General features: G+C 48.9%; 12 protein-coding genes across 12 annotated transcripts; 6 read left to right on the forward strand and 6 right to left on the reverse strand.

Moving 5' to 3' along the window:
- Window positions 1-4,107: 4,107 nt before the first annotated feature.
- PG986_005280 (elongation factor 2) lies at window positions 4,108-8,355 on the reverse strand (the record flags this gene model as incomplete). Its single annotated transcript, XM_066841502.1, has 3 exons — window positions 4,108-4,974; window positions 5,812-8,281; window positions 8,345-8,355. The coding sequence occupies 3 exons, from the start codon at window positions 8,353-8,355 to the stop codon at window positions 4,108-4,110; spliced, it is 3,348 nt and encodes a 1,115-aa protein (XP_066701364.1).
- Window positions 8,356-10,790: 2,435 nt separating this feature from the next.
- PG986_005281 (uncharacterized protein) lies at window positions 10,791-11,783 on the forward strand (the record flags this gene model as incomplete). Its single annotated transcript, XM_066841503.1, has 1 exon — window positions 10,791-11,783. One exon carries the CDS (start codon window positions 10,791-10,793, stop codon window positions 11,781-11,783), a length of 993 nt encoding a protein of 330 aa, XP_066701365.1.
- Window positions 11,784-14,526: 2,743 nt separating this feature from the next.
- On the reverse strand, window positions 14,527-17,769 carry PG986_005282 (OPT-domain-containing protein; the record flags this gene model as incomplete). Its single annotated transcript, XM_066841504.1, has 2 exons — window positions 14,527-15,430; window positions 15,497-17,769. 2 exons carry the CDS (start codon window positions 17,767-17,769, stop codon window positions 14,527-14,529), a joined length of 3,177 nt encoding a protein of 1,058 aa, XP_066701366.1.
- A 1,141-nt stretch (window positions 17,770-18,910) lies between these two features.
- On the forward strand, window positions 18,911-19,731 carry PG986_005283 (5-formyltetrahydrofolate cyclo-ligase; the record flags this gene model as incomplete). The annotated part of the gene is made up of 2 exons (XM_066841505.1): window positions 18,911-19,025; window positions 19,085-19,731. 2 exons carry the CDS (start codon window positions 18,911-18,913, stop codon window positions 19,729-19,731), a joined length of 762 nt encoding a protein of 253 aa, XP_066701367.1.
- A 147-nt stretch (window positions 19,732-19,878) lies between these two features.
- On the reverse strand, window positions 19,879-20,300 carry PG986_005284 (sm snRNP core protein Sme1; the record flags this gene model as incomplete). Its single annotated transcript, XM_066841506.1, has 3 exons — window positions 19,879-19,931; window positions 19,998-20,091; window positions 20,160-20,300. 3 exons carry the CDS (start codon window positions 20,298-20,300, stop codon window positions 19,879-19,881), a joined length of 288 nt encoding a protein of 95 aa, XP_066701368.1.
- Window positions 20,301-21,318: 1,018 nt separating this feature from the next.
- Window positions 21,319-24,558, forward strand: PG986_005285 (uncharacterized protein; the record flags this gene model as incomplete). The annotated part of the gene is made up of 5 exons (XM_066841507.1): window positions 21,319-21,453; window positions 21,515-21,604; window positions 21,690-21,971; window positions 22,066-22,156; window positions 22,217-24,558. The coding sequence occupies 5 exons, from the start codon at window positions 21,319-21,321 to the stop codon at window positions 24,556-24,558; spliced, it is 2,940 nt and encodes a 979-aa protein (XP_066701369.1).
- Window positions 24,559-25,353: 795 nt separating this feature from the next.
- PG986_005286 (ATP-dependent RNA helicase dbp10) lies at window positions 25,354-28,172 on the reverse strand (the record flags this gene model as incomplete). The annotated part of the gene is made up of 2 exons (XM_066841508.1): window positions 25,354-27,827; window positions 27,896-28,172. 2 exons carry the CDS (start codon window positions 28,170-28,172, stop codon window positions 25,354-25,356), a joined length of 2,751 nt encoding a protein of 916 aa, XP_066701370.1.
- Window positions 28,173-34,432: 6,260 nt separating this feature from the next.
- On the forward strand, window positions 34,433-35,265 carry PG986_005287 (DnaJ domain-containing protein; the record flags this gene model as incomplete). Its single annotated transcript, XM_066841509.1, has 4 exons — window positions 34,433-34,528; window positions 34,605-34,648; window positions 34,721-34,757; window positions 34,813-35,265. 4 exons carry the CDS (start codon window positions 34,433-34,435, stop codon window positions 35,263-35,265), a joined length of 630 nt encoding a protein of 209 aa, XP_066701371.1.
- Window positions 35,266-35,879: 614 nt separating this feature from the next.
- PG986_005288 (uncharacterized protein) lies at window positions 35,880-38,185 on the reverse strand (the record flags this gene model as incomplete). Its single annotated transcript, XM_066841510.1, has 3 exons — window positions 35,880-37,784; window positions 37,842-38,021; window positions 38,090-38,185. The coding sequence occupies 3 exons, from the start codon at window positions 38,183-38,185 to the stop codon at window positions 35,880-35,882; spliced, it is 2,181 nt and encodes a 726-aa protein (XP_066701372.1).
- A 952-nt stretch (window positions 38,186-39,137) lies between these two features.
- Window positions 39,138-40,847, forward strand: PG986_005289 (uncharacterized protein; the record flags this gene model as incomplete). The annotated part of the gene is made up of 1 exon (XM_066841511.1): window positions 39,138-40,847. One exon carries the CDS (start codon window positions 39,138-39,140, stop codon window positions 40,845-40,847), a length of 1,710 nt encoding a protein of 569 aa, XP_066701373.1.
- Window positions 40,848-42,777: 1,930 nt separating this feature from the next.
- On the forward strand, window positions 42,778-43,482 carry PG986_005290 (uncharacterized protein; the record flags this gene model as incomplete). Its single annotated transcript, XM_066841512.1, has 1 exon — window positions 42,778-43,482. The coding sequence occupies one exon, from the start codon at window positions 42,778-42,780 to the stop codon at window positions 43,480-43,482; it is 705 nt and encodes a 234-aa protein (XP_066701374.1).
- A 2,667-nt stretch (window positions 43,483-46,149) lies between these two features.
- PG986_005291 (uncharacterized protein) lies at window positions 46,150-48,550 on the reverse strand (the record flags this gene model as incomplete). The annotated part of the gene is made up of 2 exons (XM_066841513.1): window positions 46,150-47,347; window positions 47,916-48,550. The coding sequence occupies 2 exons, from the start codon at window positions 48,548-48,550 to the stop codon at window positions 46,150-46,152; spliced, it is 1,833 nt and encodes a 610-aa protein (XP_066701375.1).
- Between the last annotated feature and the right edge of the window lie 14,211 nt (window positions 48,551-62,761).

Raw genomic sequence — 62,761 nt, forward strand, 5'->3', positions numbered from 1 at the left:
TATAAAATAAATTTAAGTACTTTATTAGGATTTCGTTAATAAATCGTTAAAACGTTACGGGGTTATTAATAAGTTTAAAAAGGAGAACTTAATATTTAAAGGATTTATACTTAGTTTAAAATGTCGTTAAATTTTAATCCTAGAGTTTTATACGAATCCTGTGAAATATTTAGCGGATATCGATTTTAGTGTATATTTTAACCTTAATTATTTTACTAAAGGTTTTATTAATTAGCGGCAGCGGATACCGGTCTTTTTTAATAAATATATTTAGTTTACGATAATTAACGTAAAAACGGAGTCCTTTATTAGTTTTTCGTATAAACAAAATAGGCGCTATTTATAGAGTAATACTATTAATAATAAAACCCTTTTTTAAAGCGGCGGTAACGTATTTTTTATAAGCTTTAAATTTTTCGAGGGATATTTTATAAAATAGGCTAAATTTTAAGTCCTCGGGGCTCTTTTCCTCTTTTAAGTTTATTCGATAATCGCTTACGCTTCCTCGGTACGGCGCGATAATGTCGAATTAGGTTTTATTAAAAACATTATGGTATTTATAATAATTAAGGGGTATAGCTTTTTTAACTTTTTATTTTAAAGTTTCCTCGTCGTTTAGTAAAAAGTCGTTTTTAAAGTCGATAACTCGGTTAATATTATTTAAGCATACGATTTTTATAACGTTAAAATCGATATTATTAAAAAATCCGCTTACGTTTAAAGTTTATACCTCGACGGGCCCTAATTTATATTATTTTACGCCGTTTCGTTTTAGCTTGTAAAGGGGGTTTTTCGAGGGACGACCCCTTTTAGGTAAAAATCCTTTAGTTAAGCGCGGGGGTAGTAATTTATCGAGTTAACGGTTTATTTTAAAGATTTCGGGATTTTTAAACCGGTTCCTCGGAGGCGGCTTTAATATAACATAGCGGGGTAGTATCGGTCCTTTTATTATTTAACCTTGGTTATTTATTTTTTATTTTTTAATAAACTATTTAATACGTTATTAGACTGTTTTTATAGTAGCCTAAGGAACTGCCTCCGGTTCCCTAGGCTAACTTAGGGACGAGCTATCGCTCGAGGTTTCCGGTTTATTTATTATAATAAGCTATTAATAATTAAATTAAAGCTTCGGAGAAAAAGTTCTATCCCGTTTTCGTTTATTTTCGATAGATATTTTTTTTTGCTTTTAAATAACGTTTTAATTATACTCGGGTTTTTTTAAAAACTATTTTACTTTCGTAATATCGATATTTCGGGTTTAGGCTTTTTGCTAGTTTTTTAAAAAAATTAGCCGCTTTCTTCGATAATTTATTATAACGTCGTATTCTTTAAACTATTTTCGTTCGATAATAAAATCGTGTTTTATATTAATTATAAAAAAGGGTATAAAAAGTATTTTATATTTTTATATTTTAAAGTTTAAAAAGAGGGCGATATTAATTAATTAAAAGGATTTGCCGTCGTATCCTCCGATAATTTTAGGTTAAAACTTAGTTAATTATCGAGGGTTTAATTACTTTATTACTTTACGGGCTAATTTTACGCTTATAAACAGTTTTTCGTTAGTTCCCGTGTCCGCGAGTATATTAATAATAGTAATAAATAATTTATTACTTATTATAATATAAGTAAAGGTAAGAGGGTCTTTTTTAAGGTAGGTCTATAAAAATTAAAAGGTATATTTTATATATTTAGCTCGGATAATATCCTTGGGAAGGAGTTAAAATTCTTTAAGGTATTTAATTTTCCGAGTTATCGGAGTTTTTTTTAAACGGGCAGAGCTAAACGAAACGGTCGATTTAAGATTAATAAAATTATATTTTATTAAAGTTATTAATTCGTTAACTCGCTTAATACGTTATTAATCGAGGGTTTTTTTATTAAAATAGTTTCGGGAAAAATATCCGGTTTTTTTATAATTAAAATATACTTCTTTAATTAAAAACTCTTTTATTTTAACGGTAAGAATACGACGGGAGATGTCGGTCTGCTTAGACGATCCGGCAACGGAGCTACCGGCGGAATTAGTTTTAAGGGTAATGCTCCGTTTAATACTTTTTCCGGTAATTTTAACGTTATCCTTTTTTTTACGCCGTTACGTTAAACGTAATTACGATTTTATTAATAATTATATAGAAAAATAATAAAATAGAATTTATTAAACAAAATATTATTATTATAATAATTAATAATTATTTTTTTATTTAATTAAGCGGGTAATTTATCGTTAAGCTTTCGTTTATAATCGTTTTTTTTAACGCGGGCGTGTCCGGTTAGCTTAATAAATTCGAGTCGAAAGGTTTAAAAGCTATTATTAAGTTTTATAGTTAAGTTTTAAAAAGCTTTACGGGCCTTTTCGTAAGCGTTAAAGTTATGGTATTATTCGTATAAGTGATTTAAGAGGTTTTTAAAAGTTTTAATTAAAGGGTTATCCTACTTATTAATAACGAAGGGGTATAAGTTCTCAGCGGCTTTACCGTTAACCCGGCTAATAATATAGGTATATTTATTTTTATTAATAGGGTAGTAGTTAATATTTATTTTTAGCTTATTTTTTAAGGTTATAAACTAGTAATCGAATTTAATTTTAGAGTTTTTTTTATTAATAAATAAAAGAGGGTCGAATATTTTAATACTTCGTTTAAAGCTACTAAGCAACGTAACGCCGGTACGGGTCGTTTTTTTATTTAAACCGAAACTCCTCGGTTTCGGATTAAAAAATTAACGATATATTAATTTAATTGCTAGATTTCTTCGTCTTTCTTTATAACGATTAATATAAGGTTTTTTTTTCTTAGTGAGTTTACCGTCTTTATTTAGTTCTCTATTTTAACTATTTTTTTAATTAACGTCGTTATTTAAATCCTTTTCGCCGAGGACGGTAATTTATATATAGCTCTCTTTTAAGCTAGTATTAAAGTTTTTAAAAATCTTTATTAAATTAAAGGCTTAATTTTTAAAGTTTATTATAAAAAAGGTTCGCAGTTTAAACTTCTTTTAAATAACGGTCGGGTTTTTTTTATATATTTTATCGAAATATCCTTTAATAATTAAGCCTTTGCGCCTAGGCTACTAAGTTTTCGCGGTTTCGGTAAAAACTACGAAAGGTATCGCGGGAGTATTATAATAAAAATTATATATAATAGTTAATCGTTTAATCTTTTTTCGATATTTTCGTTTATAACGTTAAAAAAATTATCGGGAAAGAAAAACGCTCGTAATTTAAGTTTAACCTCGACTTAATATAATTAATAGAATAATTCGGGGGCGGTGATTTTCTATTCTAAGTCGCTTTTAATATCGAATAGTAAGTCCTCGCCTTCGCGCCCGGTAATAACGTTTTAATTGCTTATATTTATCGGGTTTATACTAAGGTAAACAAAAAATACGCGTTTAATTAATAAGGAATTTCGCGCGGCACGTTTCTTTAAGCTCGCGAAAAAGCGGTTAATATCGTTAATATTAAAACGCACCGATTTACGAGCTTATTCTATACGCGCATCGCGCTTTTTTAAGCCGGCGGCTATTTTAATTAATTACTTTATTTAATTAAAATTAATCTAGGTTTTAGTTTTTAAAAAAGTAAGATATTTATAAGGCCTTTCTAAGCTTAATAAATTAAATCTTTTTCGGTAATATTATAATTATAGTAATTCGAGAGGTAAGGCTATAAATTATTACTTTATTATAGAAAACCGAAAAAAATAAGGAAAAAAAGAAAAGGTCTAGCCTTACCGGGACGATTTCCTTATTTAAATAAATAGGGAAAAGTTAAGTGGCGCTCGGGTTATCTCTTACATGCTTTTGCCCCACTTTAATTAATAAGGCCATTAAAAGCCTATTTTAAAGTGCGCCGTAGTAATATAATAATAATAAACTAATTCTACGTTAAAAAAGCCGATTAAGTTATTATAATACGGGATATATTATAGTAAAGGGTGCGCACGGTTAAATCTTTTATTAAAGAACATAGCCTGTTTTATATAAAATTAACTACTAATAACTTTAAAGGAAACGTATAGTCTCACGCTAACATTACTATAATAATTAATAACCTCTATGGACGAAACCCTTAAACCCGAACCTAAATAAAAAGTAGCCAACCCCTTAATCCAAAAAGATCCCCAACGGTATACCAAACCCAACCACATAATTCGGCATATCCACCACCTCCGTCAATTTCAAGCTGCCCGCCACACTAGCCAGCATATACGCCTCCTCCCACACCATGCCCTTCTCGGCCACGAGCCAAGCCAGCACGCCGCGGATCGCCTTCCTCGTCGCCTCGCGCATGTCCGCATCGACGCCCAGGGCCATGAACTCGCGCCCCTCATCCTTCTTCGCCACGCCGCCATCGAGCTCGGGCCGGGTCTCCCGGGGCGCCGTCACGATCGCGGGGCCGTGGGCGCACCAGCTCTTCGCGTTCGCGCCCTTCTCGACCGTGACACGCGTCTCGACCGCGGTCCCGCAGATCTCGCCGTCGCCCTGCGCCGCGTACCCGTCCCCGGCGCTGAGCAGGGCGCCGGGCACCTGGACCGGAAGATAGAGCGAGCTGCCGCGAGTAATGTGCCGCGTGTCGAGGTTGCCGCCCGTGTGCAGCATGGGCGGCACCATGGGGTGGTCGCCCCCCTCGGCCGGCGCAATGCCGATGGTGCCCCGGAACGGGGAGAAGGGGACGCGGATCTTACCCTTGAGGTGTTCGCTGGTCGTTGGGAACTCGATGTAGCGCCTCTCGGCGGCGCCGCCGAGGTCCCACATACGTAGCGCCGGCGGCTTATCGGCGAACTCGTCGGCGAGAATTCCGAACCCCGGAAAGATCGCGGTCCAGCCGTAGTCGGCCGTCTCCAGCTCGAGGAAGTCGATACGCAGCACGTCACCAGTGTCTGCGCCTTCTATGTAAACCGGACCATGGCCCGGATCTGCTTGGGTGAAGTCAAAGCTCGATAGGGCTTCTTCAACATTGTCCAGACGGATCTAGTTGTACTAGGTAAGCTGAGGCACTGAGGGGAAGAGCTAACTATGCTTCTACCTGATTGTTGCCTCCGTCATGCAGATCAAATGAAATCTCGGCTCCGGAAGGCACAGTGAGCACCGGTGGGAGATCTCGAGACCACCTGAAGTGTTTAGTACTAGGGTGGATATGGAACGAATTTGCCATTCTATTCTCGTAAAGCCAGCACCAGGTATTCTGAAAATGATACCCTGATTTCGGTCAAAATGACAGAATGTATGTATGTAGTGAATACCGAGGAGCTCATGAGCAACGAATCAGACCCGAGTATACCTCTCACCTGGAAACCCCGCTTCGACGCATTGCGGTATAGCAAACACCCGGGTTGCTACCTTGAGTGATTGCTCTGCGAAATGAATGACTCGAGACTCGGACTCAACGATTACCTAACAGCAAAACAGCCTACGGTTCAAGAGTCTACCAGTTTATAGGAGTTGGAGCTACAAACAAGTCACAGAAGCAGAAAACATGCAGGAGTTGTCTAAACGTAAAATCAATTCCTCATAACTACAGAGCGAACCAAATGGACGACAGCTAATATAGGATCCACGCTCTGTGCCTTTGTAGCTTTTCCGGTATCCACGGTCGCATCATTCCTTGTCCACCAAGGCGTCGCATTTCCTCCCGGGCGCCTAGGTCCAACCCGTAAATGCGAGATTTTGTCTCATAATCGTCGTGAAATGTGGTATGAGACCGATGTTTATCAGCTTGCTGATAAGTTTCTTACAGCTTGTCGTAGTACTGTACAAATTGATTAGTGAATGTTTCAACACATAAGAGGAGCTTGGATGTAAACTTACGTTGCTGACGTCGGGCACATCAACCTTAAGACCCTTGCGCTTACGGATGGTGTTGACGATACCACCGACCTTGGAGGTGTTGTCGAGGGGCGAACCACCGGGAAGGACTTGCCAATGGTCGAAGACCATCTGGGGGAAGGCCTGGCCACCAGTTCCCTGTCGGAGATCGGCGTTGAAACCGAAAGACTCCATGACGGGCAGGTAGGCCTTGATGGTGAAGAGAGGGGTACCGGGACGCTGCTCCTCAGCGAAGACGTGACCTCTGCGGCGGGTAAGGACACCGTAGACACCACCCATAGCCTGCTCGGGCACTTGAATCTCGACCAGGAAGACGGGCTCCTGGAGAGCGGGCTCGGAAAGCAGAGTAGAAGCGTACAGGACGCGACGGGTGGTGGGCATGATCTGACCAGCACCACGGTGAATGGCATCAGCGTGGAGGGTGACATCCATGATGTTCCAGCGGACACCACGCATGGGCTCCTCAGCAACGGGACCCTCACGGGTGGCCCACTGGAAACCGGAGACAACGGAGTCCTTGATTTCGTTCAGGTACTGAACAGCCTTGGTCTGGTCAACCAACAGGTTAGGGCCCTGGGTATCGGGACCGAAGCACCAAATCTTGCGGGCATCGGTGACATCCCAACCGAAGTCGTCGGCCAGAGTGCGGGCACGAGTCTTGAAATCCTCACGGGGAGAGATCTTGCCAGCCTCAATAGCCAGGGCAAGCTCCTCGTCAATGGGCTCAGCCGTCATGTAGATACGGTTGTGCTTGTTGGGCGACTTGGACAGAGCTGTCATGCTAGACTTGCCAGCAATCGACTCACGGTAACCGACGACAGGGTCGGAGATGATAAGAGGAACACCAGCGTGGTCGTTCTCGAGATCGTTCAAGCAAATCTCGAGATGGAGCTCACCAGCACCGGCGACGACGTGCTCACCGGACTCGTTGGAGGAAGTCAGAACACAAGGGTCAGACTTGGAGAGACGCTTGAGACCTTCGACAAGCTTGGGAAGATCCTGGGCGTTCTTGACCTGGACGGAACGCTGGACGACAGGGGACACGGAGAACTTCATGACCTTCATGTTGTGGGCGGTCTCGCTGGTGGTGAGGGTACCAGACTTGAGCAGGAACTGATCGATACCGACCAGACCGACAATGTTACCAGCAGGCATATCGTCAATGGGGTCGACCTTGCCGCCCATCATGAGAACGGTACGCTGGATGGCCTTGATGAAAAGATCCTCCTTCTTGCCAGGGATGTAGTTGGGGCCCTGGATGCGGACCTTCAGACCGGAACGGACGGTACCGGCGAAGACACGACCGAAGGCGTAGAATCGACCCTTATCGGAGGTCGGCACCATCTTGGAGACGTACAGCATGAGGGGACCCTTGGGGTCACAGTCACGGATGGCAATGGCGGCCTCGTCATCCTGAGGACCCTCGTACAGAGTCTCGACACGGTACTTCTGGGCCGTGACGGGGGAAGGCAGATGAAGAATCATCATCTCCATCAGGGAGTCGGCGGCGGGCAGGAAAGTCTTCATGACAGCCTTGAGCAGCTGCTTGCCCTCCTTGTCCTTGTCGGCGGTCTCGAGCTTCAGGTCGAGCTTGGAAAGAAGAGTGGTAACCTCATCCTTCTTGAAGTTCATGACAGCAGAGAAGATCTTGAAAATGGGGTCCAGGATGAACTGGTTGAAGGCACGCTCAAGCTCCTTGCCCTCGTGAGAGCTCTTGGTGGTCCACTTCTTGGTGTGGGGGTTGAAGTAGTTGTCGCCCCAGAGACGCTCCATCATCTTGTTACGGTCGACACCGAACTTCTTGGCGTAACGGGTGGCGAACTGGCGGACAGTGAAGGCCCAACCGTGGAGACCGGAACCGAAAGCAACGGTTCCCTTGTAGGGGTAGACCTGGAGGTCACCGAGAGACTTGTCGAGGTAAGTCGAGATGACGACGTTGACGGACTCGATGGTACGGGAGAAAGACTGGTACAAGTCCTCCTTGGAGACCTGAAGCTCGAGAAGAGCACGATCGACCTTGTTGATAATGACAACGGGCTTGATGCGCTCGGCAAGAGCCTGGCGAAGGACGGTCTCGGTCTGGACACAGACACCCTCAACAGTGTCGACGACAACCAGAGCACCATCGGTGACACGCAGGGCAGCAGTGACTTCGGAAGAGAAATCAACGTGACCAGGCGAATCGATCAGGTTGATCAAGAAGCCGTTGCCCTCGGTCTTTTGGTTCTGGATGTCCTTAATGTCCTCCTCGGAGGGGAGCTCGCCGTACAGGGAAATGGCGGTGGACTTGATGGTGATACCACGGTCCTGCTCATCTTGACGTGTGTCGGTGGCACGGGCATCTCCAGCCTTGGCGGAAGAGATAATACCGCACTTGGCCAGCAGAGAGTCGGTGAGGGTAGATTTGCCGTGATCGACGTGGGCAATAACGGACATGTTACGCACGTTGGACCTGTGTTGTATTAGTAACTGTTCCCAAGTCGTTGTAATCGGTTCTCTGGTGTTGAATACTTACGGCTTGTCCATCAATTTACGGACCTCGTCCACGGCCACGGGGGGGTTAGCATGCGTTTTATATCATTATGGTGATGAAACTTTGGTGTTGAGGATGTCGAGCCATCAGGGGTGGGGAAGTTGGACATCAGGCAATCATCCCCAAGCGAAGAAAAACCGGATGGGGAAATTCCCGATGTATCGAAAGGCAATGATAACTCTGTATTGAACTTACTGAAGCTGTAGAGAAACAATAATTAGCATAGTCTCGATGAAATGGTGGTGGTGAGGATCTGGTGTTGACGATGCCAAGCCCCGCGGGGCGGCAACCATGGACATTGCGCTATCGTAGCAACGCAAGAAACCGCCATGGCAGTGATGACCGACGTCTATGAAAATGAGGACGGATAGGCAGTGAACTTACTTGACCATCTTTGCGGTGTTTTACGGGCGAGACCCGACGAAAACCTGTGATGTGTGGTGTTGAACGACCCGGTGGTGCGGGGTTGTGCGAGGCGAGAAAGAGACCTCTTCTGTGCAAAAGTCGATCAAGAACGATCGACGAGACAGATTGAACACAGGAAAACCGAAGAAGAAGTTGATGTTTATAAGTCGCACGCAGCACCAACAGAAGGCTCTCCCTGCAGTGGTTATGTGAAGAGGAGGAGGGGGGAGTTAAGGGAAACTGTCGCAGTCGAATAAACTGGTCAAAGTGCGGGGCTGCAGTAAAAAAAAACTGAGGGGAGCTGGCCCCACCTGGTCGGGCGTGTGAAAGTTGGTGGTGCTGTTAATGGGACAACTTCATCCAAGCCCTAATTAGGTTGCGAATTGCCACTGGGTGCTCTGGACTGTCTACTGCTTATCTCACGTTTTTCCATTGGAATAATCGATGTCCCATTGAATACATTAGAAAAAGACACTGGAATCACCCGGTTATCCCGTTGATCCCAGTGTCTCGTCTGCCACAATAGCTGTCATACGCCACTGGAGTCATCGTCCTGAAAAACAAACTTATTCAATGGGATGACTGTCTTGCCTACGGAGTACGTGCTGTACCTATGGAATATCTGTGGGATAACTGAAACTGGGCGGGCGAGCGGGGAGGACTCATCATCTTATCGGGCGGTGGAATTTCTAAGCAAATGCTGATTTGGTGCGCCGAAAACACACGCAGGGGGGACTGTGTACTGCCACAGCCTGTCCGGGTCTGGGTCTGGACTGGTGTCTCGAGTCTGATATTGACGGCGCATTTACCCACTCTGGCCACTCGCCTGACGAGAACATGTGGGATGATGCCACTTGACTTGCTGGGCGAATTTCGACCGAATTGCCTTCTCTCTCTGTCTCCCCTCCCCCCAATGCAGTAGCAAGGCTTGCTCATCCGGCGTGACTCTTTCTTAAGTCCGAGAGACTAGGAGGAAGAGCTTCGCAGCTAGGCATGGATGACAGCTTGAATAAGACCTCGACTAACGCACTAGAGGTAATGCTGCAGACACAGGCCTAAACTCAAAAGAGTCCAGGAATTGGGCATGAAGTGGAAGACCATCACATACGAACTCTAACTGGAGCGCTGCTTTCTCCCTGTCCCTCATGCAGGCAACATCTGGGAACAAGCCCCGCCACCCATTCCAGTACCAATGATCTCCCACCACACTCACCACGAGGATGCCCATCCCTCACCATGCTTTTTCTCCTGCAAGAGACACTCCTATGTGTATTTCGTATGTCTGATCAAAGGGCAAATACAGCTCTTTTACCCAGGATCTCTAGGTTGTATCCCAGCCCAGTTGTTGCGGAGCGTGAAACTGTAAGGGCCAGCACTCTCTGGCAGCACCAAGCTGTTCTTTGGGTTCTGGCGTACCACACCCCACAAGCAGAATAAGCTTCCCGGTGGGAAAATGTTCGTTCTCAGTTCGTGAATCTTACCGCAGCTATGATGCCCACTGGTCACCTACTTGCAGGTGATACATGCAGCATCAAGCTGAAGCAAACCCCGGGACGTCAGTTCTGCTCAGTGTTGCCCAGCTACCATGGACTACCCCTCTCTTTACCCGAGCAGCACTTTCTTTTGCTCCTACTCCGAAGTGGGGGACAGCACCAACAGTGTGGGCTGGAGGGGTAATTCAGCTAAGCTTATCTTATCGATAGCTACTATACCAATGACATACTCCTAAGGATGTCATAGGCAAGGCTGCCAGGTGTGACTTACACCGAATAGAAGATATCAGGAATATTGATGTAAATGTTCAATGATTTGTATAATCACGTTGTGAAATTTGAACCGTGAATTTATTGGGCTGTTCCCTAAAACGCAATTCCGGAAATAGCGATCACGACTTCAACCATCACCATCCAAAGATCTGCCCTAGCAAAGACCTGAATTGGCCCTCGGAGAGCAGTGCGGTCTCGGGTTTGGAACTGAGAAGAAGAGAAAAATAGAAGGACGAGCATCTGCAGCGATCCTCAGGATGTCCCAGCCAAAGCAAAGAACGTACCTCGACCTAGTGAAGGCATGCGATAATTATCCCCACGTCGACATCTCGCAGCGGCCCTACTCGCAAGATGACCAAACCGCGCTCTACCAGCTCCTCCTCCCTGGAGACACTCGGCCCCATGGATTCATGCTTCCGTCCATTGTGCAGAAGATGCCGTGGACGTCGAACTTTGTCATTACCCACGACCCCTTCGGCCCGCGTAATGTCCGCGTCCTCGACCCGTCCAATGGAGCCGATACCGCCAACGTCATCAATGCTGCTTTCAAGGAGGTGATCCAGGCAGCTTCGGATTCAAAGGTCTTTGGAAATCTGGTTCGGCCACATCCGGAGGACTACAAGGTTCTGGGGGCTAATTACGACGGAAAGCGTGTTCAGCTGTTGAGAGCTGCTGCAGGGCTATTTGGAATTTGTTGTCGCGGCGCGCACATGACAGTCTATATCCGCACATCCGCCGGCGATATCAATATTTGGGTTCCTCGGCGCAGTCGACACCTCAAGACGTGGCCAGGCAAGCTGGATACTACCGTAGCTGGCGGCGTAAGGGCCGAGGAGTCGCCGTTTGAGTGCATCATCCACGAGGCTGATGAAGAAGCTTCGCTGCCCGAGGACTTTGTCCGCAAACATGCGCGGTCTGCAGGAGTGGTCACGTACGTCGCCGAGAGCGCGGCTGGCTCCGGAGGGGAGCTAGGTCTGGTGGTGCCCGACGTGCTGTATGTCTACGACCTCGAGGTGGGGTCGGACGTTACCCCCAAACCCCAGGATGAAGAGGTGGAAGAGTTCTATTTGATGTCGGTAGAAGAAGTCAAGGAGGCGCTTCTGCGAGAAGAGTTCAAGACGAACTGCGCTTCGGTTATGATCGACTTCTTTGTTCGGCATGGCATACTTACAGACGACAACGACCCCGACTTCCTGGAGATCGTTACACGACTGCATCGTAGCCTGCCCGTTCCAACCCGCTCGCTGTGAAGCCAGAGCCCGCCCATTTTTGAGTAATCCATGACCGTAATAGGATAAGTCTCCTGCCCGTCCCTTTTACATGGCTTAGGTTCTCGTTCCTTCGGTTGAATGGACTGGTCTTAGCTGCGCGGAGCTGAGCTTGTGCGGAACATTTCAGGCCTATCAAATCAACAAGAAGACCGAGGAAGAGGTCATCTGTAGTGTTTGTATCGAATCGCTTTTCAGCGAGTCCTCACATTCAGTATTCTATTCTAGCTATGTCCGCGCAGCAAGTAGCATAGTTGAGCAACATCACACGGATAGGAGAATGAATACCAGCACTTTCTCTCATCAACAACCCCCATACCCCATACCATAAGAACATGATACCCTGCTTGGGCTATGTTTTTGGGACAAGGAAACCAGCTCCAAATGCCATACTTTTGCTCTCCGTAGTTGCTCAGCACGTGGGATAACACCTTTATCCCTCCAATTTTTATACTCGTGGGCCTGCCCCAAAGATTTATATGCATCTTTTTCCCCTCCCACAAATCAAGTATTTGAGGCTTTAGTCGGCATCGCATATGAGAATCTGGCAAGTGAATGGTCGGTTTCGCCCGGGTAGACTTTTGCAACGGTTCCTAACGGTTGCAATGCAGAACCGGGGGATACTGTCCATTGTGCCCAAAGACGGTGACTGGATATCATGCAACGACAAGTAGATAGGCGCCCAGGGCCTGTGAGGAACGATCTTCGTTTCCGCAACTGGTATTTGAACGATGTACCTGTACAACTATGTGTGAGCAATACCGTTTCTCAACCCCTCCGACTGCAGGCTCAAAGAGAGGCGTTGAGATTTCAATAAAGGCTTCTCATTGCCGACTTACAAGGAAATAGTAGTGCACGGCGGTCTTTTTTTTTTTTCTCTCTTTTTTGACAAAGGAATATATCAATCAATATGGTACTTTTGGAAGAAGATGAAATTGAAATTTGGTTTGAATAGGTGCTTTAAAAGAGCTTGATCAAGAAGTAGTACAGTATCCCAATCGTCTTCTCAAACCACTGTGCCTTAGCTCTGCTTTGGCAACCAGCACAGGTCTTGATGTTGTGGGCGAGTGCAGCTGACATTGCGATGGCTGGATAAGGCGTAGTGTCGAAAAGGGGCTGGTAGTGGTTGGAGGTGTGCTACACTGTCCTGGATGGAGCTTTGCTGATTCTTGGGATGTCTGCAAAACGGGAGACGCTCATGATCCCGAGCTCAACTTATATATCTTCATGGCCCGACAACAATGAAACATTGACATGTCAAAGGCGCTCCCGTTAATCAAACAGTAAAAGCCTCTCGGGCACACAATGGAAAATAACATCTAGACCGCTCGAGGCCGCCCCCGAGCCCAAACAATGGCGCTAAAGCCACAGGGTGCCGGTATGACAATACTCTTATTTTAAGCTACCTTTTCCCTACTTACTTAGTTCGGACGGTATCCCGAGATCTTTTTCAGCTCCCGGGCACGATGTAGCTGCTAGAGATCTGTACTAGCAGTGGCCCGAACAGGAGCTAACCACATCACTCGGCCTAATGCGACGGAGCTCCAGCTGATGTTGTGAACCCTTTACCCCCAAACGTTAGAGCTACTGCAGCCTGGATGTTTACTTCCTTTGATAAGATCCAATAGATTAGCAAATCTTGTGGCCTGGGTATCGCGAAGTGTCTACCGGCGATCAAAACTAGTTAGTGTTCGGCGGGCTGGGCATCGAGGGCAACCAGTCAGAAGCCCCAAAGCGAACGCCGCCAAATTTATCAACGAAATTGTACCCTGATGTAAACGGCCATCCATTGAGGATTGCGTGAGCTGGAACTGTCGCATCACGGTGAACTTGGTCCGTAGGTTGCGGACTCCTGCGGCAGCTCGACCGGATAATGCCCTGAGGCCAGCCTCGAGCTACCACGCGTACCAGCCGGATTGCGAGTCTTGCAAAAGAACTTGGCTACAGCGATGAGCTAGCTCCCGCAGGCGGCGATGTCGACGATTCTAGTGAGAAGGGGAATAAACCGCCCAATAACGAAAACACTTTCGGATGCCACCGCGCTAGTCCAATACCTAAACCTTCTTACGAGGAACCTCATATCAGCAAGCACCATGATCCTCTGCCGCAACCCTTTAGAAGATACAAATCAGCCGAGTTTGACATTGGTGCTTGGGAACTATAATGTCCAAGACGACTTGGCAGGGAGCGACCGGATCTTCTTATCAAGGCGTGGCTTACATGTATATGCATTTGCCAAGACCGAAATAGCCCACGATAAAACGTCAAACATTTGGCAACCTTGGGTCTGAATAATACATTTTCAAACCCGAAATTTCTTCTAAAAATATCTCGTAGTAGTTAGCGCTGCAGCACTGAGCAGACTATTTGTAAGCGTAAGAAGACATACAAGACCGCATGTACGCTCGAACCCAATGTTTATATCAACCCAGGCCGGGAATTTGAGCATCCGAGCTCCTCTCTCACTGCTGCAATATTATCCTATCCTCGGTCGTATGGCCTTATCATCACGTTAAGTGATCGCAGTGGGTTAGGAAGGAACGAACCTATTCTAAAAATTCCATTGTTCGAGATGTACACCTCCTAAAGTTCGCTAAATAACTGCCTAAATCATCGCAGAATTGTCTGATACGTGCAAAATATCAAGTCAATGATAATCAATATGTCGTTATTATCGTGGATCATGCAATCTTCCCCTTAGCCCCTCTCTGTCGTGGGCAATTTATCACCAATCATCCGGCCCAAAATGCGTTCCGTTTGCAACGCCTTTCAGGGCGCAGGCTTGCCAGTCGCAGCCCTGTTTGTAGACCTCGGTTCCCCACCACGAGAAGCCATCCATCCAGCCGGGATAGATGAACCCGAAGAAGACGATGACGATGCCGAAAGCCAAACCCGAGTCGAGAGCCGCACTCAATGTCATGGTGTACTTGGACCACCAGGCGCTGGCGCGGTTCTTGATCTGGTAGTTGAAGACGTAACACATCAGGGCCCAGACGGAGAAGTTGAGGCCCGTGGCTGGAGGGATCCAGCTCAGCGACCCGAACAGGACCGGGAGGTTGATCTTGCGGACTATGCTGTTCTTCTTGTTGCGACCATAGAGCCAAAGAGGGATGGGAGCGATGGCCCCAATCAGGAAACCCCAGACTAACGGACGGTATGTCGCACTGGGGCCGAAGAACTTGGCTGGGCCTACAACGCCCCAAAGGATGGAACCGTTGAAATGGACTCGAGCTATCGGGCAAGTGAAGCCATTGATTGCGTCTGGTGTGCAGATGCCGGGGACATTCGTGAACATCCAGTTGAGAACGGCAATCTGGGTGAGTGAGGAAACGATTGTTGCCACCATCTGGACTTTGAAGAGAATCCGCGGTGGTATTTTCATATAATGGCCAAGCTTCAAATCTGCAGCGAATTTGATGCCTTGGGCCGACGAGATATAACCATACGTCACGAAGACCATGTTCGCGACGGGCCGCCCGGGAAAGACAAAGCCTGCGACGAGCTGGCAAATGAGGTAAATGCTGCTCTGCTGGTTCGTAACTGCCATCACTATGCCGATTGGGATGAAGAGTATGGAGCATATTCCGAGAGCTAGGAACAGACCATACCAGGGTAGATGAATGGGATAACTGATGACGGTGTTAGATACTTCGAAAAATAAAAGATCTGGGAAGTATCAAATAGTTCGGACTTACTATTCCACAACAAAAACCCCGATGGCTGTCATAGTAATCGCAGTCCATAAGTACCAGCTCAGTGGTACATCCTTATATCTCCTCATAAGCCGGTTATGGACATCTTCTCGGCTCATGAGGGAATCAAAATTCGAACTTGATCTCCTCAGAGTTCGAGACAGCCCATTCCGTGAGATGGGTGAAAGTCCCGTATCTCCGCCAGATAATGGCTGATAATCGGGCTTGCTTTCTTCCTCTGCTTCTTTCAGCGATCGTTTCCATTGCGTCCAAATGTCCTTCCCATGCCAACAAGCAGTATGTGTCAAAAGCGACGCCAGCCCGGCAAATTGCAGTCCATAGCTGAGGACATACGTAATGGGGAGGAAGACTCGGCTGTAGCTGTCATACCCGTCGCTATCGAATAAGAAGTCCGGTGTAAGAATCCGGCTGACATTATAGATCTTGCCAGTGTTGTCAAAGACCGACGATGAGAGGATGGGCATGTACGACGAGTAGAATGTGTTCGTATAATACGCAATGGGGGCAATTACCCACATCACAATGACCAACCCGCCAACCACATTCATGGCAGCCCAAAAAGGGGTCAATAAGGGCGAGCCAATGTAGGCAATCTGAGCCCAGTCAAAAGTGACCGGGAAAAGGCCCAATCCCGACACCACACCGAATAAGTTCGACACGACCACGTTGTTTGGCGCAAACCACGTGATCACATTGAAATAACTCAGTGCTGGCATGAGCAGGCCAGGGAAAAAGTAGAAGAGAAAGGCTCCGGTCCAAATTATATAGAAGAACTTCCAACGACTCATGGTCCAGCCGTTGGCTGGGTTGTTCTCTTCTTTGTGTAGTGTCGTAAACATGGCCGCAGACATGAGAGTACCCGGCCATATCATCCCGCTTGGCCGCACGAGAAATCGCCGGGTGAGGCCAGCAAATGCATAGCCTAGAATCTGGGTCGACAACGTGAGTAGCAGCTGGTACACGATACTGGCGTCCTGTTTATAGAACTGGGTTTGTTCCACGATGACATCGGTTGCAAAGGCGAAGCCGAAGGAGACGTTGCTGCTGACATACACGCAGCTGTGCTCCTTCTCGTTCCAACTTCCCTGAGCAAGCCAAAGACGAAACCGTTCTCCGCGGCTTCTTTTCTTGGAAAGATCTGTGCCCTCGCTGCTAGGCCGAAGTGCACTGGATGCGTCTGTCCTCTCGCCATCCATGAATTCTTCAGTTGGGTCAGTCCGCCGTTTTAATGCGAAATCCCACAGTAAACCGAGAGGGTGAACAAGAAGCAATGCTATAACCGGAGTAATTGCGACACTTGGGTATCTCAAAGAAAAGAAAAGATTGGTAGAAGATCCGAGAATAGCGAATAACGTAGACAAAATCCACATGCGAGGGGTGTTTATGGATAGGGTAGTATTGTCTGTTGGGGAGACCGAGGCGCGAACTTGGGGGTACGGAGAGTTATCAGGCGGATCCTCGTCGTTTATGTCGGCTGTAAAGTCCCCGTCGGAACCATGCGCATCATCCTCCTCGTCGCCGCCATGCAATGAGCTTGAGCTCGACTTCGCATCTATAATGGGTTCGCTTGACAGAGATGTTTCTGTGACCCCGAACCGGCCTTCGACACCACCAACAACAGTGGAACCCCCGATTTCCTCTGATATTCTTCTTCGTCTTGATAAAGTCGACATGCTCTCGCATGCCAAGCCATTGGACCGAGTAGTGCTCTGAGACTTGCGCCGCCGCGAAGTATCGGCTTCGGCTTCGGTCGAGCGCCTGTGGGGTATTTCTGTCAGATCATCGTCGCCGCCGTCGATTGCGTCATCCTCGACAGGATTCAGAGGTGCCGCGCCGTACGACCCGGTACCGAAGCCCGGCGACGAGCGGATAAGTAGGGGAGCCTTCGACATTGGGCCTCGTCGCTCGTCTACGGCCAGACGGATCACCTCAGTCTCGCAAGGAGTGTGGAGATCATAGTTGTCGTGGCATGCGCTGCTGTCGCCATGGGACCCTCGAGAATTTGCAGGAGGCAGGATCTCGTCTAGCACGGTGCCCGGGTCCTCAAGCAGGGCAGTGGAGGGGTCATGGGCTGATGAAGTTATAACGGCGGCAGGCGCATGGTGCTCCGTGGGGCTGGACTTGGTACGTAATGTGGGACTTTTGGGATTTCTGGGGCGGATGGGTTCTAACGGGAAGGTATCTTGCGCCGGAGTAGTGGGGATGGACGACGGTGACAGCGAATGATCATGGCTCTTCGCATGCGACTGTGGCATCGGAGAAGACTGGAAGGAAAAAGCAAGGCACGCGAGACAAGGCTACCGAGGTGTGGTTTCCCAAAGGTGACAGGCGTTAGCAACACACGAGGGGGATGGCGCGCGCAACCGCCGGTTGACTCGATGCCCAATGGAGAGAATGAGTCAAGCAGGTGATACGGCCGACTGCCCTACACCCTATGGAATGGCTGTATGGAGGATGCAAAATATTGGAAGCTAGCCTAGGTAGACGCAGCAGCTGGTAATACCCTGGTCGTAAGAGCAGGACACTGGATATCCCCACCTTGACGACTGCACATGTGCAGATTTACTGATTTGGAACGGCCTAGCGCAACACATGGACGGAGAGAGAGAGAGCTAAAGAATGGATCGAGGCGACGATAGAGGTGTTCGATGCGAGGGATATAGTACGTATGTATGTATGTATGTATGTATGTATGTACGTACGCTGCAGATGTAGCATAGAATAATAGGTAGGTACGTGGAGTGATGCATGCAGGTGGTCTGCTGGCTTGCAGTCTGGAATTTCTCAGGTGGCCTTTAGACGTCAGCCAAAACTTATTCTGGCATGGGCTGTCGCTGCGGCAAAGGCGGCTGGCTGGCTTGTGAGGCTCCCCAATCGACACGCTAACCTGGCAACCCGGCTAGCGGGCCCTTGGAAAGTTTCGCTGTTGATCAGATTGATAAGATCGATAGACACTGGCAGTTTTGTGCCACACGATGCATCGAGAAACGCCCGAGAGTTCGAGCCTCCTTTATTAGCCAATGTGCCCATCCTGCCATCCTCTGTTTGGCTGACATTCCACCTATCTGCGTGCTCCCGCTCCTGCCGCTCCATCCGCTCCATACTCGTCCTTCACTGGCTGGCTCTTGGCAAGCAGCGCAGCGTTCGTATTGGTACATCGTTACGGAGGCAATCCCCTTGCTGCCATTTCTCATCTAGTTTGTTCTGTTCTGGGTCTGCACCAGCCCGACGTTGATAGGCGGGGTTGTATTGTAGCTTGACCTGTGGGCTCAGACGTCACTGCTATCACAACGCCGTTTCATGGGGGTTTTTATCGCCGATTCGGTAGCACATATGCCCATATCTTCCTCGATACTCGTACTGCATTCACCAGATTGCTTAAGGGGGGCTGCAATGATGCAGCAGTCGCCGGAAATGAACTCGACAGCCTTGAAAACAGCGAAAACGCAGCTGCGGACTCTCATGAAGCAGAGGCTTGTCAGCATACCATCCGATTCGGTAACATCTCAGAGTCAGCAATAACCTATTGACAGTAAAGCTCCGAGGATCGGCTAACATGATACTGTCTAGGCTTGCAAGCCTTCAACCGCTTGGCCAAATCTCAGCCCTATATCAACGCCAAGAACGTTGCAGTCTACTTGTCTATGCCCAATGGGGAGATTCAGACAGATTTGATTGTGAGGGACGCGTTGTCGTCTGGGAAGCGTGTCTTCGTGCCGTATCTTCACAAATCGGGCTTACCAGCGGCGGATGGTCCCACAAGACTCATGGATATGGTGAGTCTGAGAGATGTGCAAGACTACGAGTCTCTCCAACGCGACAAGTGGGGCATTCCAAGTGTTGATCTTACTACTGTCAATCAGAGGCAGCGAACCGTAGGGGAGCTCGGCGGAGAGCCTTCCGAAGATGCATCCCTTGATCTCATCTTACTGCCAGGGGTTGCGTTCGACGCCGACCCCAGCACTGGAGTAATCCGTAGGCTCGGTCATGGCAAAGGCTTCTATGATTACTTTCTGCATAGGTATACTTTGGCGGCTTCGGAACAAGACAGGGCCCCGAGCGGTCGACCGTCTGTATTGCTGTATGCGCTAGCTCTGAGAGAACAATTCCTCCCGCCATCTTCAGAGCACTCGGTCCCAGTTGGCCCGCATGACCAGCCCATAGATGGCGTCTTTCTTGGTGATGGCGAGCTCAAAGTGTCACCGACCGACCGATGAGCTTTGATAGGTGGATAAAATAGACAGCCATCAACCGAGATTGTTCTGTTATCATGTTTTTTTGCAACGTGGTATCGTAGTATATATGACCGGCGCGTCAAACCTGACGCCCATAGAAGCCCTGTACGCCAATTTTCCTGATGTCAATCACTGAGCCTCCTGGATCAAAGACACATTGTCGCCCTTCAGTAGGATTTGCCCTGCGAATGATGTGTTAGTCGCATGCTGCTTGATAGATAGGAGAAAGAGGCTTGGGATGCATGTACCTAATGTCCTTCTCTTCTCCTCGGGGTTCGTCTTGGTAATCTGCTTGACCTCCACCGCATCGTCGATAACCAGGTTCATGAACTCGTCGAAGCCCTAGAAAGCCAACAGCTCAGTCAGTCGCTGTTCTTCGCACCAGTCCAATGCGGCTATGTGTAACCTACCCGGATCTTTCCCTCGATTCTGATGGCCAGTTGTTCGTACAACCAAATCTTGACCGTGGCATGCGACTGGAGGAGCTTGAAGATGAAGTTGATGGGCGGCAGGAGAACCTTACGCCCACCACCACCACCGCGGCCAGTCATTGCGAAATGGGGTTTCTTGCCGTAGCTACTCTTTGGGGGAAGAGATTGCAAGCTGCGAAGGTCTGGCAGAAATATCGGTTGTCGGTGAGGAAGGTGGTCAGTCGCGTGAATGGATAAGGCGGTTCGCGTTTAGAGGTTGCTGGAACGGACAAGGCTGACACCTAAAAATTAACAAGAGGCGGCTTTGGGGCAGCTCTCAACTGACTGTCTGTGCTGGCGTCCGTCCCGCTGCTGGCTGCCCATATTTGTGGAGCTGCTTGGATGGAGCTGCCTCAGGGATTGGCCGCCCCCTCTTCTTCTTTGGTGTTCGCTCTCACGAGCTCACTCCATATCCATCAATTGGATTGGCACTGATGTCAGTTGGCACTGCGGTCAGAGGCCTACCTAATCCTTATCGAGAGCAGCCTTTGCTGTTGGAAAGACAGATCTAAGGGTAAGCAGTAAATCTGTGCAATTGCATAAAGTAGGTAGGTAAGTACCATGTACTAAACAAAGCATGTACATAGAAGTTTGGGGGTCGCATGTTGGGTAGTGCGTGCGGCGCATGTCTTCCAGCGCTCGGCGGTGTTGGACCTTGGCGCTTGGATGGAGGGGAGTTAAAGCTGGCCAATCTTGCCTGCCCCACCGTGGAATTATTGCGTAGCAACCTGATGTTCAGGGAACAATGATCAATGAAAACATCTCTCTTCTTTCCCGGGAGGCTTTCCATCTAGGCAGCCAAAACATAATCTTCATACAGGGCTTTCCCACTCGGCGCATTCGCTCTTCTTCACCACCACAACGCCAGCACGTATATCTTTTACTTCCCACCTCGCCCGGACGACTTAATCCCACTGAGCCCTTTCTCGAACCAGAGCGCAACGTGGGGAAAGTTATCGATAAGCAGCCACTTGCCTCTGACTCTGAATCATAAGCTACCTTCTTTGTTCGACCACGACCTGGCCAGCCTGCTTTCTCCCCAGCAAATTCCTCGTCCGGAAAGCCATCGCTGCTCCCACATAACTATACCACGCCCATCATGGCTGCCAACGGCGTCGGCGACCAGGCGGCTTTTGCCCCTGCTGCGGTGCTGGACGCAGTCCTGACGATGCGAAGTAACGATGCGGACCGGAAGAAGAAGGCAGCCACGTATCTGGAAAACTTCCAGAAGTCGGTAGGTCTTCGAACCCTGGCATCGCATGGAAAAGGCTGTTTACTGACGTGACTCTCGGCAGCCAAGCGCCTGGACTACGACCATCACGATCCTGAAGTCGGATGCCGAGCCTGAGGCCAAGGTGTTCGCGGCGACGACTTTGAAGGGAAAGGTAAGGAAACGGAATTGCAGCGCCGCAAAGCAAACTGTCTGGGAAGTCCTGCGAATAAATGAGGACTAATGAACGATCATGACAGATCACCTACGACCTTTCTACTCAAGTACCGGCCGAGGAACACCCGGCCGTCAGAACCCAACTACTGGAGTTGCTGCAGGCCTACGCCTCAGGACCCAGGCCTATCCGAGTCCAGCTGTGCGTCTGCCTGGCGATTTTGGCAATTCAGATGACACAGTGGAAGGATGTTCTGCCGCTGGTTGTATCCTCGCTCGGCAACCAACCCGAAAGCCATACTTGCATATTGGACTTCCTCCGAGTTCTTCCTGAAGAGGTGACTGAAGGACGCAAAATCAGCCTGAGTGTATGTGGACCGCGAATTAGCAGCAAATTATCTTCCGGCGGCGCCTCGTGGTGGTACAACAGACCTTGGATCGCAGTCTAATTGGTTTCGATAGGAAGAAGAACTCGCCCTGAGAACCACCGAATTATTGTCGGACAACGCCCCTCAGGTAGTGCAACTACTGATCAACTACGCGCACTCTTCACGTAAGTCGTTTGCAGCATCACATAGTCCTCGCCGATAAATGCTAATATACTGCGTTGTAGCCGAAGCCGCGACGAATCCTCAGCTGTTAGAGTGCATAACATCATGGTTGCGCGAAGTCCCCGTCAATGACTTCGTCAATTCCCCTCTTTTGGGTGTGGTGTTCAATGCTCTAGAGAGCGACCGTTCGTTCCAGGAGGCTGCCGAATGCCTCTCGAGCATTGTGAGGGAAACCAGGGAGGTTGACGACAATGTTGCAAGCATCAATATCATGCTTCCAAGGGTCATTGGGCTGCGGCCTAAGATTCAGAAATTCGTCGAGGAAGAAGACACCGAGGCGTACAAGTCGCTAACACGGGTCTTCTCTGATGCTGGTATCGCCTGGGTTGTTGCTATCGCGCGCGAGACTGCGCATTTCCGGCCCCTTATTGATGCAATCCTGGAGTGCGTGGAGAGGGATGAAGAACGAGACGTGATCGAGTACACCTTCGACTTCTGGTATGAACTGAAGCAATACCTCGTACTGGAACGCTACATTCAGGCTAGGATGGAGCTCGTCGACGTCTACTCGAAGCTGGTGGATAGCTTGTTGAAGCACCTGCAATATCCTGATTCCGAGGATGGACGCGATGCCAACGCCCGCGAGCTGTTCTCCAACGATCTTGTCGCGGAGGAGAAGTTTCGAGAGTTCAGGCATCATATGGGCGATACACTCAAAGATGCTTGTGAGGTAATGGGCGTTACCGACTGTCTGACCAAAGTCCTGGATGCCATTAAAATATGGACTCAGAAGTATGGAGGTATGGCAACGGCCACGTCAGTACCTCATTGGCAAGAGCTGGAAGCACCCTTGTTCTCCATGCGAGCCATGGGTCGTATGGTGGAGAAAGATGAGAGCATCGTCCTTCCCCAACTTATGCCCTTGCTCATTCAGATTCCTGCTCACGAAAAGCTTCGCTTCGCCACCATCATGGTACTTGGGCGATACACCGAATGGACAGCAGCACACCCCGAACTCTTTGAGGGCCAGTTCAACTACATTGTTTCGTCGTTCCAGACTGATTCTAAGGAGGTCGTTCGTGCAGCAGCAATGGCCATCAAGTATTTCTGCCAAGACTGCAAGCATTTGCTTGGTGTACAGGTGGATCAGCTCCAGCAGTTTTACGATCAGGTCCTTGACACTCTGCAAGATGCTAGCCAAGAAGAGATCACGGAAGGTGTGGCCACCGTGGTTGCGATGCAGCCAAAGACCGATATCTACCGGTTGCTCAAGCTGTACTGCGACCCCCTTGTGCAAAGACTGATGACCAAGGCAAACAATGCGACTGATGAGCCCGGGAAGCTTGCAGTCGCCGACCATTTGCAGCTTATCACTATGTTTGTGCAGATCGTGGTTACCGTGCCCCCGGTGGCTCGTGGCGAAGAGGACCCTGCTGTCAAGTACTGGATGGAGGTTTTCCCCATCTTGGCCAAGGTGCTCGAAAGCTTTGTTGACTTCTCTCCCATCTGCGAGCGAATCTGCAGATGCTGGCGTTTCATTGTGATAAGCCACCGGGGTGCCATGACACCATTACTGCCGGAGATGGCCAACAAGCTGGCACAAGGTTTCCAAAGCTCAAGACAGGGGTGTTTCCTTTGGGTAACCAGCGCCATCCTCCGCGAATTCTCCGACGATCGAGAACATGTGGACCAAAGCATCACAGACTCCATCTACACATTCTTTGAGGCGCAAGCAACGAATGTTCTGCGTTTCATCAGCGAATTATCTCCACAAGAGCTACCAGACGTTACAGAAGACTTCTTCCGCCTCATGATCGATGCTCTTCTTTACTATCCCCACAAACTCATCCCTTCCCAGCTGTTCACCCCTATCTTCGAAGCCGCCATATCTGTCCTGGGATTGGAACAACGGCCACCGCTATCGGCTACGCTGCATTACGTTCGAGACTTGTTATCTTGGGGCGGCAAAAACCCCCCTTCATCTCTCGAGCACGTAAGCCCGGGTGTCGATGTGCAACTGCAGAACATGGTGAAGCAGTTGATCATCAGCCAGGGAGACGCTTTGGTGAAACGTCTCCTAGCAGGCATGATGATCAGTTTCCCCCGCGACTGCTTTGCTGATGCCAGCGGTGCCCTTCTCTCCTTGTTCGAGATCATGCCGACGGAAACAGCAGCCTGGGTTGAGCGAACCCTGACAATGCTTCCGCAAGGCACAGTCACTCCTGCCGAGGTGGAGCGCCTGATGGTCAAGATTAGGGAACGGCTAGGTGCCAACGATACCGGGGAGGTACGCCAAATCCGATCTATCCTGCAAGATTTCACGAACACGTACCGAAGACGCTATGTGGCTCCTCGTGATGGGTTGGGTGACCTTGAAGCATCCCGTTTCCGCTTTGAGGGCTAGAATCCCATACAAAAGTGCCAATCCTGGCTGCTTTCATCCCAATATTGGCTTGCCGCCTGATAGCCTCGCTGGCGATCGTCCAGTAGCCCACAGTTATGTGGAATATGATGGTGCGTGGTGGTGGAGGTGGAAGAGAAGAGAGTTACCACGACTGGTGTGGGCACCGAGCGAAGTTGATGGCTTTCCACTTCGGGCTCCGTTTTATTAGGGAATGCAAGGAGGCATAAAGAAGCGGACAGTGCTACCTACTACTTGCTGGACACAACGCCTGTAGATTGTTGTGACCCGCCGGGTGGGGAGCAACGGCTTTTTATGATGCATCAGTATGCTTGCAGAGGAGCGCTGGAAGGCGCCAGTGGCAGCGGAGATAGATGACGTATCTACTTATTCACCCAAATCAATAACAAGTAAAATTTAAGAAATCCAGAATTGCTACACGATAAGTATTACGCAGTGAAATGGCAGAGTTTGCTTGTTTGTGAGAGCAGAAGCCTGGTTTCGTCTAGGAGTGGTCCCCCTTCTCCCCTTTTTTACCCCTTTTTGCCTTCAGATCAACATCCCTCCTTGCAGCTCGCACTGGGTCCGGCCTTGGTTTAGACTTTACATAACCATTCGAAACAAAAGGCAACTGAAGCAAACTACGAATAAGTGGCATCATGACCCTGTTTTCCATATGAAGAGCCAACACGCAGAAACTATTGAGTTTGACCAATGAACTGATGATTTTGTTAAACCTATCTATATCTAATGCTGAGCTTCTGAAGCCATCTACAGCGCCCCGCCCAATGAGCTCCCCTATTTCCTGTGGGTAGGCCGGGCATTCTTGGCACGCCGTCTCTCCGCCAGCTTTCGCGACTTGCGCACATCCTCCGTGCTCTTCATCTCGTTCCTGTTGATACCGACGCCCTCCTTGAAGCGGCCGATGCGCTTCTCCTTGGCCTCGTCGACGCGCTTCTTGCGCTCATGGTAATCGTCACGGAACTTGTCGGCCTCCTTGGGCGCCTTCTCCATCTTATGCTTATACCGAGGACCGGTAGAGGCAAAGGGCGAAGGAGCACCGCCGTTGTTCTTCTCGAAGTCGCCGACGCGCGGCATCTTGCCGATGCGCTGGTCCTTCTTCCAGCGGTCGAAGCGGCCGCTCTTGAAGGAGGCGGCGATCTTGACGCCGGACTCGCCGCGGACCATGCGGGCGCCCTTGGAACCGTCCTCGTCGTTGTCGCGGGCCACGTACTTGCGCGACTTCTGGTCCCAGCGCATCTTGGAGCGCGTGGGTACGCCGAACGACTTGCCGCCTTCGTCGTTGTTCAGGTCCATGGTGGCGTCGCGGGCCGACTCGACGAAGGAAGTTGACGTCGTGTTGCCGCCAGAGTGCACGCCGTAGCCGCGCTCCTCGGTAGCGTTGAAGGTACGCGGCTCATATGTCATGAAAACTTCTGGATCTTGGAAGGAGGCAGGCGTCGAGTTCTTGTTCTTGGACTTCTTGCTCGCCGTCTCGTTGTTTGCAACGGTTACTTCAAGGCCGTCGTCATCGTCAGATTCACCCTCGATAACCACCTCGTCGTCTTCATCATCGAATTCGTCCTCATCACCGAATGGTTTGTCGTCGTCGACCATTTCCTCGTCCTCGTCCTCGTCCACATCGGCTTTACCTAGCTTGTCGAGAGGCTTCAGTTTGATCTTCTGCCTCATGTTCGCCATAATGTCTGCAGCATCATTCTTAAGACCCTTCCCATTCATCATCTTTGATTCGAAAATGGTCTCTGTCGGCCTGTAACTACTAAGTTTCGCAAGCATTTCCGCTCGCTTCTGCTCCATATCACCAGTTTCACCGCCAAAAACCGGGTGCAGCTGAGTCCAGCCCTTACTCGCGACGACATCCCGAGCGCGTTTGGCACTCTGGCTCGACGCAGAGTTACGTGTTCGCAGGTAGAGCTTCTCGGCCTTCTCAGAAACGCGCTTCAGGTTTGCCAAGTCTTCGTTATCGCCCAACAGCTTGGTCTGCCACTCCACATTAGCTTCCACCTTTGATCGCATGGGCGCCCCCACGACGACGTCTGCGGCATAGTTTGGTGCTTCCACCTCCCGGCCTAGCACCAGCCTCTTGGCGAGGAAAAGTTGTAGATCAATCAGGTACGGAACATCCGTGTCCCTTACGATGCTGTAACTCCAACCCCTTTGTCCGGCACGAGCAGTACGACCGACTCTGTGGACGAATACTTTCGGTTGAGGAGGGAAATCGTAGTTGATGACATTTGCCAGAATGGGGATATCAATACCACGTGCTGCAACATCCGTGACAACTAGGATGTTCGATCGTCCTCGGCGGAAATTTTCAACCTGCTCCATTCGGGCTGTTTGGTCAAGCGAACCGTAGACGTAGGATACGGCAAAGCCAGCTTCCTTCAATAATGTGGCCAGGTATTCGACGTGATGCTTCGTTGCGGCGAAAATGATGGTGGAGTGCTCCGTGGGCTTTTCTTTTCCTCTTGACTTATCTGGTCGCTTTCTCTTTTTGGAAAACCGGTCGGTCTCTGGCTGAACGCCCTCGGGCAGACCCAGAGGCATCTTGATTAGGTCATACAGCACGTGTAGCAGTGCTCCTTCCTTCTCGGCACTCTTCACGCTGAAAAAGGCGCTCTCGAGGTCAGGCGACACCTTGGTCTCGGCGTCTAATCGAACGAGACTAGGGTCTTGCAGACCTGCACGAGCAAACTCGACCAATGATGCCGGAAGTGTTGCAGAAAAGAGCAGACTTTGTCTCGACGGGGGCAGCGCGTGCAGAATTTCGGTGAGCTGAGCTGCGAAACCCATTTCGAAGAGTCTATCGGCTTCATCGAATACCACGTACTGGATTGAGCTGAGGCTAAGACCCATCTCAACCTTGAGATGGAGGAAACGACCAGGCGTGGCAATGACGATATCCGGATTCGATGTCATGGAACCGAACTGCTCCTCCAGACTGTCACCACCCACCAAGAGAACGCACTTCAGGTCAGTGCCCTTGCTGAACTCCTTGACAACCTTGAGCGTCTGGATGGCCAGTTCTCTCGAAGGCGACAAGATCAAACCCCTGGATCCAATGGTTGCGCTATGAGCTCTGAGCCTCTCGATCATAGGGATGACGAAAGCAGCAGTCTTTCCGGAACCTGTCCTAGCCATGCCAACCAGATCTTTCCTCTCGAGAATTAAAGGGATCGCTTTTCGCTGGATCGGCGTGGGCACGGAGAAACCTTTGCGGGTGATAGCTCGTAGCAGATTGGCATTCAGGCCTAGGCACGGTCAGCTTCTCATGGCATCACAAGACGCATCAGCGGCATTCGGGGAAATGTCGACTTACCCATTGCTTGGAAACCGCCGCCCTTCTTGACCGACTTGCCCTTCAAGTTTCCGGTTTTGCGAAAGGATGCGGCTTGTGTTAAAGCAATGAAAGCCTCGTCGCCGTCGTCGTCATCGTAGCCCTGGCCTCCCCTGGCACCACCTCCGAAGATATCTTCGGCATCAAAGGCCATGCCATCCTGCGCATCGGTCCGCCCGCCATCGTCGGTATAGAGCGAATCGAGAATGTCGACCTCGTTCTCGGACGCGGCCGGAGAGACGGCGCGCCTTGAACGCATTGTGGCGAGACGTCGTTTTGACCCCTAAAGTAGTGTTTTATAAGAGAGTGGCTAGAAAAACAAGGACGTCGAAGCGTACCATATGTGTTTTTCGCTGAGGCCGTGAATAATCCTCGGCCGCTGGAAGTAAAGCACTTTGCAGCTTTCTCTCTGCTCTGTCCCGCTGGATTTTTTTAGTGGATCCAACCCTGCCAGACCCCTGCCGGCCATCTTATCGAGGGCGATAAGCAGTCGACTGATTGGAGCGGGACCGACCCAGAACAGTGCAAGTGCTAGCCAGCCCACCTGAGGGTTGGTTGGTTGGTACCAGTATCCGTAGGTTAAGTAAAGTAACTAAGGCCCTGATCGGTTAGCCGTTTGATCTTTCCTATTAAGCCATTAGGAGTGTATAGATAGAGCCACGCCTTAGCGTTAAAGTCTTTATAAAAAACTAAGCCTAATTTAATATAAGAAATATATATTAAAGTTTTTAATAAAGTTATATAACGTAAGTAATATACTTTATTAATAATAAACTTTAAGTTAATTAAAATAAATAACGTGCGTAAAACTTTACCTTTTAAAAATATATAAACTCGAGACTTTTAATTAATTTTAATAATTATATTAAAGTATAAAGTTTAAATGCTTTAAATACTTATATATTTATATATAATTCTTATATAAATTCGTAAGTATTAATAATAAAAGGTTCTTTAAATAAAAAAGTAACCTTTAATATAGTTATTATTATTACTTTCACTTTACTTAAAAGTATATATTATCGAGCCGATTAAAAATACCGACCTATTACTAATTAACGTATAATCTATTTAAAAGGCCCTGTAAAAGCTCGAAAAAAAACAGTAAAGCTACTCGAATTACTTAAATACATATTTCTAAATATATTTTAAATAAAAAAGGTAACCTTTAAGAAACTCGTAAAGTAGCTCGAGAATACCGGTTTAATAAGCTCTTAAAACGAGCCGATCGAAATAAAAGTAATAATATTTCTCTAAATTATAACTTATAACGGCACTTAATAAATAACGGTAAATAAATTTAAAGTATTTTAAAACTTAATCTTTAAAACCTTCCATTAAATATTACCGGTAATAGTGAAATTATTTAAAGCCTTCGTGTAATTACTTAATAAAGGCTATATTTTACCGGAGATTAAACTAAATTAAAAGAGGCGATACTTTAATAAGTATATCGATATTATTAATAGAACCCTTATATTTACCTTTATCCTTAAGCATTATTAACGTTTATAGCGTAATAGAAAAAAAAGGATTTAATAAAACGTATTTATTATTATACGAATAAACAGTACTTTTAATTTTATACTTACCGGTATAAAAGCTTTATATACGATTTAACTTTATTAAATTATATTAAGGCGAATGGGTTTATTATACCGAGTAACCGGTTTTACTTAATAAACGCTAAGTTTAATAAGTAAATAAGTATTATCTAGTTATATTACGGTATATAGTACCACCTATAAAAATAGCGCGATAATTAATAAGGGCCGTAAACCTTAAAGAAATTATATAACCTATAATAAAATAATATAAGGATTATCGTTAAATAAATCCTTAATATATTAAAAAGAAGTAAGAAATAATCCGGTATTCTATATTAAAATATAGCCTTCGCACTTAAATTAAGGTTATATATATAATATATAGCCTTTATAACTTTATTTAATATAACGAAAAAAAGGTTAACGTGGTTTATTACTACGCGACGTATATTATTTAGCGATGCATTTTTTCTATTTCTCGACCTTTTTATATAAATTAATTTAATTATAACGTTTAAAATTAATTAAAATTACTCGCTATCCGATTCTTCGCTTAATTTTATATCCTTTTTATACATTTACGTATTATAACCTATTTTATTATAAATATTATAGCGCTTTTTACCGGTCGCCCTTTGTTTCGATAAACCCTTATTTTTATTTTTATTAAGTATTAAATGTTTCTTTTTTACTTTTTCGTCTTATAGTTATTAAAATTCTTTAATAATAAGGGCTTTTTTAAGTTAAACTCGCGATTTTTTAGCTCTCCGGCGTTTAAAAAGTGTTAAACTAGTTTTCTTTAATATATATATTTTATTATATATAAAAGTTATTTTATAAGCTATTTTAGTTATATTCTTCGTTATTTAGTTTATTGTATTTAAAATCGGCGTTAGAGAGCTTTTTTAATAGGTAAACACCCTTTTTTTAATATAAATAAAATGCTTAATTATTTATTAAGGGTTAGATAACGTTTAAGGGTTATAGGTATTAGCCGTTTTTAAACGGGATAAGTTAAGTGTAGGTATCCGGAGATATATATTTAGCTTATTAATTACTTCGTTAAAGTTATAAAGTATTAAACTAGATACGCTAAATCTAAATTTAATATTAATTTTTATAAAAATAGTAAAATACGCGGCTTTAAAAGCGATAAAAAACTCGAGCTTAATAATATAGTTTATAGAAGCCTTAATAAATAGCTTGATTTTTTTAAATAAGTACGTTTTAAAAGCGAATAAAGTATTATATTAAGAGGTTAAAATAAGTATAATAAATAGGGAGGTATATTAATAGTGATAATATTATTATTTTAGTAGTATATTTCGAATTCGGCCGAAATATAGCTCTCGTGGCCGTTGAAAATTAAGAGGCGGTAGCGACTTTTCGTTTACGATTTAATATATTTATTAAAGTGTTTAATTTAATTTAAACCTATTTCGTTATTAATTTAATTATTAAAAATCGGCTTAATTATTTAGTCGCCCGGTAAATCGGTTTCACGGGATTAGTTTACGAGGTAATATTAATTTTAAACGATTAAAAACGGCGAAATATATTAACCTTATAAATTAATATATTTAATCGCCGTTATTTATTCCCGATTACTAGGTTAAATCGATTTCGTTTTTTTACGTTATTCGATACGTATTATAACGAGTATTAACCCGATTATATTTATTATAAAGCCGGTTTCGTCGAAATTTTAAATATTTTCGTTAACGATCCCGTATTTCGCTTTTATATTCGTAATTAACGTAAACTAAGTAGAAATAATTTTAAAATTTTTATAAAAAGCCTTTTAATAATCGTACCGACGATTTATTTTAATTTCTAAGTCCGGGTTACGGTTAATAAAACGCTTAACCTAGTGTTTATTAACGCGGTCGCCGTCGCGTAATACAGTAAAAAGATTAACTATATTTTTTATACTAACGAAATCGGGAGGTATCCTTCGAATATTTAAATTAATTATATATTTATAAAATACTTCTTTTTTAATTAAATTTATTTTATATCGTTTCGATTAAATTTCGCGTTTTAAAGTTCGGCCGTAAATTTAATAGCGTAAAATTAATTCGGGTATATTATAAACTTTTATTATTATTCTTTAATTTATTTAATTCGGTCCGTTTCGTATCGTTTAAATTATTAAAACTATTCGATTTTTTTAAAATTAATTAAGTATTATAGTTATAAAAGTATTACGCGTTAAAGTTTAATTATATTGGAATTAAATTAAGGTGCGTCGCTAAGTAATATACGTCGCGTAGTAGTAAATCACGTTATCGATAAAAAGGATCGATTAACCGATTAATAACGCGATAAGCTATAATAAACTTAATAACGTTACGAAAAGCTTAAAGGTATATAATTAATTAAAATATATCGGTAAATCGTTATAAAAAGTTAAGAGGCTTATATATATAAAATATAGAAATAAAGAGCGAGGGGTAAATAATTAAATAATTATAACTTTCTACTTAAAACTACGTATATATTAAGTATTAATAATAGGCTCTTTTTAAGTAGGAAAATAAGTAAATCTAAACTATTAAATATACCTACGGCTTTATTATAAAAATTAACCACTATTATAAACCCTTATAACTTTTATAGTAATAATTAATTAACGTAAGTCGGTTTTCCGGCTAAAAAAGGTTAAAAATTATTATTTTTTATCGGTTTAACGTAATGCACGTGAAAAAAGTAAAATAAATCTATTACGCGTATATAAAAAAGAAGTTATTATTATTAATATTATTAAAGATATTAATTTTAAAAGGTAAAAACGAATATATTAATAATAAATTAGAATAGGACTTAAAACTAGTAAAATTAAATAATTAACTAATTTAAGCTAATTTTAATATACTAACGTTAATTTTAATATATTAACGTTAATTTTAATCGATTAATATTAATAATAATTAAGCGAGCGCATTAATTATACCTTTTTAACCTTTCTTTTATTAATTTAATCTTTTTTAACGTTTTCTAGCCTTTTTAAAGAGAACTTAGCGTTTTTAACCTTCTCTTAAGTAAAAAGCTTATTATCTCGGCTTTTATAATTATTTTTTATAGAGTAATATTAAGATTAAGGTTATTTACCACCCTTTTAATTATAAATACTTTATCGTTACTATATAAGCTTAAATGCTACTTAATAAAGGTAACGGTTTAATCGATATTATTAACACTAGCTTTTCGCGCGATTATATAAGCTATTAACTTTATACTATTACTTAAATAAATAAAATCTCTACTAGCTTTTAAGCGAAAGTTCGGTAAAAAGTTAACGGTTTTATTACCCCTTATATTAAGTTTATTATTATTATCTTATATAATTTAAACGGTATTTCTATTAATTAACTTAGTATTACCCTCTTTTAAAAGTAGCTTTTTAAGTAAATCACTTTCTTTATTAATTAATATAATAAAATTATTAACGTTACCCTCTCTCTTAAATACCTTATTAAATAAATTAATATTATCGCCGAAGGGCTTAATTTTAACCTATTTAATGTTTTACGGGAAGTTTATTTAAAGTTATTTTTAAATATCGTCGTTAAAATATATAACCCTTTAATTATTAATGCTTTAACCGAACTATATTAACGCTTACTATATTTTATACCTTCGTCTTAAAGTATTAAACTTATTTTTAATTTTATTAATAAACTAAATATATTAACCGAAGCGATGCTTAATTAATAATAAAATCGTTTAAAAAGCTTTATTTATCTTAGCTTTCTTATAGATATAAAATAAGCTTTACCGGTAATATATTACGAATTACTTAATTAAAAAGTTTTTAATATCACGGGTTATTAATAAACGACTTTATTACACTTACCTTTTTAATTACTTCCTTTAAGCTTTAATAAAAAGTTTAGTATTATTACTTAAGGGCTTATTAATCTTATCTCTTATTTAAATAAAGCGCCGGCGCGGTAATTAAATAATAATAATATCGGCTAAGTTTATTACACTATTAAAAGCATCGTCTTTTTCGGTATATTTATAGTTTATACCGTTAAAACTTTTAATTATTACCTTATTAAGTAATAAATCGTCGAGCTTATCCTTTAAATATTAATTACCGTTACTTTATAACGTAATCCACGGTCGAATTAAACACACAGTCGAATTAAACACTCGAAATCGTATAAAAAAACCGTCCGTGCGTAACCGTGCATTTTAATGAACCTTTATTTAAATTAAACCGGGTTTTAAAAATTAAACTTTTTATAAAGCATATAATAATATTATATTTTTAAACTTTTTATAATTATTTTATTTAAAAATAAATTTTAAATATTTAAATTTACAGGGGTTATTTTAGCGTATTTTAGTTTATAAGCTTGAATATATTTAAAAAAAGAATAAAAATCGTATATTATTATATATTTTATATCGAATATAAATTTTAAACCCCGGTTTAATTTAAATAAAAATTCATTGAAATGCACGGTTACGTACGGACGGGTTTTTTTATACGATTTCGAGTGTTTAATTCGACTGTGTGTTTAATTCGACCGTGGATTACGTTAACTCTTTTTCGATTCTATATAATAATTTAAAATATTATTTTAATATAAAAGGGTTATATAATAAATAATAATAAATAATAATAGTAAAAATATAAAAGGTTTAATTTTTTAAGCTAAATAGCTTAAAATTACACTTAAAATAAGTTAAATTATTTAAACCTTATTCTTTTAATATATAACGCACACTAACATATAATTATACAATAAACTATACTTATTATTATTAATAAACAGCTAACCGATTAAGGCCTAAGTAAGTACTTATTATTAGTATCCTAGGTGCTAGGCCTCTAGCACCTAGCTCTCTTGACGTCGGTCGCAACACTCTTAGACTCGGTATTGTCGTCACGCATAGATCTACCGTAACGCTCGTTACCTCTGACGCCCATCTCTGCCTCGAACTGAAAACACTGGTCAGAATGGCAGCTGAGATTCCGTCGGACCCGAAGTTGATGGAGAAGGAGGATATCGATGCGCTTGATGCGCTCGCCTCCGAGGCCAAGGAGTTTGAGAAGGTAAGGCCACACCCCGTTGCCCTCTTCTCGCACCAGGCATTCCACGAACGTCCACGGCTAAGTCTCACCTCCGCAGGATGCCGAAATTGACCGCATTCTCAAAGCCTTCCGCCTCGATGCGTACGTACTCTCCCAATCGCACTCACCTCCCAGTGCCCAGAAAGAACCACCACTAACACCTTTTCCCCACAGCTATGCCGTCCTAGACCTGAACCCGGGCGTGCCCGGAGTCCGACATCAAGATGACGTACCGCAAGAAGTCGCTGCTGATCCATCCGGACAAGACCAAGAACCCGCAGGCGCCCGACGCCTTCGACCGGCTCAAGAAGGCGCAGACGGAGCTCATGGACGAGAAGCACCGCGAGCGCCTCGACGAGGCCATCGCCGACGCGCGCATGCTGCTGATGCGCGAGAACAAGTGGACCGTCGACTCGCCCGAGCTGCGCACCGACGCCTTCGCCCGCGACTGGCGCGTCAAGACCCGCGAGGTCCTCATCGACAACGAGCAGCGCCGCCGCCGCCAGGTCAAGGCCCAGATGCAGGAGGAGGGCCGCGAGCAGCGCCGCCAGGAGGAGGAGATCGACGAGCGCAAGCGCAAGCGCCAGCACGACCAGGACTGGGAGGCCACCCGCGACCAGCGCATCTCCAGCTGGCGTCAGTTCCAGAAGGGCAAAGGGGGCAGCAGCAGCTCGGGGGAGCCCGGCAAGAAGAAGAAGAAGGTCAAGCCTATCGGATGAAGAGACTGATGAAGAAGCAAAGCTCTTGGGACACGTTTGTGGGGGTGCTCTGCTCACAGACATTTACTTATTTTCAGCGACTAGCAGGGTCTCCTGGGAGAGCAACGAGGATACGATACGGTCGGCGTTAGCGGCATGACACTGGTTTCCCTTCTGGCTTTACGCTGTGAGTTCATTAATAGAACCGAATGCGTCTTTTCGAACCTAACTCCATTAGAGGATATTCGCCCCCTAACTACAGATCTACCCCTTTAACGCGTTGCCAAGACTACGAGGCAACCAGCAACCCCCATAGGCTGCCTCTGAGAACTGGGAAACGCCATGAGATAACCGTAAAGGTAAGTTCCATCATGAGCCTCATGAATTCTTTATCATATTGGAGAGCTACCTTGATTTGATACACAGAGAGATCTTGTGTGTATGTTATCATGAAGCTATGTCCTTATCATAATACAGCCATCCACATGTACAGTACGTATGCGCCTTTGATCAATATGCCGTAGTAGCTCGTGTCAAAATCGAATACAAATAGTGGGTGGCAAAGCAATGCCAAACTCCAACTCCAGGGTATCTTTCGTCGGTCCATCGTGTTGTCCCGCTCTTCTCGGATGTCTTCAACATCTCTCAAATACCCTGTAAAGTCCCTTCAAATCGGCCAGTTCTAGCACGCCACCATTCATCAACGACTTCGTAGCCACCAGTCTTGCCTTGAACGCTGGGAAAAACACGTGCTCGACTGCCCGTCTAACATGCGCTCGTCTAACCTTGAGCTCCTCGGGAATGTCCTCCGCCTCCAGTTGCTCTGTGTTGCCCGGCATTGACGGCAACTGCTCGGGCACATAGAAGCGCGCCAGCTCACGAAGGAAGCCTTCGAAGCAGCCTTGCTCGTCTGTCCAGTCCACATGGGGGCCGAGTCGAAGTAGAAATTGGGGGAGCTTTGCCATGGGCGGCGTGTATCCTTTGCACAGAAGCGGGACACTGATCAATTCGCCAGCTGGGGAAATCTCAAGTCTGAAGTACTCCTGTAGCATCTCGCGTCGCTCAATTAATTGATCTGCTACCATTTCGACGACTTCCTCAACATTGAAATCGTCGTCGTCGGCAAGTTCTCCATCAGCTGCTGTTGCTTTTTCATGTTCGGCAGCAATAGACAGAACCTCGCGCAGGTCAAGGGCCGGCTGGAACTTGATAGTGCCAAAGTTCCCAAAGTCTGTGAGACCGACTTGATAGAAGTATTCGAGACAAGCACGTCCATAATCCACGAGGTAAAGCTTGACGCCACCCTGCATGGCAGCCAGTCGTCTCCGCTCGTCAACTATACCAACAAAGGTGTGACTGGCGAATATTTCCGTCAGGCCATGATGCATATCATCCCTGACAGCTGTGCGCAGCTCACGCACACTAGTCAAGCGGCAGGTGATCGGCTCGCGATCTGTGAGTTGATACTCTGGCTCCGTGTCCATATCATCTGGCATCCCAAATGCTCCCTCTTTGCTGGCAGTTGGGAACATGCTGGTGATCTTACGCATCGAAGAATCTGTGCGTATGAGATTGTTCTCGTAGGGCCGTACTGGTGTCTTGCCTTTAGCAGTGGGCGTCTTCGCCGAGGAGCTGCTAGGACCAGGCTGTGGTGTGCTCGAGGTTCCAATAGTCCCAGGTAGCAGGGACTGTGTCATGAAGGTACGGCTTGTATCGACAGCGGCCAACTTGTCCCGGATGTTCTCGCAGATTGCCTGGATGATCTCGTCCTCGTTGAGGAAGTTCACTTCCCGCTTGGTGGGATGCACGTTGACGTCTACGCGCTGAGGGTCGATTTCAAGACTGAGGTAGACAAAGGGGTGTCCGTTCTTGGGCAAGAAGGTCGAGTATGTCTGCTCTATAGCCTTCTTGATATTGGAGGATTCGACCGCTCGGTTATTAATAAAAATAAGCAGGGTTGTCTTCTTGATATGGTAGTTCGCGTTAGTCGCCCATCCCTTGGCGCTGAATCCATACCGATCATCGGCGGCCGCGTACTCGATCAACTCGTTCGCTACACTGCTTCCATGGATTTGGCGAATGCGGTCCATCGTAGTGGCAGCTGCCTGGATAGCAATAGATGTCCCAGAATCGCCATGTTTCTTACAAGAAAAGGCGACTCCTTGGCAGTGGATTGAGTACCGTCCCACCATGTCGATAATCTTGTTATACTCGTCAGAGGGGGATCTAAAAGCCCTCCGCCGAGTTGGCACGTTGTAGAAGAGGTCTTCCACCGTGATCTGAGTGCCGTTCCTCCCTGCCGTTGGCTTAGGGTCCGCAGATTGGCCTGGTTTGGCCGGTGCCAGCTTTCCGCCGTCGTACTTGGCCCGCCATGCGCAGTTGGAGGCCTTGGTCTTTGTAGTGACCGTGAGATGCGCAATGTGGCTTATACTAGCCAGAGCCTCGCCTCGGAAGCCGTAGGTGTTGATGCTGTGCAGATCCTCGAATTTCTTCAATTTTGAGGTCGTGAACCTTTCGCAGAGTATGGACATGTCATCTTTCTGAGGAGATCGTAAGGTTTTGGTAGAATACATTGACTGGGGAAAAGGAGTACTCACGTCGATGCCATGGCCATTGTCGGTGATTTGCAGGAGTTTCAATCCACCATCTTTGGCTAGAACCTCGAGGGATGTGGAGCCTGCATCAACTGCGTTTTCGATCAACTCCTTCAAAGCATGAACCGGAGCTACAATGATTTCTCCTGCGGCGATCTTGTTCACGACATCTTGATCCAGTGCCTGGAGTTGGGAGATACTGGTCAATTAAATGGACAGTGACTGGGGGCGTGACTCAACAAGGTACTTGCCTGGATTCGGCGCGGGCCTGCCTCTTCCACCAAAGACTCGTCGTCGGCTTTTCTTTTGACCCCCCTGGGAGAATCTATATCCATGGCCTCGTCCATTCTCGGATTTAGCAAGTTCCCTGTCACAGATGAGGATCGCTGCACTGCTCTGAGGGAGAGCAGTTATATGGTGGTGGCCTAAGCTGGACAGTGAACCCTATCGTTCCTTCAATGAGACAGAGCCTTCGCAATCATCCCCAGGCTGCCAAGGGCTTTGGCATGAGCGCTGGACGAATCGCAAGTATTATCTGGTCGTTTACTCGTTCATTCGACTGTATTTGGAGATTGCTGCGGCCTGGAGCGAAAGATGTTGTTAGGGAATCAAGATGTCAAGATGTATATGGCGATTATTAATAAGAAGAATCACATGACGGAAGGTGCTCCAATTGAGCATTGGCCATTTTGGATGGTGCCTGCCTGCCCAGCTTTCAACGCCTGTCACTCCCAACAACCTCACTTTGCGTTGCATTGTCTATAAGATGCGCTCTCCTCGGCCAGTAATATCGTACGTACTTTGCAATACTTCATCTGTCCAAGCTAAATTGCTGGGAGCAGCGCTTTCGCCGTCAAGGGGACAGGCCGCGGACGGCTTTCGGCTCCTGAAGCGATTTTCGGCTCGAGGTCACCTTCGCAGCGCGAAACTGCGCCTACATACTATACTTATTCAGGTAGCCCCAAGGATCCTGTCCATCAATAATATGGGTTCATGAATATGGGCAAGTATGCTATGCGAGTGCAGACCCCGGTGGTACCCAATGTTGATTGGTTTGCACATTAGTTGGACGCATCCTACATACGTTGTAAGTGTCTCGTGATTCTCAGATGGGCCGCGTGGCCAATGGCTGTAGATGGCTGTGTAGTTCTGTGCCTTATTCATGCGTCCCTTGCCGAGAGCTGTTACTACATCAATGGTGCACTTGGTCGGGATTACTACATTCAAGTTGGAATTCCCCCGGGTCACCATCTCATAAAAATAGAGCCCCCCCCCAAAATAACAAAGACCTCCGCAACCATGCCACGCCACGCGCCAAAAAGCCAAGCCGGCATGAGCATCGACTTTACTGACTTCCAATCGGTCTACGCGCCCGGCGACACCGTGCGAGGCCACGTGAGCTGCGGCCGGGCCTTTTTCCCGCAGAAGCCCGGAGGCGGCGACGCCGCGCCGCCGCCGCCGACCGAGGTGCGCATCCGGCTGTTCGGCCGCGCCAAGACCAAGGTCGTGCGCAAGGGCAACAACTCGACCGAGATCTACCGCGGCCGCGCCGTGCTGTTCGACCAGTCGCACGTCGTGTCGTCGCAGGGCACCGTGGCGGGGCCCGCGCGGTTCCCCTTCGCCATCACCATCCCCGAGACGTCGCAACCGGGCTTTGCATCACGCGGGGACGATTGGGACCGGGAGAAGAGCGAGACCGTCACCCAGCAGCACCAGCAGCAGACGACGACGACGACAATAGGAGGCGGCCATCGGCAGGGCTTTTACCTCAGCTCGTCGCAGGATGATGTGACGAAGCATGATCTTCCATCGGTCTATTACTTCATCTCCAAGTCGGGATGGTCCGGGAGCAAGTTCGAAGCGTACATCGAGTACGTCCTGGAGGCCAGTCTGGGCTGTCCGGGTGCCAAGAGTATCACGGCGCACTTTCCCCTATTTATTCGCAAGCGCTCGACGGCTCGGCCCATCGGAGGAGGCGACTATCAATTCGGCATCCGCGAATCGACCCGCCTCCTCCGGACCGAAATGCTGCTCGCCGAGAACGCGGAGAGAAAAATGACGTTTCGGGAGAGGCAGCGGAGGTTCTGGAACCCTTCCAAGACGCCCAAGTACACCTATGCCGTCAAGGTGGTTTATCCGGCGGTCATTCAACTGGAGCATCCCGACCCCGTCCCATTCAAGATATACGTCGTACCCAAGCTAAAGGACGAACTCACGTCCATCTGCCCGGACGGCAATCTCTCACGTCTACCCTCTGTGGAGTTTGTATCCATTGAGCTAAGTCTGAAATCGAATACTCGGATCCGTACCCCTGGCAATTTCACACGTTATCATAAAGAAGAGCGCCAGCACGAGTATCCCATCCGCTTGGCACCTTCGCAGGCAAACCACAAGTTCAAGATCCCTCTTGTAGTGCGAGGTAACATCAGAGATGAGCCCCCACCCGACTACAAAACGAGTGAGCTCTCTACCAAAATCACTGACGAGAAGCACATCGTCGCCACGAGCTCCGAGGGCCTCAGTAGTAACAGCAGTGTCCAATTCTCGCTCCGACCGGTAGACGACAACATCGTGAGGGCCCCCGGCATGCCGATGCCGGACTATTCCCACTTCGCGCCCAGCGAGGAAGGCCATTTCTTCATGGGCGCGCCCTTCGATCTCGGCGCGCACCTCGGCATCCGCCTATCGCAAACGGGAACCTCGACGCTGGGCGCGGCGGCGACCGAGCGCCCGTTCGGCCGCTTCCTCTACCCTTCCTTCGACACGTACAACATCTCGCTGACATACCAGCTCGAGTGGACCATCCGCGTGGCGTGCGCGGGCGAGTCGCACGACGTCCATGGCCGCGCCAACGTCCAGGTCTTGCCACCCAGCGAGGAGCAGGAGGTACACAAGAAGGGGCTGCTGGGCCCCGGCGGCATGGATAAGAACTATGACGACCTCGCCATGGCCATGGGTTTGGCCGAATCCGCGCTCGGGCTGGCGGCTGATGTACTTGGGGCGTTCTGAGGGATGCCCAAGGTGTCCGATCCTCTGAACTGGCTTTGAAAGAGATGGTGGTCAGTGAATGGTCAGCCAGCACTGAATGGACATCCATATTCCCGTCTCCTTCCGAAGTTCTTCCACGTACCCCTTCGTCGCACTATATGAGTATCAGATGTTGATTGAGGAATGTCTCCTGAGGAGTGTCTGTATCTATCCTTATCCCAGTTCACTGCGGATAGATTAGTATGGGCGAAGCCATGGACGATGAGGCTTTGAAACTGCATCATGTATCACATACATCCTTGGTCAGGCCTGCTGCATCCACGGCTAAAGCCAAGCTCCTAGGCTACAGAGAACCTGTATATTTCCTGCTTATACGTCTTTATTTGCGCTACGACGCAACTCGTAAGTGCAGACTTTGTTCAACGAACCCGGCTGAAGGCCTCCATCTCAGTCCGGCCCCCACGTCTTAACAAGACCGGGGTTGGCAAATCCAAGGAGGTTCTCTTCCCAGGGTTGTGGGTGTGATCGTGTGTGCGCATGTCAGCAGTAAGTACGTTCCCAAAAGTGTCGGATCGGCTGTGTTACGGCACAGTATTTCTCTATTGGAAGCGGCGCAGCGAATGCTGGTGTTGTTGCTCTGTTACACAACAAAATTACTTCCTTGGGGTTGTAGTCAGTTAGCTCGCCAACATCTGGGTAGCACAACAGGGCACCGGTTGTACAGAAATCTTGGTTGGTTGGGGTTAATGCTTTGTTGCTCCGTCTTCTGCAACGGCTTCTTCCTGGTTGACCCGGCTTGAGCGCGCAGGCTTGTACACTGGCGCAAGAGTCACATGTTCCATTCAATCTCGAATGCAAACCATGTATATACGATAGTCTTTCGGTTTCTCTTTTCTTGTACACTTACTACTATAGCACATGTTATACTTGCACGGGCCTGGAAGATCGGGCTTTTTATCGAGATGCTGTAACATAAACAGGACCTCAATGTGTTCGACATGGTAGATCCGTTGGGTTCCCCTGTATTTGAAATAACTAGCAATAATTGCGGACATTGCCAATGACTTTGATACACGGAGAGCAGCGCCTCGTATCAAAAGCCACTCCGCCTGCCTACTGTCCGTGATCCAGTTGCATGGCCTCTCTGTCAGAAGTTGTTCGATGGCCATCTGGAGGCCACAGACTTCTTTGGGGGCGGCTATATACCCTTGCAGCATTTCGAGGTGGTGGCTTAGCCTTGGACGGCTGCCGAACTCCCTCCAACTTTAGGGAGCGAAATCCGCTGAGCGCTTGTGTTCTGGGAGACTGGGTGTTACGAGAACTACCCCGTGTATCCCGTAAACGTGCGGAAAGCAGAATAGTCTTGCCAGCAAGAGTAAGCATGCAATGCACCGCGCTTGCGCAGTCTTATGTGCATGACAGCCGCGCTCCAGCTCGTACTACCTTCCTGACCTGGTCGGTAAATTTAGCAGACCAAATGCTGCTAGGCCTCTCGCTTCTTCCATCTCCCTCTTGAGTCTGGAAGGGCTGACCTACGACGGACCAGGGTCACTGCTGTGCTGACAAGCGCCATGTACGGAACTAGGTACTTAGTGTGAACGGTTGAAGAGCAGCGGACAGACCTTCCGTCAAGGTGGCTAGCCTGGTAACTTCGAATGCAACGGACCAGGAAGGAATAGCAAGGCACAGACAAATAGAGCAGCCAGGTGACGGAGGACCCGAGTGTTGATACCAACCAGCACATGCTATAACTTGCATGATAGTGTCGCAGGTGCGCCAGGCACCGCTTGAGGACGGAGCTGTATTCTGCACATCTTATATAAAGCCAGGTCGATAGGGGCAGTCTTTCCCATTAGTCTGGTTTAATAGCTCTGGGTAACTTACCTGGTATCTTGTGTGCCATCTACATCATACATCGCCGAATTGTTTTGTTGCCAGAAGAGCTTCCATTATGCCCCGATCGGTATCCGGAAGCCTAAGCCAGTCTGCGGTTGAGGAAGACGAGATCCTCTCGACAAATGCGACGGTTGGATCGGAGTACGGTGGCCACCTTGAGCCAAGCTCGACATCAATCTCCCCCGGTGAATCTGCTAATTCGAGTGAGCGCAGAAGTCGCAGTGGGACCCCTCACGCCGACCACGAGCTCCAAGACAGGGCACGGAGTTCCCAAGCAAGACGGCCGTTGACGCGCGCCCTAGTCCGTCAAGCCCAGCTTCATCATTCAGCTCCAGACGACCAACAGCCCGTGAGCGCCCGCGATGACGCCCCGAAGTGGGACGACGGCCAGTTCCGGGGCTTGACGCCGCCGCCTCTACCGTACGAGACCCGGCCCCAGAAGAAGAAGCGGGCGATTCAAGAAATCATCGAAGACAACAGCCCGCGGGAGCCCGACAGGATGACCAGGGAGATCGACGACTTGCTGAAGCCCAAGCAGCAGAAGCAGCAGAAGCAGCAGAAGCAGCAGAAGCAGCAGAAGCAGCAGAAGCAGCAGAAGCAGCAGAAGCAGCAGAAGCAGGCAGAAAGCAGTTCCGCTGTGGCCGCCGTACAGCGACGGGGCGGCAATAGTCAGTCGGCGGGGACGAGCTTGGACCTCGACCACGCAGCAAAGAGGATCAAGAAGACATCGCCAAGCAAGGGAGATGATGGCTTGAGCTAAAGCAGCATTGGCCTGGCGCATGATTGTTTTCTTTTCCCCCTTCTTCTTTCTTGCTGCGTTCTCTTTCCTTGCCACGTCATACTTGGCGTGTTCTTAGTTAGCGGTCCGATTTCGGCTCCTTCTCGCGTTGTTTTATCTGAGGATGGCGGGATGTGAGTTGAGGTGGACTGTGCTTGGTTGCACTACCCGCGACTCCCCTCGAGCTGATCATTTCCGCAGTCAGTGTGCAGCTTCCATTTGTCTTACCGTCTCTTGCGCACGCAACAAGGCCAGCACCACGTGGAGGGATATTGACGAAATTGGATTTACCTTTTATCGAAATCCCCTGCCGCTCGAGGTAGCATCAGCATTCTCCCTCTTCAGCCGATTCGGGGACGCAATTCCGCGTTGGTGGAACAGGGATTGCCGTCGGGGACTCGGGGGGCCTGGGCAGGGCAATTGGTGCTGTTAACCGCGAGCGCAGTTGCTATTGGTCTAGGTATTGGGTCAGGGTCATGTCTGGTCATGTCGGTTTGATAACAATCCTCAATCCAGGCTACGACATGGACGGTGGACCTGGCTGGCAGCTTGCAGTTGCAGTTGCAGCTTGCAGCTTTGCTGGCGTGGGCCTGTTCGTTGTGGCCTGTCATCTGTGACGGCTCACCAGGTTCTGGCCGTCGTCTGCCCGAGCCCGCTTTGGCTGGTCGTTTCTCACCTCTCATTCTTTCTCATTGGCAACATTGGCCAAATTGCGTTTCCTGTTTCGATACCACCACACGGCACGCGCCCTATTTCGTTCAATATAGACATTTGTATGTATATCAAGATCTATATATCGTTTGCGTAATCAGGTCATAGTGAGAAGAAATATGGGCGACGGCGACTCCTCCACCAGATTCGTTGTGAGAGTGACTGACCGTGGCTGGCTGCAGTAAGTGCCCGCCCGCCCGCTAAACCAGCCCAGAACCAGCGGCTAGGAACGAAACGTCGGTCGGTGAAGGCGACGGCTCTAGTGGTGGTAGTGGTAGTGTTGGCACACACCACTCCTTGGCCGGTGTCCCCCTGCCCTGGGCGGCCTGGGGCCTGGGGTTACATGCTAGAAACCTGCCACAGTGGTAGTAGATAGACTTTGGACATTCCCGCGTCGGGTTATTTTCTCATTGGCGAGGAACGTTTGGGTCCCGCCCACATCCACGATCTTATTTCCCGACGGTATGCAGCAGGAAAAGCCTCCTGCCACTGGCCCCCTCCAAGTCCAATGGAAGAGCGCGAGGTGTGTGTCTGTGTGTCTGTGTGTCTGTGTGTCCGTGTGTCTGCGCGCGGCTACTACCCTGAAATCAAATACGTCGACATTGGATGATAGTGCGGTGGGCAATACTGTGTGTCGCCCTGTGCCTCTGTGCCTCTGTGCCTCTCTGGATGTGCGTGTATGTGTAAAGATGAAAGTGGTTTGTTTCCCAGGAAAAGAGGAGGCTGTTGGCTACCGTCCTCCATCATCACTTGCCACTTTGCATGCCTGTGCACTTAAGCTTGCTTCTTCTATCATTCCTACCTAGGTATTCTTCCAATCGTATTGCTATACTGCCGCTTGAAATTACGCACCTGGCCATCCCCAAAATTAACTCCTCGACTTCCTTCCCCGTAACCCCCTGGCCCCTCAGATTGGGCCATTGTTGACGGCCTCGACCAGGCCCCGTGTAATAGCACAGGTGTTATAGATCAACAACGCCTGCCCTAGCACGTCACATTTCCGTTAGCAAGCCAGACACTTCAACTCGATACTACAACTCAATATAAGCTCGGATCCAGTTTCAGCCCGCCTCGGGAAATTAAGAAGAAACCTTTTTGTTTCTTGATCGATGTTTGGTACCTCGTGGGATTTGTTTCGTTTCGTTTTGTTTCCTCTTCCTATCCTTCTTCTTCCTATCTTTACAAATATCGTACATGCTTCGGATTATCTCCCATCGCTGCCTGTGGGGCATGCGAACTGCGACAAAAAGCCACTGGAAATCCCGCTACATGGGAGCCTCTCCCATTTCCTCAGTTTCTCAATGGAGCAGTCATACTCGTGCCGGAAAAGCCCTTCAACGAAATCGGCGGACCCCGCGCTGTGCGACCCTTCGCAGCCTGCCTTCCAGCATGCCGCCCAATAACGCGGTTAAGTCAACAGTAGCCTCCGGATTCAGCGGCTCCTCTTGCGACTGAAGTCTTTCCACCACCCGATCCAATCCTGGCTGTGAAAGATGTGGCCATGAGAATGGGGGAGATCCCCGCGATAGCGACATGCCGCTCCTGCAACCGTCGAGCAGGCGGCGCGCTCGTATTAACAAAAATTCCAATTACATCCCAGAAACCCTCAACTAGCGACCGATGCTCACAGGACAAAGAAGATAAAACCAGAGAACGAAACGCCAACCGAATGCAAGAAAATATCGTGGTCGAGTCCGAGAGTCATGAATTAGAAGTATTCTTCGGAAAATGGAAGTCATGGGAGGCCGTGCTGATCATGGACAATGGTATCTCCAACGCAACGAATGGGGTATCCAACGTATAATGGTACACGTACGCAGCAAATGGCAAACTTGGCCGGCCACGGGGAGTTGCTGCTTATTCTGGATGCTTCTAGGTGATAACGATGAGGGTTCCCGACCTAGGGGGCATTCCAATAGATGGGGCTTTCGCCGAATGCTATGAGCCCCTTGGGGCACTCGGCTGATCAAGTAAACCGCCAATATCGACCCGCCCTGTCCGGGGGTCTGCTTGGTGCACAGGTTGTGCTTGGCTTCGTATCGGTGGAAGCTGATAGCCTGGCTGCTGAGAGGGTCGGTGCATCGACAGTTCACTTCGGGGTATATGATATGATGGCCCTGATGGATGATCCGATCGAACAGATGAGGATGGCGAATATGAGGGGATGTTGGGGCTCACGCCTGGACTCGGCCCTGCGGTGATGGACGCTGGGGTCACTGGTTGCCGGGCGCCGTGTCCAGAGTCTCTAGAATCCAACAGCTCGCCCCACCGATGTCTGTTTGCATCGAAAGACGCTGACACAGGCGTCAGTTGCGTATAGGCCTGAGACTGGTACGCATAAGGGAGATCTCTCTGTTGTGCGGAGGGCGAAGGATTCGACAGAGACCTGGACTGTGTCACAAGGAGTACGACAACAAAATATATGGAGTCCTCCTTCACGAGGCCGAAGCGGATGGGATATTGCCGGGGCTGGCCCTCTACTGTTTTGAAGTAGAATGTATCCTGCCGGTCTAATGGGAACCTGGAGATCGTTTCAGGGTCGAACGGAAGGGCCTGGAATACCCTATCTGCCTCTTGACGACCAAAGATAGGTGGCAGATAAGTCGGTTCTTTCCTGGCTTGCTCGTCCTGCAGTGAGCGTTGGAGAGCAATTACTCGCTCTCGTTCCTGGGGAAGAATGAGTTCCTCCAGTCGGCGTCGCTGGATTGCCTGCGCTGACCCAGCCCCGATAGCGTCTACGAACGTGTTCGACACCCTGGCAACCTCGAGATCGACCGTCAAAAAGGCGACTGGTTCCGAAGGCCGTGGTGCAATAGTCAGTGGCGGAGGGTAGATATTGGCATCACTGGCAGAGCCGCGGTCAAGATACCTCGGTATAGTCGGGTCTGGCGGTTGCGATTTCAACACTCTATACGACTGTGTTCTTCGGAGGGGGTCGTCGTAAGGCACCGCGGGGGCACTGACCGGTGCAAACAACGAGACTGGCCGTCGTACACTCGATTCCGTGGGGTTGCCAAAACGGGCTGCGTCGAACCGTGATTCCCGATCATCCCGTAGCCTTGGTCGACCTCGTTTTTTGTGTTGCACGTCTACACAAGCATCCTCCTTGCCATTGCTTAGGCATCGTGAGCAAGGCCTTTGAGCTGTTAGATAACGAGAGTCAGCAATGATCTAGTGGCAGAAGAGGACCGATTCGCCATGTAACGAGGGCACCCGTTGTGCAAAGTGTCAACGTGCGCAAGACTGCTCAGGTTTGCGCTGATTTTTTCTTTCTTCCAAAAAAAAAAAAAAAAAAAAAAAAAAAAAAAAACGAATCAACATCGCAAACGCTTCTTGGCTCCAAACACCAGGGCTTACTGCTACCCAAATTTGGCAAATTTCAAGAGGCTTCTCCTGACCCTAGCAAACCAACGCCTCCATATCAAGGTTGCGCTTGCATGCATAACCCGTATGTAAGACGCCAGGCTTTGGCGCTCCCGTCCACCTCTGATTCGCAGAAAATCATCACTGGCGGTCCATAACAACCCTTGGAGCTCTGGAACTCCATAGGTGCTTGATTCGGAGGAACCTGAACATCACCTCGTACACGAGACGGATCCCCTTGATTCGTGGCAAAACAGAGGAAATATCTGAACACAACGTACCGTCACATCTGCGAGAGTCAGTTTCAGGCATATTCAACTTCGGGGAACGAATCAACATACCTTAGATGGGCTCTTTTGCAAGGGACACAGGCCGAAGCAACGTGTCCCTTTGTTTTCCTTTGGGACTTGGGCGAAGTATACGGCGGGTTCTCCGGAGGCTGCGGCCTTGTCGGTAAGGAATAAGGTGAAGGGCCCGAGACATGCCCGGCGACTGGCGGTAATGGGTACTGTGACTGCGAGACCATGGGGCCCGCCTGGCCATGGTAGGAAATCGGTCTTCCCATCGTTTCTTCGGGGCGTCGATAGGGGAACGCGGCTCGCTCTGTTGCTTCTCCAGAATATGTTCGAATCCCACTCGCCATGGGTGGTGGGAGCGGTGCTTGGGAATTTTGGATCCCTTGCTGTGAATGTGCTCGGTACTCTATCCCAGGTACACTCGAGCCTGTGCGGAACACATCGTGACTGGTGGATTGGAAACTGCTTTGGCCGCGTTCACCGGCCTCCAAGTTTGGCTTGGGTGGGAGCGGCGGCGATCCTGACATGGGCGGAGAAGGATAGGCCCTTGAACCGAGAGGGCACTCCGTCGCTGCGCTGGCCCAACTCAAGTCGAGAGCGAAGCGCGCCAGATTGGATATACCTCGGCGCTGGCCGAGTGAGTCTTGAGTCTGCTCGCTAGTATGAATTAGGTTTTGCATGGATTCGGGCGGAAACCTGGGAGGGGTCCAAGAAGCAGGGCAGAGAGCTCCTGACGTCTGCGCTGAGACGGAGGTGGCCGGGTGCCCTTGGTCGTTGCTAATCCGATATCCTCGAGGTCAACCGACAATGCGCATTCCACGATATGGACGGGTTAGGCGAAGTGATGCCCGCGGGCTCGTGCAGAGGCTTGATGGGTTAAAGTCCCAGCTAGGACAGCCGAGGCGTGCTGTTCAAGGCAAGATATCCGACCTTTGTGCCGTCGCTAGGAGGCAACTCCGGACAAGTGACTTCTGGCGAGGTCTTAGGGGCGAATTCGACTCTTTCGTGGGGCACGATAGTGGTTTGGCAAGACTCTGGGCCACCAAGACTTTCGAGGGTCAAGTCGTACGGCATGCGGCAGTGTTGTGAGTATGTTGGAGAGCGGACAGGCGACGGAAAGGTGCAGATCCAATGCGGTGCTCGACTCATGTGGCAGCACGAGCTTATTAGCCGATTTGGGAAGCAGCACGGTTACTCTGAGGTGCCGGTTCACGTCGAGGACATTGAACAGTAAGGGACAAAGATGGGAGGAAGCTCAAATGTCTCTCGCAACGATCAACCAAGTGGGATCGTGGGAGGTTTTTGTGCAACTCATTAGAGATTGGCCCAATATGTAGTGACCAGGATATTGGTTCATGGGGGCGCCAGACCATTGCACGGACGCCAGATCCGCTGAACAGCTGTGAACGGTAGGTCGATACCTCTGGATGTACAATGCACCGGTGGCTAGGTACCTGCTCACTACGGCTACCCCCTACTGGTTCACCTTCGAGGGCTGGCCGTACAATACAACAGCCAGATGAGAGGTATCAACATGGAAAAGGCCTTTGGCTTTGGAGGGGGCGGCCGGGCAGGGGGTTGGGTTGGGTGTGAGCTATCCAAGCCTACCTACACGGCTCTAATTGGGAAAAGGGAAGCGCAGAGACCAGACGAAGAGACAGGACAAGCCTGGCATGGAGCCCACCTGTGGGTACTTCCCAAGAATGACACCTGGGTCGATGTTGATGAAATGCATGGTGTGGGAACAAGGGTGTCTCTAACGACTAGAACCTGGACTGGGACTGGGACTGGGACTGGGACCGGGACTGGAGCGCACAAGTGTGGCTCGATCCCGGACACGCTGACTGGGGGGGGTGCATCTTCGTCCTGTCAATCAACCCAGGGCGCACTCTCGCTCCCTCACGCCGTCACCACCCCACGAGCGCTAGAGCGACAGTAGAAAGCGAGGGAAAACGAGGTAAGCAATGCCAGTGCAGGTAGCTTCGATAGGAGCCGTTTAGGCACCTTGCCTGCCCTTTTTAGAGCCAGGATGCAATCGGATTGGAAATGATATTGCTTTTTTCCGCAGCGAGAATGGAGCGCACTAGTGGAGATGGGTATGTGCAATGCGTCGAGGTACATTATGACAAAGTATATGTCGATGACATATTGTTCAGGCTTAGCCCTCGAGGCAATCCTGGGAGCGAAATGCTATGCCGTGATATGCCTGCTAGGTTAAAGGGTTGCGGGCCTGGTTCATAAATTCTCCGTAAACCACTGTCCAGTGTCCAAGCGTCGTTAAATTAGATGGGATATGCGCAGCGCCAGCCAGGCGCTCCAGCACAGTGGAGGAAGCCAGGGCCAGTCCGCCGAAAAGTCAGTGCAAGATTTCCCAAGTCCCCAAGTCCCCAAGTCCCTCATCCACTCGAGCGAGACCGGGCCCAAGTCTACCTCGGTCAAGTCATGTCGTGTCGTTCGTATCAATTTGATCGAATGTGACATACCTTACCCGCCGCGCCAAGGGGGTGGATTCGGGATGAACGACGAGAAGAAGACAGAAAGAAGGAGAAGGAGAAGGAGAGGAGGCATTGAGAGCAGACACCGAAAGCGACAGGCACACATAGAGAGACAGGGACAGAGACAGAAACAAAGACAGAGACAGAGACAGACTGACGGACAGGGCTGATTGTGTCAAGGGTCGAACCTGCACATGGTGGGGCGGGCAGTTTAACGGTTTGAAAGAGGCGTCCATCAGCAGGCGTCTCTGATTGCCTGGAAAAGCTTCCCTTCCCTTCAGCCATGACTTTACCTACCTACCTACCTACATACATACATTACATGTTACATCCTGTATCTACCTACAGTATGTACGTCTCCTGGCTGCATGAATACATCATGTACATTGCATATCGGTTGCTACATGCGTCGGTACCAGTACGGTGATGGAGAAAACACATCAACGGCCTGCCTACTTCGCCAAGATGCACAGGTTTATCTCCTGTGACCACGGTGGTGTCCATGCATGATTATTGATGATCGAAGCTTGATACGGATTCGACCTCGCCCTGAGAGCAGAGAAATTGAGAATAAGGGTCCTCTTTCTTGTCCACGCATGGGGTCCAATCAAAGCAGACCGGGTACGCGTGCAATGGGTAGATAGGTACTGAGTAGGCAGGCAGGTAACGCAAGTCAGAAGCGACAAGCTCCCGAGTGGCTGCTGACGGAGTTGTTACCATAGATTACGTAGCTGACCAAGTACCTTGGGGAACGCCCTCCTAGCCCCGGAGACAAGATGTGATTGCCGGACATGGCGCCCAACGTAAGTTTGATCGTAGGTCCCATCATTTTCGAAAATAGACTGCCGAAGAAATTGAGGACCGAGACTCTACACACTACGCGTATGAGGTCCTCCGTCTCCAGGCCTCGGGGCGGGGCCTCTCTTCCTGGGAGACCACCGGTAGTTGATACTGTAGGTAATTTAAGCGAGGCTATACAATGGGAACAACCCAGGCGTCAAGCAAGTCACGTTGCTTGGCCGGCCGAGGCCTTTCTTCTCTTCCTAAAGTAGGCAGGCAAGCAGGTACAGAACCCACACCGGCAGTCTCGAGGCAGTCAAGCAAGTAGGAACCACATTCCGCGCTGGAGCAGGTCGGCCTTTAGTCGACGCCACGCTACAGCGGGTAGACAGCGGGTAACCAGCGAACATGCCGGATGACGGGGACGTTGCTTTTTGGGAAGGCCAGCAGCACCATTGGCACAGTATCCCCGACGGGCGACCGTTTGGCTAGGCGTTTCCCTTTCTCTCCGCATTTGGGATTGGGTTTTGCTCGAGCCCAGCTACCTCACTCCGACGTGTAGGGTCGAGGTCCATGACATGACGGGAATGCATGGGCCAGTCAATAAGTCTGTGCTTGATATGCGTCGCGTGGCCACCTAGTCGCGGACACCATTGAATTCAGCCGTCATATAACCATCTGTTAACCTTGTAAGTCTGTGAGCACGTCGCGAGCTAGGCAGAACAGTGCAGATGATTGCTAGCAATACAAGAGCCGCCACAGGCAAACCATTTGCTCTGGACGGGCCCGTCCACAGCCACACACATCTGCCGCTGGCGACTGGGCAGGCCATGGATGGGCCTGGCGACGGGAGCGAATGACGTTGAAATTTAACCATTGCCCATTGAACGTGTGACGGTGTTGATGGGCACTGGCGAGAAACGCCACGAGCACGGTACGGCTTGAAAGCACAGATGGCATAATGAACAAGGATGTATAAGCTGGGGTACCCCTTGCCTCTAGCGGTTTAGTTGGGCCACACCCCCCCTTCGGCATACATACAATGAGATTGATGGGCTAGGGGCATTATTGAGGCCACTTTATTGAATTCTCGTACTCTTCTAGTGACGGTATAGAAATTACATATATGATCTGCAGCTGTGGATGTTCGAAGGAGAGCCGTGGTGGTGGTTGCGCGCGCGCTATTAGCTAGGAGTATATATCCTGTACCATTAGGTGCGTACAGTACTTAAGTAGGAAGGCAGTTTCGTGGTGATTGGCGATCTACGGAGGAGCGAAATGAATCATCCCGATCCGCTGGAAAATAAACATGCTGCATTCCATAGATCAGACGGGGGCCAGAGGAAGTCAATAATTCCCCTCAAGTTACGAGAAAATCCCCCGAGACGCAGCAATTCTCCTTTGCCGGTCAAGCCACACCCAAAGGTACGAAGCGGATTGTCATGAGCAGGGAGACTTGGGACAGTGTGGACCGATTAAGGTAGGCTCTGGGAGGCAGCAAATCCTATCTGCATCCCCAGTTCTTTTGCTCCGGCCGCTGTCCACCCGAGCAATACCGCTCGCTAGCGGCAGAGGCATCCAGTACATACTGTACCTACGGCCATTTCTTCATCATGCTACCGAGCTTCCATACGTTTTCCGTGGCATGGCATAGCCCATTCCACACAAGGACGCAGGCGAGGGTTCCCTTGCCGTTGAGCAGCCTTTTTTAGCTTCGGCGGGACTCTCTCGGTGGTGAGACCCTTTGGCACCTTGACTGCTCGCTTGGCTGACAGTGACGATGGATACCCTACGGACACCATCACGCAATGTCTCGAATCTTGTTCGTCCGAGGCAATGGTTCGTTGCTCGGCCCTCATTCCCCGTAAGCAGCTACGCATTGGCGGCGGACCGACACCCAGATCACAGGATCTAAGCGTTAGCCCTTCTGTTTACCGAGAAACCGCACCTGTCACACCAAGAGCTTCAGATGATCTTTAATTAGAAGGCACATATCGGTTTGGCAGGTTGCGCTGTTTATGCCGCGGCGGACGAACGAGTCGTTGCTTGGCGAACCTGACTGACTGACTGACTGACTGATTGACTGATTGACTGATTGACTGATTGACTGATTGACCAGGCCTTCCTAGCTGACACCTTTGGGCCAAAGTGGGTGGATGTATCAGATGGACGGACCTAGGCCCCGAGCTGGGGTTGGGGCCTCGCGACCAACTGGCCAGTCGCAACCCTTTGCTCTCAGTCTTTTGCCCACTTTGAGTCGACTCGCAAGTTGAAGGACCGTTACGTACCTCCTCGCCAGAAGGTCATCTTGATTCTGGATTCTGGATGACGATAACCCAGCAGAACGGCTATAGGGATGCTCTTATTACATCGATTATAACATTGAGACCCAGCACTCTCCGGGGAGAAGACGCCGTTGATTTGATTGCATTCCTCATGGTTGGGTGGGTACACATGTACTTGATTGAGCCGCCATTGCATACCAGCAACGGAATGTGACATTACACCCCTCTCTTGGCGAGAGGGTGTGTATTACATGGATCTAGTCATCGTTATGCATAGCTAGACAGCAAGATGACGATGCGTACTGCGCTGCCAACTTACGTAGGCATTGTAGCATCGACTGCACCGGCAGGAATTAAGGCAATAACAGGACGAGGGATCGAGACGCTTGGTGTGTTCGTTCGCTCGTTCGCTATAAGAAGGATGTATGCAGGTAGTGGCCATGGCCGTGTCTGCCTACGTTACATGACATGCGAGGGTTCATTACCTCGCGAATTCGCCTGCAGGCAAGGCTACAGGTGCATACTGTACAGTTGCAACACTTGACCCATTGGGTATAATACTCACATGCACCTACCTACATACATCTATCTAGGTAGACCGAAAGGACTAGATCCTGGCAGTTATTCGTCGGCACATCCCATAGTACACCCGTTATGCCGGGATACGCTAATTTTGAGGCAACCGTGCTTTTTTAGCAGTATTGTAATAGGTTGCCTGCTTGCCTGCCAGCTGCCACAAGCCAAGCATGCTGTAGCCTGTAGGGCGGTAAGCAGTGAGAGAGATGGGATGAAATGTCCACTTGACAGGATGAAATCCACCCGTCAAAGATCATCTACAACAAGCAGAGCCTCCTTGGCTGGCTTGACTTCACACGAGACCCGCGGTACTGACCTCCATCGCACGTGCTCATGTCGTCGCCAATGCATTCATTGCATTCATTGCAATCCTTGCATTCAAACCATCTCGGCGGGTGGACGAGAAAGAGAGCCACCGTCAAGGTTCTCGAGTGTCAGCTAATAATAAGTTTTGCAGCAGTTTCGACGACGCCTGTCGCATGGGGAGGTACGCGAGTCAGTTTTGTGTCCTCGCCGCCCCATGACTTGTATGAGATCAGTTTGTGCGAATTCATGCGCTCCGACTGATCTGCACGTCAACAGTGAACACGGTGAACACTGCGAACGGCTCTGGGTGATGGATGATGGACTGATAGGCTGTCAGACCGCCCGTCGAGGTGGTACTGTCATCTGCCTTCGAAGAATCCTCCGGTTGATCCCGCATCCGCATGTAGCAACATCAGACGAGCAGAGACGAACCTTCCAACCCCGCATCCAGTTGCCAGCCAGCATAGCATGTTCTTTTCAGCATGAACCATTAGACGCTCAGGGCTTGACGGAGCACCAACAACACCAGCCAATAACGCCAGCACCAACACCAACACATGTGAGACCCGCGCCCATGGCATTCTTTGACTGGTTGTTCGTGTCGCTGGCTGTTGGGCCTGAGCAGGTGGCAGGCAAATGCCGAGATATAGTGTGGCCTTTGCTCGTTGAGGGCTGAGATTACCCGCGAGGTGTTGACAGGTTCTGTTCGTGCACCCAGCCAATCAATCTTTACTACCTACTCACGAACAAACAGGCAGCTTCGAAAGAACTCCTAGGAAATACTTCCTATCACACCGTGGGGCAATTAATTTGTTGTTCAGGATTGTAGGACTTGAATTTTCAATCGAAGTCCGAATTCAAATTTCCATTCATTGTTGGGAGTTGAGCGTGAAGCGCGACTATAGTCCTATGTCAGGCCTTTAGGAATATACCAACTCAGACTCAACCCAAATGCAAGTACACACACACGCTTGACCTGCCACAGTACATGTACGCTTGTAGTAAACGACTTGATGCAGCGTACCAGCATCAGCGTTGCAAGTTCCAAGGGTCTCACACCCCCTGGCCATTTTTCGTCTGATCTCTGTTTGTGCTCATGTACGTACTAGTCTCGTCGTCTGTAGATACAGTACGTAGACCGGCTAAAGATATCCACACCTGCATTCGGCTACCAAAACCGTTCGTTTTGACAGCCGCTTGGTCGAAGAGCTGGACGTTCGTTACAAGTGTCTTACAGTGGATCTAATGACGATACATTGCTCGAGGTAGATAGGTACATCATTTTGTGCCTGGCTACCTCTACACAGCAGCAGAATACACTTGAATGATGCTGTGCAAGTGCAGCAACCAGCTCGCGATTAAGATTGCTGCAATGATCCCCACATGGATAACCCATGGGATAAAATCAATGCTGACATCCTGGACTATGCAGCACGCTCTCTCAAGCTTTTGACGGTACATCCAATTACATAGGACCAGCCCGGCAGTGCATCTAATGTACCAAGTGGCAGGCGACTGGCTGCTATAGGCCTGGCTGCTATATTATAGCTGCGGGTGCATCATAAGGGGTGACGTATACATGCACGCACATGTGCCCAACCTCACCTGATGGGCTCTATAGACCGGACATATCCAGAGGCTAGGAAGCTCCCCGGGGTTAGAGGAGACCGCTAGGTCAGGTAAGACGCGGACGTAGATCGCGGAACCCAATTGCGCTGGCTTTTGGTCCGCGGAGCCTCGGCAGCACCGGAGTTGGGACGCCAAGCCAAACAGTGCTTCGAAGAACGGTAGAGAAGGAATCCAAGGCGATGCTCGCCGCAAGCGCTACCGCTACTCTCTCCAGAATGGCTTCCAGATAGGGACCCTCCATCGTATCATGGAAGGATCTTTTTGGAGGGGGCCCGTACCGCGGCTCTCAACGACGTCGCCATAGGTCGGCGACCACTATAGCGCCAAGCACAGGCCTGAGGCACGGATCGAACTTGGCCAACTCGTAGCCCGAGCTGCCACGAGTTTGGCCAGGTTGGTGGTCTGGTCACCTCATCTCCAGTGTTCCACCCGTCCTGGTTCAATCTGGTTGCAATTTGCACGCACCCTAGTTAGGACTGTCCCTGGTATCGGTATCACCTATCTCCCCCCCTCTTCCCTTTTGCCTTTCCCAGGGCGGTGGGAGGTTTTGTTTAGCTAGCACCAGAGAGAGGGGGAGATGGCCACCGCAGTCCCAGCATTTCGGAGTCCCTTGTTCACAAGAAAGCCAGGAGTCGCACAACAGGCTCATGACCTCGTTCGTTCGTTGCCTGAGGAGACGAGTGCGTACATACACGCACATATGTATATATGTACATGGTCGCGAACCGTCGCTGGCCCTCGGTCTGCCGGACGTCCGCCCAACCGGTCACCGAGACCTTGTATCGCATACACTAATCAAAGATGCCGCAGAAAAGGACAAGCAGTTGGTTCCCAACCGGCCAAGGAAGGGTATAGATGGACTATAAAACGCCTCAGTAATTAACAATGTCGTCGAGATTAAGAATAGATTCCAAGCCCCGGCCCGCTTAATAGAGCAGATGGTTGGTGATGCAAGGATTCATTTCATGGTTGCGCTGGGCCAATCACGACTCTTGACGTTGGATGCTAACTGCTCCGGGACAATGCTGATTCGCCAACGAGTCAGCAACTTCAAGGCCACAATATATCTCGCTTTTATCCCAAACAACCCCTTCCGTCAAGGCCAGGCAGGCCCAGGTCCTCAAGTCCAACGAGCATGGCTGCTCTTGCCATGAACAACACTGAAGACAAGGCTGGCGCTATGGGCCGTGGATTGTGGTCGAGTGACGATCGAATCCTGGTCCGAAAGGCGGGAACTATCTAAACCATTGCACCGGCACTGCAAATCACATCTGTGGAGGAAGGTAAAATATGATCTTCTGCTATGATATCAAAAGCTCATAAGGCGGGCTAGTAAGCATATTTTGCACGACTATTGATTCCTCCACTAGTGGGAACGACTAATAAGCTAATAAATTGTCACCAATATTTTCACGATGCAGCTCACCGTCACGAAAACCGGCACAGATCGTCGTGGGGTGGTTTTTTTTTTTTTTTGCTATGTCTTTTTTGCCCTTCCTTTGTTGGAGAACGAGCAACTGCCATAGCTCCCACCCACCGACCTATTACATGGACCAAAGGGAGGCACCCCTAGTAGTACTTCTGAAAGTTGAATTTGTACCATGTGTACCTGCTGTACCTGGCATCAATGTTGCACGCAACAGATCCATTGCGTCGACATACATTAGGTACTTCTTACCTACGTCGTACTGGACTACTATGAGGCCATGCAGCCGGCCAGTGAGTGTTCCAAGGCACCCTCTTCCTCCTATTTGATGTAAATCGTGTGGGGTTAGCATCCTGTAACCTTTTCTGTAAGCGACTCTTCAGTGGGTGTGGGTAAGATGTTTGGTATGTACTTACATCAAATTGGTAAACAATCAATCCCATCGCCAATTGTGACCCCTACCACCTACCAGTTAACGACAAAAGGATCAGGTGCTGCGACAGACATATATTTGCATGGTGTTTCCTAATTTCCAAGCGTCGACTGGGTGGCCACTGCTACCATGGCATACAGCCTCAATGGAATGATGTACTGTCGCACCACTCCGATGCACCAACAACGCGCCCGGGTAGCGAGGCGGGGAGACAGAGGGCAAGTACCGTAATGATTCTATCAAGATTGAAGCTGACGAGTCTATAGTCATATACTGTATTGTGACCATATGCGCACATCACCATGCGCGTTTGCCAAGATTATGCTGCAGCGTCGAAGAGAAATAGGCTTTACGCAAGCAGAGAGCAAGGTGACGGTGAGGACGTAACGATTAATCAACAGCCGCCAACGCGGTCGCCAAGTTCGAATTACATTTGCAGGCGCCGCTGGCCCGAATCGCCGAAAGCCGCAGATTTCACACGATTATCGGTATAAAAATCGACTAGGCGATGGCATCATGGGGATATAATGCATAAAGTATTCATCTCGTCTATTCGGAGCATTTTCGCACTCTGTTAGTCTCACGGGCCTCTGACTGATCCTCGAACGATGCACAGGCACGCGGCAGCCGTCATCTCATCTCTACTTTATGCGTTGAATGCACGCCGGCCAACAAGGCCAACCACACGGAGATTTTTCTTCTCTCTCTAGAAGGGGTGTAGCAAGCCCGATATTAATCATTGCAACTGGTTTGTTCCGAACCCCCTTTTGCGCTTGGATCATTGATGAGGCTGAATACATCTGGATTCTTGATGGAGGCGGGTCGAACGCCTACGGGGATACCTAAGTACCTATGCACTACTTGGCGAGAAAGAAGGAAAAATTCAAGGGAGGAGAAGGGAAGAGAAGGGGAAAAATCACCGTCTTGGCGAGTGCCGACCAGTTTTGACCATTTCTGACCTGATGCTACCACCGTTGGCAGGCAACCCACGAACCAGTTTTCGCGCTGTGGCCGAAACATGGTACGTCGTTCGTTAGATTTGTGCACTCGTATTGACGTAGCGACACGGACGGCCTGGGTCAGCAGGTAAGTCATGATTGGTAAGATGATTATTCATTGTCGAATAACCACAACCACACAGACGGAGAAGACGGACGGGTACGACGCTGTATAGGAGCAAGCTAGGAACGCTAGGTACGGTAGGCAAAAGGCAAAGCTGCAGTGCAGTGGGTGGGCAGCCCCTCCAGCCTCCAGCCTCGCTAGCCACTTTTTGGGTTTAGGCCATAGGCCAGGAGGAGAAGGAGGCGGAGGAAGAGGAAGAGGAGAGGAGGTCCAGAGGAGGTCCAGAGGAGGATCCTTAGCGCGACGCTTTTTACCCAGAGGGTCGGTAAACACATTCCACGCATTCCACATCCTAGAGAGGTGCAGGGATCCGGCCACCACTAAATCGTCATCGTCTACCTCGGCGCCTTTCGCCTTTCATATACTGTACTGTACGTGGGAATCGTCCGACGGCCTTTTTCTCATGCGTGATAGAGGAGGCATATGCTGGCAACAGGCGCTTCCACTCACAGGGTTCCGTCTCTGGTGGCACCCGGATTTTTCCAGCTCAGACGATCTCTCATCTGGCGCCTTGACGGGCTCCTATTTTCCTTCGCCTGCCCCGTACCACTCGTGCTGTTCGGGCAAGGAGAAAAAAAACTGTACCCGGCGGCGCTGTACCTGCGTTCGACTTGACGCGTTCCTTGACTCGCTTACGGGTGGGCCAGCGTTGCATTCACCCACGAACTAGCAGACCATGGTCTATGCCGACATGGATGTTCAGCAGCTGGCAGGCTGGCGATAAGCCCAAATACCAGGGCACAAGACAACACGATTCGGCCGCGGTATGGTTTTGTGGAGTTTGCACCCATTTTGCAACTGGGCAGCCGGGGTTTCTTGATTGCTGGCAATTACGGAAGGATTGCGGACCACCTCCGGTCCGCTGCACACTCGGAGAAAAGTCTAGAAGTTCTGCCAACTACATACACAGCTACTGCTGGGTACGCAGATAGATGTAGGTACAGTAAGTGGGAGGTAAAAGTAAGTAAGCAGGCACGGCAAAACGGGTAGGGCCCGGTGTGTAGCCAAGGCTCTACACCCGCCTACTGGGATCACGCGCGGCGGCCGGCCTGGATTAGCATATGCAGGCCCTTTCGCTTGTCGTCGTGCCATCCATGGTACAGCCCATACTTGCATACGACGGCGTCCCAGTCGCGCCCGGTTACATTGCCCGGCTAAGAGGATGGGTTTTGGGGCCGAGCTTGTCCAGACTGACACTGACACTGGCCGAGTCGCAACGACACCACTATTTTCAGGGGCTATATTATAAGGTCCCTGTCCTTATCAGATCACGCATCCCCTCTTCACTTTCTGCGACTCCATCCCAAACACATGGCTACCCGCACCGCTCTAGCGGATAACGGTTTAGAGCGATCGGGTTTCACCATTCCAGAGTCGCATTCGACCTTGTTTGAAACCCAGCAGCAGCAGTACAGGCCGCTAACCACCGCGCCCTCCCCGGCGAGATTGCAAAGGAGCGGCACCAAAACCACGCGGGCCCCCGGCTGCGAGGGCCATCCAGAACTCTGTTTTGGCTTTTCGTCTCATCTTTTTGGGGATGAGTTGCATCCCGTCGACTGCTACTGCTACAGTGGCCTGCATCGCCAATAGCAACATCAGACGAATGCGAGCTTGTCATCTCGGCCAACCTGTCAAAGAGGGAGCCAAGCTTCAGCTGGACCGGCTAGCCCGCTGTCATCCGTGCCGTAGTACATGTTTTGGCTCTCTTTCAAACGTTGAACCCCAGACTCGTTTATCCATAACGGCCACTGGTGCAAATCAGTCGCCTGCCGATCATGAAGGGGAAAACAAGATTAGAAGAGGGGGAGGAGGAGGAGCAGCAGGAAGAAGAAGGGAAAACTGGAAGCGCCGAATGCAATGAACGCCCTTGCGCAATTTCGCTCCCACTCGGGCGGCAGCTGGAGGCACGTGAAGTATACATTCAACGGAGGACTGCACAGCAGCTCGGGATCTTCGACGGAATGGCGGCCAATGGCGCCAGATGCGACCTTGACGTAGGATTCCAGAGATTTTCCTGGCAACCCTCACTTTGACAGACGAACGATCCCACTCTGGACATTCAGTATCAGTAAAATGCCTGCACGCCTCTAATAAACCTGAGGCAGTCCGTCACTCTCGGTTCCATCCATTCTTAATCCCATCCAAGAATCGCCAGAATCCGGCCGCGCGGAGTAATACACTTGCGCCATACGTACAGTAAGTAGTAGGTGGCCCGGTAATTGATCCCGGCTCGACCGACACATACACACACACACACACACCGTTGCCAGTTGGATTTTGGCGGTTATTCCCACCTTTATTGGACGGTGGCTCATTTGCGCATGCAAATGAACTCGAGCCCTCGAGCCCACGAAGACGAGGCTGAGGCTGCGCCCTATTCGCGTTACAACCCATATGGGTACATGCACTTACGCGGAATTTAGAAAGCTAGGCGACCGCCGCAACTTGGGCGACGGCACCGCCGTATATCCTCTTCCTTCCAGGGTTCTCCCGCCTCTCCAATCTTCAAACAGCGGGCCATTGGTTGAAATATAAGTACAACTAAGTAAGTAAACATGAAATGTACCCGTCCACTATTCGATCGTTGGTGCCTTCCACCCGGTTACCACTGTCTCCTCTCCTCTCATCCCCTCGATTTCATTTACCCATAGCCGGGCAAGGCCTGACCTGGCAGGGGCCCAGAGGAGAGGCAAGAGGGGCCATTACCATGACGAGGGGTATTTCCGATCCCAATACGCAACGGGGCCTCCTCGATGATCCAACGGGGGGGCTAACTGCTAACTTATTGGGATGCCCGCTGGCAAGATATTATTGTCCCCACGCGGAAAGCGAAAGTAAATTTTGTTGTCGGGACTCACGCACGTCACTCGAAGGGCTAACCTTAGTTGCTTGTACTACCGTCCGCTAAGCCGAGCCTGGCTCGACTGCAGAACCCTTCCAACGAGTGCCCCCGGTTTAGCCCAATCTCGTCGCCGCCAAGGTTCTTGATTTCCTTGTTCGGGGAACTGCAGCACAAGCGTGAGGGACAGCAGCCAGGTCGATCCCGGTCAGCTCTAGTGCAGGCTGCAAGCCGCCTCTTGCTTTAGTACTGGTAGCGGACCGGTGTATTTGGAATCAGCAGGATATCCGTATAGCCCATACCCATAGAAAGAGGCTGGCACCAGCCCAAGGATCGGCCGTTTAGACTCTAGAGGCGGCCGACATCGTAGAAAACGGACCCCCTCTGGACACAAAGAACCATGCAGCACGTGGAGGACCCAAACGATCTCGCCGCCCGCCCGGGATGGCATGGCATGGCCTTTACTCACCGCTAGAGCGAGGCACGAGAAGGGGAATAAACGCGGAACCGCAGCGGCATGTGATGCTTTTTTTCCCCGAAAGCGAGGCTACCCGGCACTTGCTGGGGCGTTCCCAATACCCTAACTCTGGTCTCTGGTGCCTGATGGGGGCGTCTTCGCTGCCCCCGTCATCACATAAGGTACTATTACTCTGATAGGGGCGATAGACGCGCCGTATTCCTTATTGAATGAGCCAGCTCGTGTGATATGGAGGGTCGAGATGGGCAGCGACTTGCGTGTTGATAAGTCGTCCCCTGCAAACACGTCATCTCAGCATGGAACTATTGTCCGGCGTGCATGAGAGTGTTTGCTGGGACGGGGTCCTTCCTACTTTTGATGTATCTACATTGAAGAAATCGGATGGAGTGGCCATGGCTAGGTCGGGCGATTATTGCGACCTAGGGCCCAGAGGGTATGATCCGGTGCTTTTGATGACTCGTGCCTTGGGCAAATGCAAATGCCGAGTTCCCGTTGGCTTGTGGAGGTTGCAGATCATGACTT

The sequence above is a fragment of the Apiospora aurea genome, assembly GCF_038362705.1.
Source record: "Apiospora aurea strain CBS 24483 chromosome Unknown utg000004l_segment0_segment0, whole genome shotgun sequence".
In the NCBI taxonomy this organism is placed as follows: domain Eukaryota; kingdom Fungi; phylum Ascomycota; class Sordariomycetes; order Amphisphaeriales; family Apiosporaceae; genus Apiospora; species Apiospora aurea.